At 45.8% G+C, this 72089-nt stretch overlaps 2 protein-coding genes, 1 non-coding gene and 1 pseudogene across 8 annotated transcripts in view; 2 read left to right on the forward strand and 2 right to left on the reverse strand.

The window, feature by feature from the left end:
- Positions 1–12149: 12149 nt before the first annotated feature.
- Positions 12150–42302, forward strand: LOC123413118. 5 transcript variants are annotated; one of them, XM_045106068.1, is made up of 2 exons: positions 12150–13925; positions 41792–42302. In XM_045106068.1, the coding sequence occupies exon 1, from the start codon at positions 12840–12842 to the stop codon at positions 13536–13538; it is 699 nt and encodes a 232-aa protein (XP_044962003.1). In that variant the 5' UTR covers positions 12150–12839; the 3' UTR covers positions 13539–13925; positions 41792–42302. The 5 variants fall into 5 exon arrangements, with proteins under 5 accessions (XP_044962003.1, XP_044962004.1, XP_044962005.1 ...); XM_045106069.1 differs by having other exon boundaries at positions 41985–42302; XM_045106070.1 differs by having other exon boundaries at positions 41988–42302.
- An 18706-nt stretch (positions 42303–61008) lies between these two features.
- On the reverse strand, positions 61009–62309 carry LOC123411393 (annotated as a pseudogene).
- A 2275-nt stretch (positions 62310–64584) lies between these two features.
- LOC123411394 (glycerophosphodiester phosphodiesterase GDPD2-like) overlaps positions 64585–72089 on the forward strand; it is an 8340-nt gene continuing 835 nt past the window's right edge. The window contains exons 1-5 of one of the 2 annotated variants that reach the window (XM_045104331.1): positions 64585–64904; positions 65763–65822; positions 65935–66015; positions 66111–66311; positions 66414–66509. In XM_045104331.1, the coding sequence (XP_044960266.1) occupies positions 64620–64904; positions 65763–65822; positions 65935–66015; positions 66111–66311; positions 66414–66509 (723 nt within the window). In that variant the 5' untranslated portion in view covers positions 64585–64619. The remainder of the gene's footprint in view (positions 64905–65762; positions 65823–65934; positions 66016–66110; positions 66312–66413; positions 66510–72089) is intronic. The other variant, XM_045104332.1, reaches the window with a different exon arrangement.
- LOC123414437 lies at positions 70808–70946 on the reverse strand. Its single transcript, XR_006614405.1, has one exon. It is a non-coding gene; the product is annotated as a small nucleolar RNA Z247 (small nucleolar RNA).

The following is a 72089-nucleotide window of genomic DNA, read 5'->3' on the forward strand; positions in this document are numbered from 1 at the left end:
TAGTGTATTGAGTTCATGACAAACAGACTAACGCTTTAAGCAAGATGATATGATGTAGAGGGATAATATCAAACCAATGATGAAAACCCCATCTTTTTACCCTTGATGACAACAACACGATACGTGCCTCGCTACCCCTTCTGTCACTGGGTGACGTGATCGCATGGTATGAACCCAAAACCAAGCACTTCTCCCATTGCAAGAATCATAGATCTAGTTGGCCAGACAAAACCCACAACTCGAAGAGAATTACAAGGATATGAAATCATGCATAAGACAGATCAGAAGAAACTCAAATAAGATTCATAGATAATCTGATCATAAATCCATAATTCATCAGATCTCGACAAACACACCGCAAAAGTAGATTACATCGGATAGATCTCCATGAAGATCATGGAGAACTTTGTATTGAAGATCCAAGAGAGAGAAGAATCCATCTAGTTACTAGCTATGGACCCATAGGTCTATGGTGAACTACTCACGCATCATCAGAGATGTCATGGTGTTGATGAAGAAGCCCTCTGTATCCGAATCCCCCCTCCGGTAGGGCACCAGGACGTGCCCCAGATGGGATCTTGCGGAGACAGAAGCTTGTGGCGGCGGAAAAGTAATTGCGATCGTCTCTTGATTTTTTTGGGAATATTTTGGAATATATAGGCGCAAGATCTAGGTCAGGGGACCCCCAGAGGGCCCACAAGCCTGGATGGCGGGGCCCCTGGCCGCGGGGTGGGGGCTTGTGGGGCCCCTGGGGCTCTTGTGGCTTGGCTCCCAAGTTCTCTGATCTTCTTCCGTTCCAAAAAAAATCTTTTCAGGGATTTTCTTCCGTTTGGAATCCGTTTCAAAATCTCCTCTGAAAGGGGTCAAAAACATGGAAAAACAGGAACTGGCACTTGGTACTGGGTTAATAAGTTAGTCCCAGAAAATAAATAAAAGGCATGCAAAACATCCAAAGTTTGACAAGATAATAGCATGAAACCATCAAAAATTATAGATACGTTGGAGACATATCAATGTACAACTGCAGCAAGTTTGAGATCATGAACTGGATAGTTCTCTTCATGGGCACGCAGCTGGCGTGAGGCATAAGCAATCACTTTGCGATCTTGCATAAGCATACAATCTATTCCTTGACAAGAAGCGTCACAATAAATGACGAAATCCTTCTTAGTATCTAGAGGAGCAATTACCGGAGCGGATGTTAGTTTGTCCTTGAGTGCATGGAAACTTTCCTATCAATTATCAGTCCACTCATACTTAACACCTTTGTGAAGTAGATTGGTTAAGGGCTTTGCAATATTGGAGAAGTTCTCGACGAATCAACGACAATAGCTGGCGAGTCTAAGAAAACTTCTGACTTGCTTGACATTCTTTGGGGGAGTCGAGTCAAGAATTAGCTTGAACTCATTCGGGGTTGACCGCAATACCATCCTTGTAGATCACATGACCAAGGTATGTCACTTCGTCTAGCCAGAACTCACATTTGGAATACTTCGCATAAAGTTTATGCTCCCGAAGCTTATCCAGTACAAGGCGAAGATGTTCGTCATGCTCTTCTTTATTCTTTGAATATACTAGAATATCATTCACATATACCATGACGAACTTGTCGAGGTAGTCCATGAATATATAATTCATAAATCGAGAGAAGGTTGCCGGGGCATTGGTTAAGCCGAAGGATGTGACGGTGTACTCATATGATCCATAGTGAGTAAGAAAGGTTGTCTTTGGGATAACCTTCCTGCGAACATGGATCTAGTGGTATCCCAAACTCAAGTCGAGCTTAGAGAAGACTGAGGATCAGCAAGTTGATCATACAAATCATTTATCCCAGGAAGAGGATATGTGTTTTGAATAGTGGCCTGATTGATAGGAGGGTAGTCTTGAACCAAATGACTTGTCCCATCCTTCTTCTTAACAAAGAGAGAAGGTGCTCCCCAAGCAGAGGAACTCAGACGAATGAAACCCAGACAAAGCGAATTGTCAATTTCTTGCTTAAGCTCAAGAAGTTCATGAGGTGGCATTTTATAAGGACGCTTGGCGATATGAGTGGTGTCGGGTACCAAGTCGATGACAAAGTCGACAGCTCGAGCAGGGGGCATCCCCGAAAGTTCTTCTATAAAGACATCTTGGAATTCCCGGACAATTGGAATGTTTTTGATCCCTTCAAGAGGAGACACATTTAATGCATTCAAGGCGTATAGCCGTGCCTCGGCATCTCGAACGAGATAAGCATGGTAGCTTATTAACTTATTTGAAGGGTGTAGGAGGTGGACGGTTTTGGTGGCACAAACGATTGAAGTAGTATGAGCTTTCAACTAGTCCATTCCCAGTATGAGGTCAATGTTGGCAGAATTCAATAACATGGGAGCTGCAAGGAATTCCAATCCTTCAATTTCAACGGGGACATTGGAGCAGACCATGGAGGGTCGACATTGGCCCGCGGGGGTGTTTACCACTATCGGGATGTTCATCTCTTCGTACTTAATGCCATGCATGAATGCAATATTTCCCGACATGAAGGAATGCGATGCTCTTGTATCAAACAATACAGAAGCGGGTAATGAGTTATCGAGAAGTGTACCCATCACGGTAGCAGGCTGGTCTTGAGCTTGACCCATATCAATGTTGTTGGCCTGACCATGAACATAAACAGGCTTCGCATTGTTGTTGCGGTTCTGGTTGTTGCCACTGCCAGATGAGGGAAGTGCTAGCTGGTTTGGAATCTGCCTGCAGTCTCTAGCACGGTGACCAGGATGGCCACACTTGAAGCACAGCCCATCCTAAGGACGGGAAGGAGGAACTCTGGGCGGTGGGGCTAGGAGCCTCGGCTGCCTAGGTGGTGGAGGAGGCAGACGAGGTGCAGCATAGGACGGCCTTGGAGCAGGAGCATGTACATGGTACGTGTTGTGGGGAATCCAGATCTTTCGCTTCTATGCAGATGAGCCCGAAGATGAACCCATGTCACGGTTGCGCTTGCTGCTTTCCTTGTATTCCTGCAGACCAGTCTCTACCTGAATGGCCTTGTTCACGACGGTGGCGAAATTAGCATAGTCGTGAACAAGGAGCGCCAGTTTGATGTCAGGGTGGAGGCCATCACGGAATTTCTCCTGTCTGTGAGCATCAGTTGCAATGTCTTCTTCAGCGTAGCGGGATAAGTCCAGAAACTCCCGCTGACAACCATCCACAGTTTTGTTGTCCTGGACAAGGTTGTGGAACTCACGCTTCTTCCGGTCCATGATTCCCTAAGGAAGGTAGCGAGCGCGGAAGGCAGCCTTGAACTCCGTCCAAGTGATGATAGTTCCAGAGGGCTGAGAGCGCATGTGACTGTCCCACCATTGAGCAGTAGGACCCTTCAGAAAGTAAGCTGCAAAGTTGACATAGCTCGCGGGGGGCACATTGGCAGACTCGAGCTCATAAGCAATGTCACAGAGCTAGTCATCCGCATCAAGAGGCTGAGTTGAGCTGCGGTAGAATGCAGGGTTGAGGCGAAAGAAGTCTTGCAGGGTCACGCCTTGCTGCTGATTCATGTTTGGTCTTTGGAACTAGTCCATGAGCCCTTGCATAAATTGGCGGTTCGGCTCAAACTGTTGGATCATCCGAGCCATATATTTAGGAGCCGGGGGTGGTGGATCATTCGCGGGGACATGCAGGCGGCCAGCTAGTCTAACCATCCTGCTAAAATTTAATAGGGGTAGTTTAGCCTAAAGTAACTGAAAAGGCATAGTAGTCATTCATGAAGAAATCAAGCATGACGAAAGGAAATGCGATAGATACTTCATAGTAGTCAAGTTCGACATACAGACCCATACATAAGTTCGATTGCAAACCATCGGTTACAAATTCAAAATTTGGCGATAACCTCGACGCATTAGGCGATAACCTGGACTCACTAGGCGGCACGCAGGCATGTGGTGGAGGGATACAACAACGAGACATAGCAATAATGTTATATCAACGTCGGAGAAAATAGCTAAATTCAGGTAGCTGATGGTGACCCAGATAGGAGAACCTAGGGGCGGGATTCTGCATCCCGTGGCGACTCATGTGCTCGTATCGTATTGAGTCGATGAGTAGAGGCCCAAGGGCAGGGGTACGACCTACAACAACAGGCCACTCAAGACTTGGTGGTAGCTCTGTCCTACACGGGTGAAGGATGAACGAAGGGTGGATCTTCGCGTTGACTGCTGGCTGTAGTTGTGTCAACGCGTCGTAAAGACAAGTACGCATGGCGTACATCTCCACAGTGTGAGCTCAGAAGGCACGATCCAGTGCCTCCATGTATTGCACCAAAACCGGTGGGTCGTAGCGACGCCTTATGTAGGGGGTGCAGACAACGATGTAGGATCGGTCATTGCGCTCCCGAACGCGAGTAGTGTAGGCAGTGAGATCAGATCTTGTCTCATCCCGAGCAGGAGTATATGGGATGTATCTGAAAGCAGTCTCCTCCAGGCAAGGGTACGCTCCACGGAGGCGGGTGATAGCGATATAGGCCGCATCATGGATGGCCATATCGATCGACAACCCAACACCGTAGAAGGTGTGGAGCTCGTGGGTTGGGATGTTCGTCTGATCGAAGATGCGAACCTCAGCCTGGTACTGGTACTGGTTGAACTCGCAGAAGTCCTTGTACACAGTGTACTTGAGGTACCAGCGATATCCCAGCTTGGTCAAGAGGTCGACCAGAATGGCCGGGGACCCAGCCGCATCAACAGCCATAGTCACGCATACAATCTGCCTTGCGGGACGCATCTGAAAAGGAAGATTCAAAGATGTCAAATGACAGTGTGTGTAAGCTATTATCAGAAGAACAACAGTAGATAGTGCAGCTCTCCAGGTCGATGTGATTACGAGAACCTAATGTTAGAGTTAGTAAAATATTTAACCCAAAAGAGAAGAGAGATTAGAACCCATAGTAAAGAAGAGGAGTAAAACATACTAATACCACCCAATTGAGATGTGGGCCTGTAAACCACACAATGATGTTAGTAAAGTTTTTCAAGTACTAGACTCAACTTCGGCCAAGGAGTTGGAAAAGGGGCTACCCACAGGTAGCCGGCTCTGATACCAACTTGTGACGCCCTCGATTTGATCATACGCTAATCATACACGCAAATGCGTATGACCAAGCTCAAGGACTCACGGGAAGATATCCCAACACAACTCTAGACACAAATAAAACATACAAGCTTCATATTACAAGCCAGGGGCCTCGAGGGATAGAATATAGAAGCCCAATAAACACACGAGTCAGCGGAAGCAACAAATATCTGAATACAGACATGAAACATGATAATGCCTTAGAGAAGGCTAGCACAAATATACAACGATCGAACGAGTCGAGGCTTCCTACCTGGGAATCTCCTAAACTACTCCCAGTCTTTAGCAGCCTCCACGTAGTAGTAGGCACTGTCGGGGTAGCAGTCGTCGTCGGCGAGATACGCCATCTCCTGGGTACCATCATCTGGTCGAAGCAACGTACCAAGGGAAAAAGGGGGAGCAAAGCAACGGTGAGTACACATCCAAAGTACTCGCAAGACTGACATCAGAACTATGCTAAGTTATGCATCAATATCAAAGGAAGGGTTATATGTGGACTGACTGCAGCAATGCAAAAATAGAGAGAGGGAACTAGTCCTATCGAAGACTAGCATCTTCAGGGGTCTTGCAGCAATAGACGAGAGTAGACCAAGTAACACAGATATATAGTCATATTGTTGTAGCAAAATTAATTAAAGTCACGCCCAAAGATTATTCCTCGACTCCCTGCGAGGAAGCAATCCCGGAGCAAACATTCTAGTTAAGTAACCATTGTAGTTGTATAAGATCAGGGCACAACTCCAAATCGTCCTGTAACCATGGACACGACTATTCGAATAGTTAATTTTCATCCATGCAAGGGTGCACCAAGTTTCCCGTCACACTTGATAAACTCTGGCCATACACACTTTCCTGGGTCATGGCCGGCCTCGGAACATCAACACGTCGCAGCCCTACCTAGGCTCAACAGAGAGGCCAGCCCGTCGGTCTAAATCCTAACTACGCACGGGTCATGGGCCCATCACCCTTTGTGCTCCTGCATGATGCGAGGGCGGATGATGTAAGTCCCGGCACCTCTTATACAAGAATGATGCTTATCCGGGCCACTCGGGCGCACGCTGCTCCATTACTGACATCTGAACAACTTTGGCTGATACTACTATGTCGAGTACCCATAACTTCTCCGCGTAGACGGTTAGTGCGAAAAGGTCACCGACCAACCCAGATCAAATACCCAAATCCTTAGCATTTTAATTAACTCATCATCTCATCCACGCGAGAATCCACCCGCAACACACCATTCATGTTCCCAGTAGCACGGTCAAGTAACTGTGTGGTTGTAACATTAGAGCGATCCAAGGTATGACCCTTGATAGGTTCTGAATGATGTACCGTCAAGGTGGTCAGGGAGGAATCACCCTCGGTGGACCACGCTTGATGGGTTGTACGACAGAGTCATTATCGGAGGTGGTGAAGTAGGAATCACCCTCCGAGAACCACTCCCGGTCAACTATACTACATTGCTAACATCGAAGTACGTAACGAGGTGTCACTCTCGGTACTTGATAGTAGCTCTGTAGTGTCATACAACAAAGGGGGTGTGAGTGCTGTGACGGGTCATGGCTCGTCGATAAGATGATCGAGACTTGAGGAAAAGTAGGGGCAACTGGACTAAGGGTCAAAGCGGATGACTGCTTCACCTATACTAAACAGTTGTAAGGTGAAGTAGAATAAAGTAGAAGTTTATCAAAAACAGGCTATGCATCAGATATAGGAGCTAACTACCACAGTAGCAAAATTCTAATGCAAGCATGAGGGATAAAGAAAGGCGTTATAGGAATGATCAAGGGGTTTTGCTTGCCTTGTTGTTGTGCGGTAAAGGGTTGGTCATCAGGAGGGTAGTCGTACCAGGCAGCAGCATCAGTCTCGGGGTCTACCGGTAAGAAGAGGTGGGAAGAAACAATAAATATAAACACAGATGCAACACTAAGCATGACATGGCAATATGCAGGGCTAGGCATGCACTAACGCGGCATTAAACATTATAGACGGACCGGGAAAATATCTGGTGATATTTCCTGGGTCTCTGGCTACTACCACACACGCGAAACAGATGGAAAAGTTGCATGTTAACCATGTTAGAGGCATATGACAGATGAACGGATAGCGTATTCGGATTTGTGGGATTTTCTGAGCAACTTTTATATATAAGTTATTTTCATGTGACTTACGGTTTATTTTCTATTAATTTTCAAAGTTCTAAATATTTTCTGAAATTATAGTAATTATTAAATTTGATAGAAAAGGAAAATGATGTCAGCATGATGTCAAGGTGATGTCAGCAGTCAACTTGGGGCTGACTGGTCAAAGTTGACAAGTGGGCCCCACCTGTCATAGGCTCAAGGTTAAATAGGGTTTTTAGTATAATCTAATTAACTAATTTAGGGGTATGGACCCACATGTCAATGTCTTATTTAATCAATTTTAATTAACTTAAGTATTTCAACGAGTAGGGCTGCCGAGTCAGCGAGTTGACCAAATCAACTGGACAACCAGGACCGTGGGGCCCATAGTTCAGTGAGCCTGCGAGTGGCCTCGGGCCTCCCATGTCAACGGTGGCCGGCATCTAGCGCCAGAGCAGCTCCGGCAATCTCCTGAATTGCCGGCATGGCTCGGGTTTCGCGTAGGGGCCACCAAAACCAGCGTTCTTAGGTGTGTTCGAGAGCAGGTGTAGCCGTCGTTCTATTTTGGCCATTGGGGCGAGCTAGGGCAGTCGAGAACGATGCCGACGACGAAGGGGGCGGCGGCCGGAGCTTGGGCCTTAATGGGGGCGGCGTTGCACCGTGCTGACAGTGAACCTAGCTAACCTACGGGGTCCTATGCGACGCGGGGGAGACGATGGGCACGAGTCCGAGGCCAAACGAGCAACGGGGGCTCACCGGCAACAATTTCAAGCGGTGACGAGCTTCGACTCTGGTGGGAACGGGCACCACGAGCCCGAATCCGTCGAGGGAACGGAGGGGAAAAGAGTGGGGCCTCACAGTGATCCTGCACGTGAGAAAAGTGGGCATGGGGAAGGCTCGACGGTGACACTATAGATGTAGGCTTAAGTGCACGGGTTTTTCCCCCTTTAATTCGTTTTCTTTTTCTTTTATTTTTTCCAGCTTCTATTTTATTTACTTTCTGCATTAATTTTCTTTAGCATAAATGTGCAACAAGGTCCAACAAATATCTTGCAATATTCTGCTTGGCCGCATCAAGTTTGAGCATTTTTGGAATCTGCTTTAATTTGCCATTTGAATTTAGGAGCACTTTTAAATGCTTTAAGCTTCTGTTTTGAATGGTGGGGTCCACACTAGGGGATAGGTGATGTTGTTTTCCTTAACATTATTTGTTTTAAGATTTTCAACAAGTGTGCAACATTTTTCATATGGCGTTTGAGTATTTATTTTATCACAATAAAATCCTAGGGCATTTAATAGGGGAATTTGAAATGAGATATGAAATCCATATTGATGATGCACTGTTTAGCAAAAAGATTAAGCATTGATCATGGTCATCACTGTAGCTTAATTACAATGATCACTGTAGCATAATCCGGGGATGTCACAAAGTGCTATTGTTTTATGCCCCTAGCTAGGCATAATGCATAGTTTCAAGTGTTGTCATCTTTGGCATTTAGCTCCTTAATAGTGCAACCTGCAACAATAGGAGAATTGAAAATAAGTTCTTTTATCAGGTTAACAAAGCTGGGGTGAACACTGATCATTTTAAGATCTTCATTTCTTTTGGTAGGAGGTGTACTAATGCTCTTAGGAATGTAAATGAATTTAAGACTTTTACTTTGAGAAGTACTAGCATTGGTTTTGGATGGTCTAAAAGCGGAACCTACTTTGTCAATCACCTCCTCCATTTTATCAATTATAGTCAAACCATGTTCCACCCTCTCACCGATGATAATATATTTTTCTTTTAAGGATTTCAAAGTCATTCCTACACGTGATCCAAGTTGAGTGACGTGATTGTGCAATTTTTTATCTAATTTCTTAATGGGTCCGTGAGTAACCATTTTTCTTTCAATAGCATCGAATCTTTGCATAACATGTTCTAATGTTAAATTGGTTTCATTAATGATAATGGGCGGTGTTCCAAGAAGATTTTCAATGGCATTATAGGCATCCAAAGTGTGACACATCAAAAAGTTCCCACGGGTGATAGTGTCTAGGACGAACATATACCAAGTGGTTATACCAACATAAAAATTATAAAGCAAGGTGGTCGTGGATAGATTATTAGTTGCTTTATTTTGAGCGTAGTAAATCCTATACCACACATATTTCAAACTTTCTCCTCCCCTTTGTTTAAAGTTGACAACATCATTATTGGGAGTAACGCCAACAAAAGAAGGACTCGCCATGATTCCAAACAAGAAGACTAGTAACAAGCAAAGGTAAATATTTTTGTATTTCAATTTTTTATAGGTGAAAAACTAAATATAACAGCAAAGAAAAAGAGGAACAAGTGAATTAAATTTTGTGTGGAGTTACTTGAAAGTTGGTGATGATATTCCTCGGCAACGGCGCCAGAAGTCCTGCGTGATACTAGTGATCTGCGTTGGGTTTTCTGTGAAGAGGAACGGGTAATCGCCGCACAAAGTGGGTAAGTATTTCCCTAAGTTTTGAAACCAAGGTTTATCAAACCAATAGGAATATCAATCCACAACCATCTTCAGTGGTTGCATACAAAAGAACAAACAACTTGCACCCAGCGCGGGCAAGAGGGTTGTCAATCCCCCTGGTGTCATTATTTGCAAGCGAACGAGGTCCGTAGATAATTGTAAAATGCAAAATAAAATAAACATAAATACATGGAAGCAAAGTATTGGAGGTTTTAGCAATATGTTGTGGATAGACCCGGGGGACATAGCTTTCCCTAGTGGCATCTCTCATGAAATAAGCATACGGTGGGTAAACAAATTACTATTGGGCAATTGATAGAAGAGTGGATAGTTATGCAATTTTCATGGCAATGATTATGTAAATATAGGCATCACGTCCATAAACAAATAACAGGACTCCTGCCTGCACCTATTACTATTACTCCACTTCAAGAGCGCTTTTATTCTTGCCTCTCTATGTAGTAAGTTCATGACAAACGAAGTAATGCTTGGAGTAAAATGACATGATGTAGACAAAGTAAACTCAAGTAGTATGAATAAACCCCATCATTTTACCCTTAGTAGAAGCAAAACAAAGACACAACTTGTCCCCTTCTGTCATTGGAATATAGAAACTCGCCATGTTGAACCTACTATAACGCACCTCTCTCACCGAAGAAATATCAATCTAATTGGCCAAACTATTTCAATAGATCGGAGAGTATTATGAAGCTAATGTAATCATGCACATAAGAATAATATTATATATCAGAGAAGAATTAAATATTTATCATGAATAATATGAACATAAATCCATAATTCATCGGATCCCAACAAACGCACCATACAAAAGAGTTACATCATATGGATCAAAGCGAAGATGCGGTGATCATTGTATTGAAGATAGAAGAGAAAATATATGCCATCTAGGTACTGCCATGGACCCGTAGGTCTATGTGAAATACTCACATATCATCATGAGGGTAGAAAGGTTGTTGAAGAAGCCCTCCGTGATTGATCCCCCTCCGACAGAGTGCCGGAACAGAGCTCTAGACGGCCTCCCGTCGGAACAGAGACTTGCAGCAGCATAAAAAGTGTTTAGGGACCTCCTTTTGATGTTTTTAGGGTAAATAAGAATTTATAGGCCAGAGAACGGAGTCGGGGGAGCCACGAGGCGGGCACAAGCTATCAAGGCCCCCAGGCCACGGCCAGATGGCTTGTGAGAGCCTCGTCTGGCTCCCGACCTTCTTTCGATGCTCCACGGTGTTTTTTGGTCCAACAAAAATTCATAAAAAGCTTTAGGTCCATTGGTCTTCGTTTGGTACTGGAACTTGAAAAATGGAAAAACATGTAGAAAAGAGAAACTAGCACTAGGCATTGGGTCAATAGGTTAGTGCTCAAAAATAATGTAAATTGGTAGATAAGTGGCAACGTTGGGTCATTGGGTCACTCGCATTGGGTCACTGGCGACGTTGGGTCACTGGCGCTAGGCATTGGGTCACTAGCAACGTTATCGTCAACGCCGCTCAAGCTGTGGGCGGCGCCTCGCCCCGGGACCTGTGGGCCGACTGGGCGGCGGAGGAGGACCGTGCGATGGCGCTCTTGGTGTCGATGGGTGGGCGCCCGCGGTTCGGGGATCGGCTCGCGAAGGCTGTGGCCACGGATCTCGCCGGGGCGATGCCATCTCCTTTGACGGATCTTCCTGCTACCCTGGTACGCTCCCACTCGGCCCCTCCCCCTCCCCCTCCTCCATCTCTCCGTCGGCCCAGTGCTACTCCCTCTTGTGGTGGTCGTAGATGCCGGCCCTGGTCCTGGGGCGTCTATGGGCGTGCTGTTCTTGGGGCGTCGGCTGGAGGGGCGCGATGATCTATGGGATCCTGCGATGCTGGAAGTCGTGCCCTATGGGCTGCTTGTGATGCCCCCCCCCTCCGCCGCTGCTGGCCCCTCGGCGGGTGCCCTCATGGCCTCCTTCCGCGCATTCCGGCCGTCGTTGCCGACGGTGGTGACGTTGCCGCGTCGCCCGGGTGGTGGTGGCCAGGTAGAAACCCTGCCCAACCATCCCACCGAGGTGCGCGATGGTCTAGGCCGATGTTTGGGCCTTGGGCCGCAAACGTCAAGGGGCGAGGGTCACTGGGCCCACGAGGGGGGTGGTGCACGTCACTAGGGTGGGCCTCGCTCCTCCCAGGTCTACTGGGTCTGCGGTGTTGCCCGGCCCACCTACGGGCATAACCCTAGCTGGGTGCATGATCCGCTATGGCCCGCCCTTCCGCCGCCACTCTCGTCCCCTCCCCGCGCCGTCACCCCTACTCGCTCCTCCTCGCCACGTCCACACATGACACGCGAGGTCGATGGTGACGCTCCTCGCCCGAAGCGCCGGGACCCGATGAGCGAGGATTGACCTGGAGGCCGCGTCGTGGTGCATCTCCCCCTCGGCCAGCCGACGGGAGTCCGAGCTGCGTGGCTCGCTCCTCAAAGGAAAAGGCAAGGACGTGGCCGACGCGGAACCCTCATCCTAGAGGGATTCCCGTCCTCCGCTCGCTCCCCCGACCACTGGAGGGACCGGGAGGAGCGGTCCTCCCCACGTGGTTGTTGGTCCCGCTCTCAAGTGCGCTCAGGTCGCTCGGAGCGATCCCCGCCTTGCCACTACAACCCGCCCAAGCGCCAGGCCCAATTCCCACCGTCTGGTATCGGTGGCAAGGCGGGCAAGGCTGGCAAAGTCACTTTTGCCAAGAAGAAGAAAAAGAAGGGCGGTCATCCCTCCAATGGCGATGCCGAGAAGGCGTCTTAGGTGTCCCACCCTTTGGCCCCATATACGGTGGACGCTCCGATCGCGGTTGCCGCTCGCGTTGTGGCTGTGTCGTGCTTCAACTGCGGGGAGGAGGGCCATTACCAAGCCGTATGCAAGAAACCCCCGTCCTGCCACAAATGCAAGCGCACAGAGCACCCTGCTCTGTTGTGCCCAGAGGGTGGCCTAGACAATGAGATGATGTTGTAGAGTCACGCACTCGATGATTTCAGATACTACCAGCTAGAGGTTCCTGAGGCTCCTGCTTCATCGGCGCTCTCTGCCCTCATCTCGGTCCTGGGTGGGAGGACTGCATCTCCTGCCATCATAACGGCAGAGCTGCAGCACCTCTTCAAGATGAACTGGAATTGGGGGGTCACGAAGATCTCGGATCATGAGTTCACACCACTCTTCCCTGATCCAGCTAGCCTGCGCTTTGGAACCCCCATCGGTGAACTCACCTTGACTCTAAACAAGCTCACCGTCAATATCTCTGTTCCGGAGGTTGATCCTCTTGTTGCGGCCGTGCTTGAGCCTGTGTGGGTTCAGATTAGGGGCGTTCCCCCGATTGCCAAGCAAATCAAGGTGATTCGCAAGATGTCGCAGCTCCTTGGAAAGATTCTGGAGGTGGACGAGGCGTCCCTGTTCAAGACAACAGTACGTGTCAAACTCCCGACCCATGACTCGTCCAAGCTCCAGACTATCATGCAAATCTTCTTCAACCGCGCGGGCTACAACGTCCGTATCTCCGTCGAGGACGCGGAGACGCTGGGTGACGGAGGCTTGCCGCCCGACGCGGGCCACCCTGGGCCCAAGGATGAGGGTGGTGTGGGCACTGGTCGTGACCCTCCCGTTGCCGTCCATCCGCGTCCCCCTCGGCTGGCAGCGACGATGATGTCGCGGATGATGCGTCGGGCCCACTATCGCAGCCATCTCAGGCCGCCGGTCCGGACAAATCCACTACATCCCTGGACGCTGGTACGCTGGTGGGTGAGGCTCAGCACACACCTCTCCCACGACCAGGGGAGGACCCGCCGGACTCTTGTGGCTCCGTGATGCCGGCCTCACCTCGCTCACTTGGGGCGAGCGATGCCAATAGTGTGGGGTTGGAGGTCTTCCCACCCTCTTCGCCCCGGGTGGGTTCATCGGTGGGGCGTTCAGATGAGCCCAACCCCACTCTGTCACTGCTGCCAACACGTGATGGGCCCGATGGTTCGCCTTCGTCCCCTGATGCGACGATGCACCCCTCCACCCGGCTGTTTGACAGGCCCCTAGACCCGCCGCCTCACCCACCCCGTCCCAAAGGCAGGCCCTAGTTGGCCTCTTCTCCTACGACGGTGGCATGGAAGAGTGCGCTCATCGATTCTTCGAGCGTGGTGGGGGCGTCGCCCAACGCCATCGAGAAGGCCGAGCGTCGGGCGGCGTTACGTGACCTGGACCTAGGTCCGTCCCTCGACCCTTCCATTGCAACTTCTATTGGTGATGTTTCGTTATCCTTTTCCGTGCTTGTGAGTGTACCCCTTGGTCGGCTGGCTAAAATTGCATACGATGCTGCCATAGTGTTTCGTGGGGAAAAAGGTCCCGCGATTGAGCAGCTCGCTGCCATTCAGGCAAAGCAAATCCTTGATGAATGCCTGTTGGCAGCACGGGCTTGGGCTACAGCTGAGGGTACGAATACCTCACGGCCTCTGGCGTGTGGGGAGGTTGGCCCTCTGGCCCCGACGGAGATCCGCGGCCGCAATCGTGCCCGCACTTTGCTGCTCCACCGCACCAACAGCGCCTTTGCTGCTCCAGGATCCAGGGTGGACCCCCTAGATGGATAGGTGCGGGCACTATTTTGGAACCTCCACGGCTTTGGGAATGATGGCCGCCGCAGGCAGCTCATCGACTACATGTTGGACGAAGCCATTGACATCGTTGCCATCTCTGAAACCATGCGAACTGATTTTTCGCTACCCGAACTAGAGCACCTTAGTAGGCACTTATTTGCCTGGCACTGGCTACCCTCCTCGGGGGTAGCTGGCCACTCGGGTGGCATCCTCCTAGGGGTGAAGGATACCACATTTGATGTTGGGTCCATGGACCGGGGAGAGTTCTTTGTTAGCATGGAAGTGTGGGAACGAGATGTGAACTTGAAATGGGAAGTCATAGTGGTGTATGGTCTATCCAACGACACATGATCTCAGGTCTTCTTAGATGAGTTGCACCGTAAGATTGAGGCGCCACCCTCCCCTTGATTATAGGGGGAGACTTTAACCTCTTACGGTCTCCTTTAGAGATCTACCGCAAGGAAGAGGCTTACTGGTGGCAGCGGGGAGCCTGCAGCTGGGTGCTCTTTGGTGATGCCAACACCGCATACTTCCATGCTATCGCTAATGGCCGCAGACGGAGATGCACCATCCCACTCCTTTGGGATGGTGATCAGCTGGTGCAAGAGCCCGGAGAGATTCGGATGCACATGGACGGCTTTTATAAGGAGCTCTTTGCGGCCCGAACGAGGTCGGGCATTGCACTGGCTTACTCCATTTTGGATAGGGGCCAACGGGTCACGGCCGTTGAGAATAGGGCCCTCCTCACTCCTTTCGAGGAGGAAGAGGTGCCCACGATCATCAAAGGGATGAATCCATACTCGGCTCCGGGACGAGAAGGCCTGTCGGTCAGGTTTTCCCAGACATTCTGGCATTCCATCAAGGGAGAGATTGTGGCGCTCTTTCACGAGTTTGAACAGGGTGTTTCCAACCTCTCGCGGCTGAATTTCGGGATAATCTTCCTCACCCCGAAGGTGCCCGGGGCCTCGGATATTAGGCAGTTTCGGCCAATAACTGTCATCAATGTAATCTTCAGGATTTTAGCTAAAGGGTACACTAGTAGGGCGGCCCTTTTAGCGCCACGGATTACCCATCCCAACCAGAAGGCCTTTGTCAAAGGTCATCTAATCCTGGATGGGATTCTGGTCCTTCACGAAGTCATTCATGAAATCAAGGCCAAGCGATTTTGCACGGTCTTCTTAAAGATCGACTTCCACAAGGCCTACGATACGATTCATTGGTCCTTTGTGCGGGAAATGATGACCAAAAAGGGTTTCGACCGTTTCTAGATTACTAGGATTATGCAAATGGTGATGAGCGGTAAGACGGCCGATAATTCAGCGACGAGGTTGGTCCTTACTTCCCAACTGGCCAAGGAGTAAGGCAGGGAGACCCATTCTCCCCCTTCTTATTCAACCTCGTGGTTGATGCCTTGGCCGCTATCCTGGACAAGGCCAAAGGGGTCGGCCACCTCACGGGCCTGTGCCACCACCTTCTTGGGGCTGGGGGCATCACCCATCTCCAATATGTCGATGACATGATCCTGATGGTAGAAGGATCGTCTCAGGACATTGCCCACCTGATGTTCCTCCTCCTGTGCTTCGAGGAGATATCCGGCCTAACCATTAACTTTGCCAAAAGCGAAGTCATGGCCCTGGGCTACTCAGACAAGGATAAGCTTCGGATTACAAATAGTCTTAACTGTAGTCTGGGGACTTTCCGGACCATTTACCTTGGCTTGCCCGTCAACGACTCTCGCATCCTGGAGAAGGATCTGAGACCCACAATGTCCAAGGTACAACACCGGGTGGATCCGTGGCAAGGACGTTGGCTATCCAAAGCGGCTCGGGTGGTGCCTATCAACTCGTCGATGACGAGTTTATTGATGTATCTGATGGGGTTCTATAGCCTAAATGAATCCCTTCATCATGAGATTGTCAAGTACCAATCGCGGTTTTTCTGGGCTGGGAAAGGCGATAAATAGAAATATCACATGGTCAAATGCTCGGCGATATGCAAACCCAAGGACCAGGGGTGTCTTGGGATTATCTCATCCAAGAGGATGAATATTGCACTCCTCTCCAAATGGCTATGGAGAATAGGAGCAGTCGAAGGTGGTCTCTGGCTAGATATTATCCGGGCCAAATACCTTCGGGGACAACCCTTAGCTTTTGATGACGAGATGATGTATATACTTCTCGCACCTTGTTGGTTACCCCAAGTGGAAGGTTGAGATGTAATCAGCAACAAGTTTTCCCTCACACGGGAACTGTAAGGTTTATCGAAACAGGAGGACTCCTAGGATCAACAAGTAGGTGTCTTCCACCCTGGTGTTAGCAGAAGACGTGGACCTGCACACATAACAAATAACTTTGCTCCCAACGAGTATAGAGAGGTTGTCAATCTCTCCGGCCTTGTAGTTTGCAAAGGATCAAAACACAAGCGGGAAGGTAATAGTGATTGCAACGGAAAAGTAAATGAAAATGGTAAATGATGGAGGTGTAAACAAAGATGATGATATGGACCGGAGTCACATGATGTTCACTAGTGTTGTCTCTCTCCCAAAAGACGATAAACAACTATGCTTGGGTAAACAAATCACAGTTGGGCAATTGACAGAATTATGAACGCACCGCAATGCTAATTATGCTACTTGATATACAGGTTCAATATTAGTGGGCAGTACGCCAAGAAAAGTAGATCGTTTATTCATCATCATCTATTTAATAATCATCCACCTTGATATATCTATCCAGAACATCTCTCCGGTATTAAGTTGCGAGCCCCACCCAAAGTGTAAACTCAAAGCAACAGACAACTGCATTAACGAACTATGCGTAAGATAAACAATCCTTGCAACCGCGGTCACAAGCACCGTTGTTTTCTCCCTGGTGGCAACAGCACATCCCCTAGTCTCATGTTTCTGTCACTCAAGCTAGACATTGAGGGGCATGAATCCACAATCATGCACAACGCTCCCTCTTGGAGTTACAATCTACTACTCGGCCAAAGCAATAAATAGCAATGGAGAACATGCATGAATCACTAAGGAACATAATATAAAAGGATAATCAAATATATAACTCATAACAATCGGAACATAATCTCATAATCCATCGGATCCCAACAAACCGAGCATAGCAATAGCAAGAGAATTACATAGATGCCTTGATCGTGTAGGGCATCTCACAAGGACTAACCATTGAAGTACAAGATTGGAGAGAATACATCACATAACTACTGGTCATGGACCCATGGTCCAAGGAGGACTACTCACGGCACGTCCGGGAAGCGTCCATGGCGGTGGATCTTGATAACCCACAAGTATAGAGGATCAATTGTAGCCTTTCTCGATAAGTAAGAGTGTCGAACCCAACGAGGAGCTAAAGGTAGGACAAATATTCCCTCAAGTTCTATCGACCACCAATACAACTCTACGCACACTTTACGTTCGCTTTACCTAGAACAAGTATGAAACTAGAAGTACTTTGTAGGAGTGATAGGATAGGCTTGCAAGAAAGTAAAGAACAAGTAAATAAAACTAGGGGCTGGTTAGATAAAGAAACAACTACGAGTGTCTAACGAGTGTGGAAAAGTGGTGGTAGGAGTTGCGGAATTGTCCCTAAGCAATTGACTACGTTACTAGATCGATATCAAGTATCATGTGGGAGAGGCCTCTGCTAGCATGTCATCCCTTACTTGGAATTCTATGCACTCATGATTGGAACTATTAGCAAGCGTCTGCAACTACTAACGTTCATTAAGGTAAAACCCAACCATAGCAATAAGATATATTGGTCCCCCTTCAATCCCATATGCGTCAATTTCTATGCTAGGTTTGAAGCTTCTCTCACTCTAGCCTGCCAATACATAGTCCTAACAACATACAACTAACCCTATGGTGTGATCCACGCGCGCAATCATATGATGGCACCAAAGGACAGCAACATAACCACAAGCAAATTAAACCAATCATAGCAATTCATCAATCACCGATAGGACAACGATAATCTACTCAGACATCCTAGGATAGCAACACATCATTGGATAATAATATGTAGCATAAAGCACCATGTTCAAGTAGAGGGTACAACGGGTTGCGGGAAAGTGAACCGCTGAATATAGATGGGGGAAGATGATGGAGATGTTGGTGAAGATGACGGAGGTGTTGGTGTAGATCGCCGCCACACGATGATGTCCCGGGCGGCGTTCCGGCGCCGCCGGGAGAGAGGGGGAGAGAGCCCCCCTCCTTCTTCTTCTTCCTTGACCTCCTCCCTAGATGGGAGAATGGTTTCCCCTCTGGTCCATGGTCTCCATGGTGGAGGAGGGGCGAGAGCCCCTCCGAGATTGGATCTCTCTCTTTGTGTCCTTCTGTTTCTGGGCTCCTAGATTATGCGTTTCACCGTTTCTTAAATTCCTGGAAATCCGTAACTCCGATTGGGCTGAAATTTTAACACGATTTTCTTCCAGATATTATCTTTCTTGCGGCGAAAGAAGGGTCCAACCGCGTTAAGGAGTGCCACAAGCCTGCCTGCCACGGGCCCACCCCCTGGTCGCGGCGACAGGGCTTGTGGGCACTCCGTGCATCGCCTCGCGTTGATTCTTCTTCCCAAAAATCATAAATATTCCAAAAAAAATCCTCGTAAGTTTTTGTTATGTTTGGACTTCGTTTGGTATGGATATTCTGCGAAACAAAAAACATGCAACAAACAGGAAGTAGCACTGGGCACTGGATCAATATGTTAGTCCCAAAAATAGTATAAAAAGTTGCCAAAAGTATATGAAAGTTGTAGAATATTGGCATGAAACAATCAAAACTTATAGATATGACGGAGACGTATCAGCATCCCCAAGCTTAATTCCTGCTCGTCCTCGAGTAGGTAAAAGATAAAAAAGATAATTTTTTATGTGGAATGCTACCTAGCATAATCTTGATCATATAATCTAATCATGGCATGAATACTAAAACACTAGTGATTCTAAGCAATAGTCTATCATTTGACATAAAGACAATAATATTTCAAGCATACTAACAAAGTAATCATGTCTTCTCAAAATATCATGGCCAAAGAAAGTTATCCCTACAAAATCATATAGTCTGACTATGCTCCATCTTCCCCACACAACGTACTTAAATCATGCACAACCCCGGTTTTGGCCAAGCAATTGTTTCATACTTTAGTGTTCTCAAACCTTTTCAAGTTTCACACAATACATGAGTGTGAGCCATGGACATAGCACTATAGGTGGAATAGAATATGGTGGTCGTGGAGAAGACAAAAAAGGAGGAGATAGTCTCACATCAACTAGGCGTATCAACGGGCTATGGAGATGCCCATCAATAGATATAAATGTGAGTGAGTAGGGATTGCCATGCAACGGATGCACTAGAGCTTATAAGTGTATGAAAGCTCACAAAAGAAACTAGTGGGTGTGCACCCAACTTGCTTGCTCACGAAGACCTAGGGCAATTTTGAGGAAGCCCATCATTGGAATATACAAGCCAAGTTATATAATGAAAATTTCCCACTAGTATATGGAAGTGACAACATAGGAGACTCTCTGTCATGAAGATCATAGTGCTATTTGAAGCACAAGTGTGGAAATAGGATAGTAGCAATTGTCCCTTCTCTCTTTTCTCTCATTTTTTTGTGGGCTCTTTGGCCTCTTTTTTTTTGGTGGGCATCTTCGGCCTATTTTTTGTAAATGGGCTTCGCTGGCCTCTTTTATTTCCTCACATGGGACAATGCTCTATTAATATAGATCATCACACTTACAACTCGATACTTAGAGAAATGATGACTCTATATGAAATGCCTTCGGTAGTGTACCGTGACAATGATCTAGCATAGCAATGACATAAAAAACGGACAAGCCATGGAAACATCATGCTAGCTATCTTACGATCATGCAATGGCAATATGGAAGTGGTGGCACATGTCATGAGACGGAATGGTGGTAGTTGCATGGCAATATATCTCGGAATGGCTATGAAAATGCCATAATAGGTAGGTATGGTGGCTGTTTTGAGGGAGGCTATATGGTGGGTGTAATGCACCGGCGAAAGTTGTGTGGTACTAGAGAGGCTAGCATTGGTGGAAGGGTGAGAGTGCGTATAATCCATGGACTCAACATTAGTCATAAAGAACTCACATACTTATTGCAAAAGTCTATTAGTCATCGAAACAGGGTACTACACGCATGCTCCTAGGGGAAAGGTTGGTAGGAGTTAACCATCGCGCGATCCCGACCTCCACACAAAGGATGACAATCAATAAATAAATCATGATCCGACTTCATCACATAACGGTTCACCATACGTGCATGCTACAGGAATCACAAACCTTAACACAAGTATTTCTAAAAATACACAATTACTCACTAGCATGACTCTAATATCACATATTCATGTCGCAAAACTGTTGCAAGGAATCAAACATATCATATTCAGTGATCTGCAAGTTTTATGTAGGATTTGATGACTAACCATGTGAATGACCAACTCCTGTTAACTCCCTAGATAGGTATAAGTGAAGCATGGGAGTTTAATTCTTTCTACAAAAGATATGCCCCGCTCTAACAAATATAAGTGAAGCAAAAGAGCATTCTACAAATGGCGGTTTTCTATGTGTAGGGAAACAGGCAATCCAAACTTCAAAAGATATAAGTGAAGCACAAGAAGCATTCTATAAATCCAACCAAGGACTATCTCATACCAGCATGGTGCATAAAATAAAAAGAAAAAATAAACAAAAAATACGCTCCAAGCATTTGCACATATCATGTGACGAATTAAAATATAGCTCCGAGTAAAATTACCGATAGATTGTAGACGAAAGTGGGGATGCCTTCCGGGGCATCCCCAAGCTTAGACACCTGAGTCTTCCTTGAATATTACCTTGGGGTGCCTCGGGCATCCCCAAGCTTAGGCTCTTGCCTCTCCTTATTCCTTCATCCATCGTGCTCTCACCAAAAACTTGAAAACTTCAATCACACAAAACTCAACAAAACTTCGTGAGATCCGTTAGTATAATAAAATAAATCACCACTTCAAGTACTGTTGTGAACTCATTCTATATTCACATTAGAATATATCTACTGTAATCCAACTTCACCATGGTTCATACCCCCCAATACTACCCATAGATCCATCAAAATAAGAGAACAATGCATAGAAAACAGAATCTGTCAAAACAGAACAGTCTGTAGCAATCTATATACTCCGTATACCTATGATATCTCAAAAAATCTGAAAAATTACGAACTTCTGTAAAATTTGCATATCAATCAGAAGAAAAAAGAATCAACTCAAAATCTCTTACAGAATAAAAATGAAAATTAATTTCGTGAGCAGAAAGTTTCTGTCTTTTCTCAGTGTGATCAAACAACTATCACCCAAACTAATCGTAAAGGCTTTGCTTGGCACATTATTTTTAAAAACACAAAGGAATTTTACAAGGGGATAATTATTTTTGTGATAAACTTCCATGAAAAATTCTACATTGTTTCCATGATCATGAACACAAGTGTTCAAGGTCGACCCTCACTTCCACAATGCATCACCTTTCAATCACTTCTCTTTTTGAAAAAGTTTTAAGTTCCCCTCTATATTTTTTTGTTTTTAAACTAAATAAAAGCACTCAACATAAATAAATGACTCTCTAAAACTTTCGGGTTGTCTCCCAGGCAGCGCTTTCTTTAAAGCCATTAAGCTAGGCATAAAGTGCTCAAGTAATGGATCCACCCAAATCCCAAGGTATATCAAAGCCAATTTTAATTAGCAATGATTTGAAATTTAGTAGTGAGCACAAGGTAACATATATCATGCAATGACGAAGTCTAACTCTCTTCCTATGCATTGGCATGTCATAAAAGAACAATTCATGCACATCAAGTAAAGGCCAATACATAGCATAAGCAGTTTCTTGCAATTTTATTGTATTGGAAACATAGAGAGGTGGAGATGTAGTTCCTCTCTCATAATAATTGCAAGTAGGAGCAGCAAGCACATGCATATTATATTCATCAAAATCATCATGCCTAACATAAGGGACTATAGCTAGCTCATCTTCATAAGCATCATTCATATTGGCAACATGGCCAGAAGCATAGCATGCATCAAGTTCATCAAAAAGGGATATTTCAAACGAATCGAACGGATCATAGCATTCATCCTTCGGTAAGAACGAAGGGAAATTAAATAATGTATGAGTAGAATAGATACTCTCATTAGAAGGTGGACACGGGTAGCTAGTCCGCTCTTCCTCCTTTTGTTCTTCGCTCTCCTCTTCATCTTTTTCATCTAATGAGCTCACAATTTCAGCATTTTCTTCTTCCATAGTTTCCTGCAAAATAATAGTCTCTTCTTCAGCAGCATAGGATTTCTCCTTAAATCGTTCAATATGGGCATTATATTCATAATTAGTATAACAATAACGAAGCATAGCCAAATTTTCAGATCGGTAAGGAGCATCATCATTATCATCACACCTTTTAAACAGAGCCTCAATTTCATAAGCACCCATAAAAGCAACAAACTCTTCTATTTGATCCACATCATAGTAATCATATATACCATTAGCATAAGAAGCCGAGGTTCTATGATCATTAAATCCAGAAGAAAAGGGAAGGTGTGGAGCCTTCATCCTAGAGCAACAAGTAACACCATATCTCTTGCATAGTTCCCAAGTATACTATTTCAACAAATGGATTTGATCCCATAAAAGTTTCCCTTTTTGAGTCAAGCGATAATCCCTAAAGTATTCACATTGATCCAACGTGTATCCCATTATATAATTGAATGGGGCTTTCTCAGGATTATTAAAGAAGTGCATAATATTTTCCACATAACGAGCCTCGAGGGTTTTAGGAGGTTCCCCATCTCCATGAGTAGCAAGTACACCTAATTTTTTTGGTATTTCGTGTTCCATATCCATAACTAAAGATAAAGACCAGCTTAGAATAGCAAATAACTCTACTTAGTGATAAAGCAAACAAGCACACACGAGGATATTCACCCCACGCTATCTCTCCCCGGCAACGGCGCCAGAAAAAGGTCTTGATAACCCACAAGTATAGGGGATCAATTGTAGCCTTTCTCGATAAGTAAGAGTGTCGAACCCAACGAGGAGCTAAAGGTAGGACAAATATTCCCTCAAGTTCTATCGACCATCGATACAACTCTACGCACACTTTACGTTCGCTTTACCTAAAACAAGTATGAAACTAGAAGTACTTTGCAGGAGTGATAGGATAGGCTTGCAAGAAAGTAAAGAACACGTAAATAAAACTAGGGGCTGGTTAGATAAAGAGACAACTAGGAGTGTCTAACGAGTGTGGAAAAGTGGTGGTAGGAGTTGCGGAATTGTCCCTAAGCAATTGACTACGTTACTAGATCGATAGCAAGTATCATGTGGGAGAGGCCTCTGCTAGCATGTCATCCCTTACTTGGAATTCTATGCACTTATGATTGGAACTATTAGCAAGCGTCTGCAACTACTAACGTTCATTAAGGTAAAATCCAACCATAGCAATAAGATATATTGGTCCCCCTTCAATCCCATATGCATCAATTTCTATGCTAGGTTTGAAGCTTCTATCACTCTAGCCTGCCAATACATAGTCCTATCAACATACAACTAACCCTATGGTGTGATCCACACGCGCGATCATATGATGGGCACCAAAGGACAACAACATAACCACAAGCAAATTAAACCAATCATAGAAATTCATCAATCACCGATAGGACAACGATAATCTACTCAGACATCATAGGATAGCAACACATCATTGGATAATAATATGTAGCATAAAGCACCATGTTCAAGTAGAGGGTATAGCGGGTTGCGGGAGAGTGAACCGCTGAATATAGATGGGGGAAGATGATGGAGATGTTGGTGAAGATGACGGAGGTGTTGGTGTAGATCGCAGTCACACGATGATGTCCCGGGCGGCGTTCCGGCACCGCCGGGAGAGAGGGGGAGGGAACCCCCCTCCTTCTTCTTATTCCTTGACCTCCTTCCTAGATGAGAGAAGGGTTTCCCGTCTGGTCCATGGTCTCCATGGCGGCGGAGGGGCGAGAGCCCCTCCGAGATTAGATCTCTCTCTCTGTGTCCTTCTGTTTCTGCGCTCCCAGATTGTGCATTTCACCGTTTCTTAAATTCCCGGAGATCTGTAACTCCGATTGGGCTGAAATTTTAACACGATTTTCTTCGGGATATCATCTTTCCCGCGGCGATAGAAGGGCTCCAACCTCCTTAAGGAGTGGCCACAAGGCCCACTATCGCGGGCCCACCCCCTGGCCGCGGCGACAGGGCTTGTGGGCACTCTGTGCATCGCCTCGCGTTGATTCTTCTTCCCAAAAATCATAAATATTCCAAAAAAAATCCCCATAAGTTTTTATTACGTTTGGACTTCGTTTGGTATGGATATTCTGCGAAACAAAAAACATGCAACAAACAGGAACTGGCACTGGGCACTGGATCAATATGTTAGTCCCAAAAATAGTATAAAAAGTTGCCAAAAGTATATGAAAGTTGTAGAATATTGGCATGAAACAATCAAAACTTGTAGATACGACAGAGACGTATCACCACTTCAGACCCACCGAGTTTGAACCTCATACAGAACCCTGGCCATTCCCACCAAATTGGTGCAACCAAAACTGCATCGGTGCTACCGAGTTCAGTGTGACCAACATTATGTTGCCAAGATACACAAAATCAGAATTTCCGGGTTTGAGTATCACTGCCACCGAGTTTGGTCATCTGACCATTAGTCACCTTTTCGGTGCCACCGAGTTCTATATATCGATTTCACCGAGATTCAAAGTTCACAATTTTAGTACTAGTCGGTACCACCGAGTTGTCCACTTCGGTGTCACCGAGTTTGCACTTTTGTGTGTAACGGTTGGATTTTGGCTGTTGCCTATATATACCCCTTCACCCACCTCTCGTTCATGGGAGAAGCACTCAGAACACATATTTCATTTCCATCTCCATTTTCTGAGAGAGAACAACCTACTCATGTGTTGAGACCAAGATATTCCAATCCAATCCTTTGAAACTTGATCTCTTGCCTCCCCAAACTGCTTTCCACCAAATCAACCTCTCCTACCCATTCATATTCTGTGAGAGAGTGATTTGCGTTGTAGAGACTATCTTTAGAAGCACAAGAACAAGGAGTTCATTGATCTACCACATCTATTACCTTTTGGAGGGTGGTGCCTCCTAGATTGGTTAGGTGTCTCTTGGGAGCCTCCTACTGTGTTGTGGAGTTGAACCAAGATGTTTGCAAGGGCAAGGAGATCGCCTACTTTGTGAAGATATACCGGGAGTGAGGCTAGCCCTGTGTGGATGTAAGCCGTGGTGGAATAGACAAGGCCTCTTCTTTGTGGACCCCTTGTGGGTGAAGACTTGTGTGGACTCTCATAGTTGTTACCCTTCGTGGGTTGAAGTCTCCACTAACACAGACATACGATAGAGCCACCAATCGAAACCATGCCAAAAATCACTGTGTCAACCTCATGTGTTTGATCTCCCTACCTTACTCCTCTACTTTACACTTGCATGTTTTACTTTCCGCTGCAATACTATTAGAACTGGATGTGTAGGGTGTGCTTGACCTGTTGTAACTATCGTAGCTACCTCTCAAGTAAAATTTGGAATAGGCAAAAAAAATCTTGTCAAGTAGTCCAATCACCCACCTCTTGTCAAGTAAAATTTGGATCTCTCTCTCTCTCTCTGTCCTTCTGTTTGTGCGCTCCCAGATTCTGCGTTTCACCGTTTCTTAAATTCCCGAAGATACGTAACTCCGATTGGGCTGAAATTTTAACACGATTTTCTTCCGGATATTATCTTTCTTGCGGCGAAAGAAGGGCTCCAACCGCCTTAAGGGGTGTCCAGAAGCCTGCCTGCCGCGGGCCCACCCCCTGGCCGCGGCGACAGGGCTTGTGGGCACTCCGTGCATTGCCTCGCGTTGATTCTTCTCCCAAAAATCATAAATATTCCAAAAAATGCCCGTAAGTTTTTGTTACGTTTGGACTTCGTTTGGTATGGATATTCTGCAAAACAAAAAACATGCAACAAACAGGAACTGGCACTGGGCACTGGATCAATATGTTAGTCCCAAAAATAGTATAAAAAGTTGCCAAAAGTATATGAAAGTTGTAGAATATTGGCATGAAACAATCAAAAATTATAGATATGATGGAGACGTATCAGTGGAGAAGCTCCCGGAGGTCAATCCTCCCTCCGACAGGGTGCCGGGAAGAGGTCTCCTGACGCTCCCGATCTTGGAAGCGTTGCGGCGGTGGAACGATGGAGAAATTTGCGATTCTGGAAGTTGTGGAAAGGTTTCCTCTCGGGCTCTAAATATAGGCCAAAGGAGGGCACCGGAGGAGGTGGGGCCCAGCCAGGAGGCCTCCTAGCGCGGCCTAGGGCCTGTCCGCGCCAGCAGGTCACCTGTGCAGCCCCTGACCCCCTCTGGCCCATCTTTGGTGATCTGGAAGCTTCTGTTTCGTTGATTTTTTATATATTTTTCTGGAATTTTTCGGGCTTCGGAAAATTGGGTAAAAGCCCCTGCAAAATAGACACCAATAGATAGAAACTCGCACTGGGTGCACTGAGTTAGTAGGTTAGTCCAAATATGTGTAAAATGATAAAAGTGTAGCAAAACATATAACATTGTCACCCAAAAGATCATGGAACAAGCAGAAATTATAGATATGTTTGGGACGTATCAACATCCCCAAGCTTAATTTCTGCTCGTCCTCGAGTAGATAAATGATAACACAATAATTTCTGTGGTGACATGCTAACACACATATAAGAACTTCAAATTAAAGCAAGTAAGATATGCAATTCAAGTCAAGACAATAACAAGCAAGAGTTTATATCTAGTATTGAGATTACCAAAGTAAGAACATAAAGGTGCAAGAGGTCTTGCTGTCCGTGACTCGAATGTCTCCAAATGGTGTTTGCGTGCAAGAAGTGGGAGATGGTTTGAGATCATAAAATATTTTTTTAATTGAGAACTCAATCTACTAGAATTTCACACTTGGTCTCCTTCGGAATCTTATTTTAACTCATCCCCAGACCACTAGTTAGGCACAAGTCAAAATGATCCTCTCCCTTTCGACTTTGAGCACTCATGCAATGGATGAGCGTAAGCAAGATATGCTGGCACTTAGGATGGAAAATGGAATAATGATGTGGAAGGGAGACAAAAAGGTGTGAAAGGCTCACATCATTGAGGACAACCATAGGCGAGAGAAAGCCAAATGATAGATATGATGTGAGGAGTAGGGATTGCCATGTAACGGATGCACATATGAGCTAAGGCAAGCTCTCCAATGGAACTATTGGGGGTACATCCAACTTGTTTGCTCATGAAGACCTAGAGCTCATTTGAGGAGGGTCATCATTGGAATATGCAAACCAAGTTCTATAGTGTAAGGGTTCCCACATAGTTATGCATGAATGATACTCTCTATGTCGTACCAATATAGCAATGGAGTACAAGTGTGGATCTTCAAAAGAATAGTAGTGTTGCCCCCTTCTCTCTTTTTCTTTCTTTCTTTCTTCTTTTCCTCTTTTTTTTGTGGCCTCTTTGGCTCTTTCTATTTATCTCTCATTTGTCCTATTTGGGATCTTTTGTTTGTCCTCTTTGGGATCTTTTCCTCACTTAAGGGCAACACTCTAAATTTTACATGCATAAAAAGAAGATCATCACACTTTATAGTAACTACTCAACATAAAGGCAAGTGAAAATTATCATGATGTATGCAAATGTATGCGTGTGCCAGTGTAGCAGGATATGCAATGATACTAGCGCGTCATGTAGCAATAATTGGAGCAAGGCCCAACTATCATGCGACTCTACGATCAAGCAAAAGCATGTATGACATGAAGATCAAGTCATGAGATGGTGGATGTTGCATGGCAATGTATCTCGGAAAGGCTATGGAAGTGCCTTAATAGGTAGGTATGGTGGCTGTTTTGAGGAAAGATATAATGAGGCTTATGTATGACAAAGCGTATCATGTCATGGGTTTGGATGCACCGGCGGAGTTTGCACCAACTCTCAATGTGAGAAAGGGCAATGCATGGTACCGAAGAGGCTAGCAAAATATGGATGGTGGAAGTGCCAACAACCGAATACTCACATTAGTCCGAAGAACTCATACACTTATTATCGGTAACTCTCTATCTAGTTAGGAAATTAACAAAGAGACAAGTACCCCGAGGAGGAGTGTTTGGGAGTTTGGTTATCCTTGCGCATCCTCGACTCATGGTAACGTGAGGGTACTCTATATATTCCAACCCCTCCAGAGGTTAGCGATCAATTTAGTAGCTAGAGTTCTCAAGTAATTTTTAGTTTTTGAAAAACATACGGATTTCCCAAAATACGACACCTATCACTAATAGCCTCAAGATCTTGGCACCAATAGTCCAAACATTACTCAAATCAATACCTCAAAACTATTGCAAGTTACTACTATACTTAAATAGCAACCTCAATTACCTACTCATGCAAGACACACAACTCAGTGCAACGAGACAACTCTCTAAACAAGATAAGCATGAAAACTCAAGAGAGTTCCAAAAGCAACCTAAATAAAAGCTCTTAAAAAGATAAGCATGAAAACTAAGATCTAAGAATGACAGTAGCTATGGAAAGATAGAGAACACACATAAAAGATAAGCATGAAAACCTATGTTGTGTTCTAGAGTGGAATGGAGCGTGTTTCTCTCCCAAACAAGATAGGCTAGGTTCCGACTTGTTATGAACAGCAAGCAAAACTAAAAAAACTAAAAAGTAAATAGCGTGACGCTCGAAGCATAGTACACAACATATGAAGTGATAAAAATATAGCATGGAGATGGACGAACTGATGATTGTTGATAGAAAGGGGATGCACGGGGGCATCCCCAACCTTAGATGCTTGAGTCTCCTTGAATATTTCTTGGGGTGCACGGGGGCATCCCCAACCTTAGATGCTTGAGTCTCCTTGAATATTTCTTGGGGTGCACGGGGGCATCCCCAAGCTTGATCACTTGACACTCTTGTATCTTCTTTCATCATCTCCCATTGCATACTTGAAAACTCCCTTCATACAAAACTCATCATAAGCTAATTAGAGTGGTTAGTACCCTTAATAAAAGAATTCATTACCTACTGAAAATAAAGATTTTCATGGAAATATACTACTTCTCATGAATTCCAAAAGCTTTTTGCAAATAAAAAGTAAGCTTAGGATTTGCAAAACAATGGAAACGCAAAACATGGCAGAATCTGTGAAGAACAAAACAACATGTAGTAAATAATTTATTCGGGGAACTTGTGCAACTCAAATCAAAAACCTCATAACAGATGCCAGAAAGTCAATTATATATACCAAGCTGTCAAAAATACTCAGATCAAAAAGATGATCTCGTGATTGTTGGTGAATTTTTCCGTCAAGCAGACATAATCTGTCTCTAGACAGCATGTCACAATTTTTGAAATTTCTTGCAATCGGAGGCTATAACTTGGCACAAAGCTTAAAAATAAAGATACAATGATGTTGCTATAGTAGTAAGAAGCATCAAGACCACTAAAACAGAAAGTTAAAAAAATAGGTTTCCTCCCAATGAGTGCTTTCTTTTATGCCTTTGAGCTAGGTATAATGCAAGAAGATCAAGTGTTATCAACTCCAAAAGAATAACTTGCCCGAGTAACGGACTCATAAGGTAACTTAATATTGTTTCTAGGGAAGTGTTCCATTCCCTTTTTAAGAGGAAATTGGAATTTAATAATTCCCTCTTTCATGTCAATGATAGCACCAACGGTGCGGAGAAAAGGACGTCACAAAATAATTGGACATGAAGGATCGCATTCAATATCCATAATAAGAAAATCAACGGGCACATAATTATCATTGACAATAATAAGCACATCATCAATTCTCCCTGGAGGTTTCTTTATGGAAGAATCAACAAGACGAACACCAAAAGAACATGGATCATAAGGTTTCCAATCAAGCATATCATACATTCTTTTGGGCATAACGGAAGCACTAGCTCCAACATCACACAATGCAAAGCAAGAGATATTATTCAATTTTATTTTGACCATAGGATCCCTACCATCTGCTAGTTTTCTAGGAATAGAAGTCTCTAGCTTGAGCTTCTCCTCGCTAGCTTTGATAAGAGCATTGGTAATATGCTCGGTGAAGGCAATATTGAGTGTACTAGTGTGGGGGTCTTTAGCCATTCTTTGCAAAAAGGTGATAACTTCGGAGAGACTACAATTGTAAAAATCAAGGTTACTACCATTAATTAAAGTGGTAGTAATGTCATCTAAGCTCATTCTTTTGGTAGTCTCTAAATTCAAAGGACCTTCTTGTCCTATAGTTGAGGTATTAGCATCACGATTAATAGGTCCATTGGGACTAGGAGTGCGATGGGTGCTAAAAGTTTTGAGGTCCTAAACAAGTTGTATAGTAGCAATGGTAATTTGTGTAGAAAGGCTCTTAATTCTCTCTTCCTATTCTTGATATACAACCACTTCAGGTTTGGCCGCCATTTGATTTATCAAAGTGGCCTGTGTATGCGACATATTGGAGACTTGGGTCTCCGTGGTAGTGAGTCTAGTTTGGAGATTGGAAATCTCACTATTCAGGCTCACAAGTTGTCTTCCAATGTTTTGCAAGATACAATAATGCTCATCTAATTGTCTAGAGAAGGCCTTGTTCTGCTCATATTGGGTGTGCATATAATTCTTTGTAGCCTTCTCTATCTCTAAAAGTTTTTCATAACTAGGCATTCTTCTATCATTAGGAGTGTTACTATAGGTGTCGCTATTCCCATAGTTGTTGGATGGGAACGGTCTAGGATTGCTACCAAAATTACTCCTATAAGCATTGTTATTAAAGTTGTTCCTAGAGATAAAATTAACATCAACTTGCTCTCTTTCTTGAGCAACCAAAGAATTTAAAGGAACATCATGAGGATCAATAGGAGCTTGCTTAGTAAGTAGAGTCATGGTCATGTCAACCTTATCATTAAGGGAGGAGATCTCCTCAACAGAGTTTACCTTCCTACCCGTTGGAGCTCTCTTGGTGTGCCATTGAGAATAATTTGTCATCATCTCATCCAATAGCTTTGTGGCAGCACCAAGTGTAGTTGACATAAAGGTTCCTCCTGAGGCCGAGTCTAACACATTCCGCGAGGTGAAGTTCAATCCTGCATAGAAAGTTTGGATAACCATCCAAGTAGTCAAACCATGTGTAGGGAAATTCTTAACAAGAGATTTCATACGTTCCCAAGCTTGAGAAACATGTTCATTATCCAATTGCCTAAAATTCATAATGTTACTCCTCAACTGGATAATCTTAGCACGTGGGTAATACTTCCCAATAAAAGCATCTTTGCACTTATCCCAAGAATCTATGCTATTCCTAGGCAAAGATTGAAGCCACACTTTAGCTCCTCGTCTCAAGGAGAAAGGAAAAAGCTTAAGTTTAACAATATCAACATCTACTTCTTTATATTTTTGCATATCACAGAGCTGAACAAAATTGTTCAAGTGCAAAGCAGCAGCATCTCCAGCACCGGAGAATTGATCTTTCATAACAAGGTTCCGTAAAGCAGGTTTAATCTCACAGGACGTGGCTCCAGTGGCGGGACCAGCAATAGGAGTGTAGATAAAGTCATGGTTGTTGTGACTAGTGGAGTCATCCAACATGGTGTTCTCAGTGGAACCCATAGCAGCGGCTAGAACAAAGCAACTAGTTTTTTGTGGTTTTTGGTATAGGACTCTAAAGCCAAAACTAAAAAGCAAACTAACAAGACTAAAAAGCAAAGGTAAAGGATAGCGTGCAACTCCCCTATCTTGAAGACTGGAGTCCCTGGCAATGGTGCCAGAAAACTTTGCTTGATGACGAGATGATGTATATACTTCTCGCACCTCGTTGGTTACCCCAAGTGGAAGGTTGAGATGTAGTCAGCAGCAAGTTTTCCCTCACACGGGAACTGTGAGGTTTATCGAACCAGGAGGACTCCTAGGATCAACAAGTAGGTGTCTTCCACCCTGGCGCTAGCAAAATACGTGGACCTGCACACACAACAAATAACTTTTCTCCCAACGAGAACAGAGAGGTTCTCAATCTCTCCAGCCTTGTAGTTTGCAAAGGATCAAAACACAAGCGGGAAGGTAATAGTGATTGCAACAGAAAAGTAAATGAAAGCGGTAAATGATGGAGGTGTAAACAATGATGATGATATGGACCAGAGTCACATGATGTTCACTAGTGATATCTCTCTCCCAAAAGACGATAAACAACTATGCTTGGGTAAACAAATCACAGTTGGGCAATTGAAAGAATTATGAACGCACCACAATGCTAATTATGCTACTTGATAGTTAGAGGTTCAATAGTAATGGGAAGTACGCTGAGACAAGTAGACCGTTTATTCATCAGCATCTACTTACTAATCATCCACCTTGAGATATCTATCCAGAACATCTCTCCGGTATTAAGTTGCGAGCCCCATCCAAAGTGTAAACTCAAAGCAATGGATAAATGCATTAACGAACTATGCGTAAGGTAAACAATCCTTGCAACCATGGTCACAAGCACCTTTGTTTTCTCCCCGGTGGCAACAGCACATCCCCTAGTCTCATGTTTCTATCACTCAAGCTAGACATCGAGGGGCATGAACCCACAATCATGCATAACGCTCCCTCTTGGAGTTACAATCTACTACTCGACCAAAGCAATAAATAGCAACGGAGAACATGCATGAATCACTAAGGAACATAGTATAAAAGGATAATAAAATTTATAACTCATAACAATCTAAACATAATCTCATAATCCATCTGATCCCAACAAACCGAGCATAGCAATAGCAAGAGAATTACATAGATGCCTTGATCATGTACGGCAGCTCACAAGGACTAACCATTGAAGCACAAGATTGGAGAGAAGACATCACATAGATACTATTCATGGACCCATGGTCCAAGGAGGACTACTCACGGCACGTCCGGGAAGCGTCCATGGCGGTGGAGAAGCTCCCGGAGGTCAATCCTCCCTTCGGCGGGGTGCTGGGAAGAGGTCTCCTGACGCTCCCAATCTCGGAAGCGCTGCGGTGGCGAAACGATAGAGAAATTCGCAATTCTGGAAGTTGTGGAAGGGTTTCCTCTTGGGACTCTAAATATAGGCCAAAGGAGGGCACCGGAAGAGGTGGGGCCCACCCAGGCGGCCTCCTGGCGCGGCCTAGGGCCTGGCCGCGCCAGCAGGTCGCGTGGGCCGCCCCTGGCCCCCCTCTTGGCCATTTTCGGTGACCCGAAAGCTTCTATTTCGCTGATTTTTTATATATTTTTTCTGTAATTTTTCGAGCTTCGGAAAATTGGGTAAAAGCCCCTACAAAATAGACATCAGCAGACAGAAACTGGCACTAGGTGCACTGAGTTAGTAGGTTAGTCAAAATATGCGTAAAATGATAAAAGTGTAGCAAAACATATAACATTGTCACCCAAAAGATCATGGAAGAAGCAAAAATTGTAAAGACGTTTGGGACGTATCAGCTTTCGCAACCAGAACTGGGGGCTCCCTGTTCTGGCAGTCCATCGTCCAACTCATGCCAGTTCTCCGTCTGGGCTGTTCCATCGACATGGGAAGAGGAAACTCCACCTTATTCTGGCTTGACCGATGGTGCGGTCAGCAGGCCTTTGCTTCTCGATTCCAGCCTCTTTTTTGCATTTGCGTCCATCAGCTCATCTCAGTGGAGGACGCGCTACCTGATCTAATGGGTATAGCCTTCAGAAGGTCTTTCGTTCCCGCTGAGCGGGACATATGGGATGAGCTTCTTCAGTGTGTGGCTCTACACCCTCCGTCCATAGAAGAGGATGTAATCCATTGGGACCTGGATCCTAGTGGACGGTTCTCAACCAAATCGCTATACCAAGCGATTTTACCGACCCCAGGACCGACTGAACTGAATATTCTGTGGGAAATTAAGGTGCATTGAAGAACAAGATTTTCCTGTGGCAACTGCTGCGCGGCTTGGTGCCGTCCGGGGCGGAGGTGTTGAAACAACACGGCCCCTTCGATGGATTGTGTCCTCTGTGCTAGGTCCCAGAGGACTACAATAACATTTTCTTCGTGTGCCCGACGGCGAGGTTCATGTGGTGCAATCTACGGGAGGCGGTTGGTGGTAGTTGGTGCCACGACAACCTCCCTGATCTGTTTGCCGAGGTCCTAGGGACTCACGGTGAGGCTGTGAGGCTGGCCCTGTGGGTTATCATCGGTGCCCTTCTATGGACCCTCTGGAATATAAGGAATAAACTTGTGATAGAGCATGTTATCCCTTTACGTGCGACTGATGCAATCTTCAAATTATGTGGTTTCATCCAGATTTGGCGGCCGCTTAGTTGGCGCAATGACCGGGACCCCATTGACATTGCATCTGCTGCATTGAGAGTTGTCGCCACTCGCCTGACATCCCCTCCGACGACACTTCCACCGCCACCTCCGGAGCCAGATTAGCTTCGCTACTTTCTTTCTTTATTTGGGGTTACATGTGATGTGCCCCCAGCATGACGTTTTAGTCTGAGTTCTACTGTGCCACTAGCCGGCTGCCAGCTGGCCTGTGTGTGTTTTGAACCTCGTGTGCGTGTGTTGTGCTGAATCGTGTGGTGTCTTGTATGCTCTGGTCGAGGCTTTATATATAAATCGGGGGGAAACCCTATTTTCGTAATTGGTGCGTGGAAATCCTCCTAGCATTTCCCATTTGCGTAAGTTCGGATGTGCTTCATACATCCTGATCTCACCACCACACCGGACATCTATGGCCCACACAAAAAGTTGGGGATCTATTGGGGCACAAATCATCGTCGATTATTAAGTACCTAGAACCCCTTACTGGGGATATATTCACAAACCGTCATGCTGATTGCATATTCAATGAGGAACATTTTCCGGCATTAGGGGGAGATTTCAAGTACAATAAAGAATTCCCGAAAATTGATTGGAATGCTCATGCCATTTCATCCTCTGATCCACATACTCATGAGACCGAACTTCAAGTTTCGAAGATCATTAATTTGCAACATCTTGCAAATAATCTACCAGATTCATTTACTGATCTAAAAGGTGTTACAAAATCCTTAAATCCGGACAGAAACGCGCCAAAAAGAGCGGACGTACCAGTAAAAACCACTCAACTCCCTGTTCCTAAAAAGAGGGGGAGTAGTACGACCTGTGACCAGGAGCAAGCTTCTAGCAAGTAGCAAAGGAAATCAAGGAGAAAAACCTCGAAGTGAGTAAATGCAGGTCAAATCAAAATTGACAAACACGTCATGGGTAGTATACACCTAGTGGAGGGGCAACCTCCACAACCCAGCTCCAGTTTGCATAAACTAGCTGGAACATCAGAACACCCAGACTCAATCATATTGGGAAATCACGAAGAGTCTCTAGGGGTGCAGGAAATTTCCATCAACTATGTTGATTCTGGAGAATCATTTGACCGTAAGACTACGACTGTTGACATATATTTTGCTGAATAGATTGCAGATATCCTTCTTACTGATCATGGTCCAAGGTCTATCGTTGAGTGCCAAATTCATTCCGACTGTCCTAAATGGAAGGATGCAATCCATAGAAATTGCCTTGCTTAACAAAAGAAAGGTATTCACTGAAGCAATACCTACACCTCCCAATGTTTTCCCTGTTGGATTCAAATGTTGTTTTTCAGAAACGAAATGAGAACAATGAGGCGGGATATAAAGGAAGGCTCGTAGCAGAAGGTTTCACGTTGAAACCCGACATTGATTTCAATGAAACATACTCTCCAGTAATGAGTGGAACCACTTTCCGGTATATTATATCTTTGGCAGTGCAAAATCGTCTATCATGCAGTTGATGGACATCGTGACCTCATATCTTTACGGGTCACTGGATTCAGACATATATATGAAGGTTCCTCACAGAATCTCCGTCTCAAATAAAAGTGCAAATCGCAACATGTATTGTGTAAAGCTGAATAAGTCACTGTATGGCTTAAGGCAGTCGGGACGGATGTGGTACAACCGACTAATTGAATTCCTTCTTCAGAAAGGTTACTCCAATAGTGATGATTGCCCATGTATCTTCATCAAGAAGTCCTCTACACAATTTTTCATTACTTATGTGTATGTTGATGATATCAACATCATTGGCAACACACCATACATTGATGAAGCAAGCAATCACCTAAAGATGGAATTTGTGATGACGAATTTGGGTAAAACCAAATTTTTCTTAGGTATTCAACTTGAGCACCTTCCCTCAATAATCCTGGTACACCAAGGTGCCTATATCTAGAAAATATTGGAGAAATTCAATATGAACAAATCCTATCCATCTAAAACTCCTATGGTGGTTCGATCTCTAGACGCAGAGAAAGATCCATTCATGCCAAAGGATGACGGAGAAGAGGTGTTGGGACCTGAAGTTCCATACCTCAGTGCCACTGGAGCGCTTATGTATCTTGCAAATTGCACAAGACCTGATATTGCATTTGCAGTGAATCTACTTGCTAGACATAGCTCAACTCGCACCAAATATCATTGGTCTGGACTGAAGAATATCTTTCAATATCTCCAAGGCACAAAGGATCTTGGCCTATTTTTCCAGTTCGAGAGAAATCAGGACTCTCATATGATTGGATATGCAGATGCCAGCTATTTGCCTGACCCCCATAAGGCAAGATCTCAGACTGGTTTTGTGTTCCTACTTGGTGGTATTGCCATATCATGGAATTCTTCAAAACATACTCTCATGGCAACATCTACAAATCATTCTGAAATAATTTCATTATTTAAAGCATCATGTGAATGTGTATGGCTTTGCAGAATGATAAACCACATTCAGCAGTCATGTGGAATTGGTTCGATAGAATCACCCACCATTATCTATGAGAATAATGCGATGTGTGTTGCACAGATGCAAACATGGTACATCAAGAGCAATATCACTAAGCATATTTCTCCTAAGTGTTTTCCCCCATAATCTTCAGAAAAGCGGGGAAATAAGCATCTTGCAAGTCAAATCATGTGACAACCTTGATGATTTATTTACTAAGTCTCTACCAAACTCAACATTCCAGAAATATGTTCATGAATTGGTCTGCGATGACTTAGAGACTTGCGGGCATCAAAGGGAGTCTCTTCTTCACATATCCTTGTTCAATGACATCACATTACGTTATATCTTTGTGAGTTTATGTTTCAGGTTCTCATCAAGTTTTCACAAAGAACTTTTTGGAGGAGAACCCTTTTTGAGATGATAGCGCTACCCCGACAATTGTGAGATGATTCTACATGGTCAAGCATAGATTAGGGGGAGTGTTAAGATTAATTACAACTGTAATTAGGGGTAATCTCCCCTTTCCCAACCGCCGTACGGCTTCCTCCCGCACGGACGCGTCTTTGGCTGAGACCAACGCCTGTCCGAACCGTCGTGTATCTCCAGACAATATAAATGGCAACCTGTAATCATCGATGAGATTGATCGAATCATTGTGGATTCAAACACATCCAAGCAAACACACCCTAATTGTGTAGAGGTAGGTTGTGGCACGATAGGCCAATCTCAAACATCCACTATTGTGATCTGACGAGCGAGAACGTCAAATTGATGTGGATAGTGTTGGAAATATGCCCTAGAGGCAATAATAAATTAGTTATTAATATATTTTTTTTGTTCATGATAATCATTTATTATCCATGCTATAATTGTATTGATTGGAAACGCAAATACATGTGTGGATACATAGACAAAACGCTGTCCCTAGTAAGCCTCTAGTTGACTAGCTCGTTGATCAAAGATGGTCAAGGATTCCTCACCATAGATAAGTGTAGTCACTTGATAACGGGATCACATCATTAGGAGAATCATGTGATGGACAAGACCCAAATTATAAATGTAGCATGTGATCGTGTTATTTTGTTGCTATTGTTTTTTGTGTGTCAAGTATTCATTCCTATGACCGAGAGATCATGCAACTCACTGACACCGAAGGAATGCCTTGTGTGTATCAAACATCACAATGTTACTGGGTGCCTATAAAGGTGCTCTAGAGGTATCTCCAAAGGTGTCCATTGAGTTAGCATGGATCAAGACTGAGATTTGTCACTCCGTGTGATGGAGAGGTATCTCGGGGCCCACTCGGTAATACAACATCACACACAAGCCTTGCAAGCAATGTGACTCAAGTGTGAGTCACGGGATCTTGTATTACAGAACGAGTAAAGAGACTTGACGGTAATGAGATTGAAATAGGTATAGGGATACCGACGATCCAATCTCGGACAAGTAACATACAAAAGGACAAAGGGAATGTTATACGGGATTATATGAATCCTTGGCACAGAGGTTCAACCGGTAAGATCTTCGTAGAATATGTAGGATCCAATATGGGCATCCAGGTCCCTCTATTGGATATTGACCGAGAAGTGTCTCGGGTCATGTCTGCATAGTTCTCGAACCCGCAGGGTCTACACACTTAAGGTTGGATGATGTTTTAGTATAGTTGAGTTATATGTGTTGGTGACCAAAGGTTGTTCGGAGTTCCGTATGATATCACAGACGTCACGAGGGTTTCCGGAATGGTCCGGAAACGAAGATTGATATATAGGAAGTTGGTGTTTGGATTCCGGAAAGTTTTCGGGCATTACCGACACTGTACCGGGAGTGATGAATGGGTTCCAGGGGCCCACTGGGTGGGCCCACCACGCCCCAAGGGGTCCATGTGGGTTTATTGGATGCACAATAAGGTATAATGGGCTGACAAAGTCATCCAAGGAAAGCCCATGAGGAAAAAGTGGAAAATCCAAAAGAGGTGGGAAAATAAGGAAGGAGTCCTAATCCAAGTGGGATTGGAGAAGGACTCCTCCCTCCCTCCCACTTTGGCCGACCCAAGGAGGGTTTCCTTAATGCGCCAAGGCTGCCCAAGGATGCCTCTCCCCTCCAGCTATATATACTAGAGGTTTGGGGCTTTTTGAGACACAACTTTGCCACGTGCAACTCAAACCTGCACCTCGTAGTTCTTCCTCTAGATTAGATTTCTGCGGAGCTCGGGCGGAGCCCTGAAGGAATAGATCATCACCAACACCGGCAAGGCGTCACGCTGCTGGAGAACTCATCTACTTATCCATCTCTCTTGCTGGATCAAGAAGGCCGAGATCGTCATCGAGCTGTACGTGTGCTGAACGCGGAGGTGCCGTCCGTTCGGCGCTAGATCGGAACGGATCGTGGGACGACGGTGATTTGAATCACGAAGCTGTACCACTACATCAACCGCGTTTCTTAACGCTTCCCGCTTAGCGATCTACAAGGGTACGTAGATCTAATCTCCTCTCGTAGATGAACATCACCATGATAGGTCTTCGTGTGCGTAGGAAATTTTTTGTTTCCCATGCAACCTTCCACAACAGATAGGGGTGGGTAGATCCATTTTACTATTTTGTAAATGGTTGTGTGCATCATTTGATCCAGAGGCCAGAGGTAATCCTCCTTTAAAACAAAAGGTGTTTGAAATTTTGTGCACAAGGTAATTCTTTTGCTTTCTTTCTTTTTTGTTATGGACAAATTAGTAGATGGTAATTACAACTATTGCACTTTAGATGAGTTCATTAATTCGTGTTCTGCTTGTGATGATTCCTTGTCCGAAGAGGAATATGACATGACCTAAGAGGGGGATACTACTTCGATCTTGATGATGCACAAAAACAAGAAGTCAAAAACATGGTTGTTCCGTTTACAAACGAGAGGCGATTCGAGGGACATGCAAGAGGTGCACGCTAAATTGATGCACATCTACTTCGATTCATCTCCAACATATCCAAAGTGATACTTTCGCCGCGGATTTAGGATGTCTTTGGATTTGTTCCTTCACATTGCTATCTGTTTGAAGCAACATAATCAGACCTTTGAGCAGAGGGGAAATTGCACTAGAAAATTGGGCATAACACCATACAGAAGGTGACTGCCGCATTGCGCATGATGACATATGGTGTTGTGGCTAATTTCATCAATGATAACATGGCAATGGAGAGAGCACTTCAAATTTTTATGTCAAGTGATTTGCAAAGGATATGGCTAAGGTGTTTGGACTAGAGTATCTCAAAGAACCCAATTCTCGGAACACGACGAGACTTTTGGAGATGAACCCACCTTGTGAATTTCCTGTTATGCTTAGCTTCATTCATCGCATACATTATATGTTGAAGAATTGCCTGCACCATAGCATGAATAGTTCAAAGGACACAAGAAGGACATCACAATCGTTCTTGAGGCCGTGGTCAACCAAGAGACATGGATTTGGCATGCATACTTTGGGATGCCCGATTCTTGCAATGACATCAATGTGCTGTTGCAGTCACCTGTCTTTGCTAAGTTAGCTAATCGAGAATCATCACCCGCAAAGTTTCAAAAAAATGACCACACATATAACATGGGCTACTACCTTGCGTCTATGATCCAAACATGACCAAATGGGTTAGCCCGGCCCCGCCTGGGTTAAACGTGCAGGAACGACATGACTCAGTCAGTCACACTGAGTACTCGGGCCATGCCGGGTTGGCACGCGTGTTGGCCTCCTTGGCCGAGGAACGACCTCTAGTTACATAGGCTGGCAGGACAGTCTGTTTGGTACGTTGGCACAGCTGGCCCGAGTAGGCACGTCCACCCGTGATAGCGCGCACACGCACGACGCCGTGCGGCGGTCGTCGCCTCGTGCATGCCAGCAGGCACATCCAACCATGAAGGGCCGCATGCATGCACATCCAGCTATCCCTCAGAGGACAAATTCACGGTTTTTACCCTTTTGCTAACTTTATCCCGATCTGACCCTGTTTGTGAACTTTTTTCGAATCTGACCCTTTTCCTACCGCCACCGGCTGTGGCGGTAGGCATACACACCCTACCAGCACAATGAGTGGCGGTAGGGGTTTGGTAAATGGGGATGGTTCCTTCGGGTCAGTGGAGTCAAACGACCCTACCGCCACTGTCTCTCGTGGTATGATGTGTATGCCTACCGCCACGTCAGCCGACGGTAGGAAAAAAGGTCAGATCCAATTTTTTTTCACAAACGAGGCTAGATCGGGCTAAACTATGTAAAAAGGGTCAAAACAGTGAAATCGTCCTCCTTGAGACCCTGACTCCGTGGTACATAGCACAGTAGTCGACTACCAATAGGTTTTGCTCCAAAAAATAATGTAGCATTAGCGTGTCATGCTGGGCTGGTACACGTGTCACACTAGGCAGCCCAGGCCAGACCCACGTGCCAAAGACGACCCATTGATCCACATGACGGGCCAAGCACGTGGGCTACCGTGCTGACACAGCTAAACCACCCGAGTTGGCTAGGTTTGTTGTGATCTATCCAAAGTGCTCTATTTTTATGAAGTTAGTTTCAAGTCCCCAAAGCATGAAATAACTCTACTTTCAAATTTCCGCTAGGAAAGATGTGGAGAGAGCTTTTAGGATTCTGTGGCTCAATTTACTTTTGTGTGAGGACCAACTAGGTTTTGGCATCAAGAGATCTTTTGGTATATCATCACGGCATGCGTGATCATCCAAACATGATCATTAAGAATGAGCATGATTTTTTTATTACACCTTCTATGAACTCATGGGTAAACTCATACATCCGCATAGAAGGGAGGAGTGAATCCGATGCTTTCTTGAGGCGTATCATGACATTCGAGATACCGATATGAACGTCGATGTTAAAAAAGATGTCATGGAGGAGCGGTGGAACTGGGACGGAAAATAACATCCTTAGTTCATCTTCTTGTGCGATGAATGATTTGTGTAATGAACAATTTGTGTGATGTGTGATAAATAACTTACGTAATATTGCGGATTGATGAACAATTTATGCGATGTGTGGTGGCAATTTATGCTTGTAATGTTTGTAATTTATTTGTGTTGAAATCATTTGAGATGATTCCGTATAAAAATGTTCAATATGTATGCAATTGTCGTGCCTAATATATGGCAGTTGTTGGAGCAAATTGATGCTCTACCAGGGCCGGGCACATAGTTGTCCCAAATATGCTGCCCGTACAGGGCCCACAATTTTAAGGGGTCCCAAATTTTGTATATAGGCCTAGTAGTATTTCTAAAAAAATCCTACATGTTGGAACCGAGTCCCTAGTTTAAAAAACCGGACCTGACCGCCGATCGGACTGGAAAAAAATCAAAACCGGTAGCCTCTTTGGATTTTTAAGTTAATAAGACCGTTATGTAATCGGATCAAAGAAAACCGGTCGGTTTTCTATAAAACAAGTGAAAAACCGGTTCATTAAACCGGGAAAATATTTTATAGAAATGGGAGAAGTGTGATTCGATTCCAGGTCCTGTGAGCAATACACGAGGTGTGGCAACAACCTATAACCAACTCGGTTATGCTATTTTGTTGTCCATTACATGAAAATAATTTTACTTGACCATTATTTCATACTATATTAGCACATATATTACTCAATATTTATAATTTTTTTGCTTAAAATTAACAATCGAACCGATGAACCGACGGTCCGACCGGTAAAAACCTGAACCGACAACCTTTTTGGTTCGATTTCCGGTTCATTTTTTAAACTATAATTGGGTCTAAGTCGATCGGAAGCTGGAGTTGGGCCTTAGAGCATCTCCAACAGCCGCGCTACGCGCCGCGCCCAAAAAAGGCATTTGCCGCGCGCGCTTCGGCTGGTTTAGCACGGGGATAGGCGCTGGCTCCAACAGCCGCGCTATAATGCAGCGCGCGCGCGCCGCTCCAGCAGTGCCCAAAAATGCAGCGCGTGCACAACATTTTTTAATAAGTAGATTGCATTAAATAAAAAGGATACAAAGTTATTTTACATAGATTGCAACTAGATAGGTAGTTCGAAAACATAGATAGATAGTTCGGTGCTAGATAGTTCGAAAACAAAAAAACTAATCCCAGTCGCTCCAGTCATCTGCACCATCATCATCGTCGTTGGTGTCGTCAGAGGCTGACAGCCAGATGTCAAACCAACGCTCATCTTCTTCAGTGAAGAAGGACCTCCCGCCTGCATTGACGAGGTCGGCCTGCGCACACGCCAATGCCTTCCGACGACGCATGTCCAACCGCTCCTCGCGGTGCCGGCGCGTGTCCTCCTCGCGGTGCCTTTCCCAATATTCCTGCTCGTAGGCGACGTCCTCCGGGTGGCGCCGGCGCCACTCCGCCATGACCTGCTCGTCCTCCTGGGCGACGAGGAGGCGGCGCTGCAGCGCAGTGTGCTCCGCACGGTCTTGTGCAGAGTTTAGACGAGGCGGCGGGGCGAGGTCTAACGCCTGCTGGAGCGTGTGGACGTCCGGGAAGTTCATTTGGAGGCGCGGCATGCCTAGGCGCCACGCCGCTGCGTCGAACGCGCGGGTGGCCTCGTGCGCCGTGTCGTAGGTTCCGAGGCTAAGCCGGAGATCGCCAGAGCGTATCTTGGCGTAGAACCCGCCGTTGGGGCGCTGGCGGACGCCGCGGTAGCCCGACGCAGAACGGCGGCACGGCGGCATGGTGGCGCGTCGGGGGCGGCGCACTGGAGCGGTGGCGGCGCGAGAGGCAGAGGGAGAGAGAGCGCACGGAGCGTGTTGGAATTATGCCCTAGAGGCAATAATAAATATAGTTATTATTATAATTCCTGTATCAAGATAATAGTTTATTATCCATGCTATAATTGTATTGAATGAAGACTCATTTACATGTGTGGATACATAGACAAAACACCGTCCCTAGCATGCCTCTAGTTGGCTAGCCAGTTGGTCAATGATAGTCAGTGTCTTCTGATTATGAACAAGGTGTTGTTGCTTGATAACTGGATCACGTCATTGGGAGAATCACATGATGGACTAGACCCAAACTAATAGACGTAGCATGTTGATCGTGTCATTTTGTTGCTACTGTTTTCTGCGTGTCAAGTATTTATTCCTATGACCATGAGATCATATAACTCACTGACACCGGAGGAATGCTTTGTGTGTATCAAACGTCACAACGTAACTGGGTGACTATAAAGATGCTCTACAGGTATCTCCGAAGGTGTTAGTTGAGTTAGTATGGATCAAGACTGAGATTTGTCACTCCGTGTGACGGAGAGGTATCTCGGGGCCCACTCGGTAATACAACATCACACACAAGCCTTGCAAGCAATGTAACTTAGTGTAAGTTGCGGGATCTTGTATTACGGAACGAGTAAAGAGACTTGTCGGTAAACGAGATTGAAATAGGTATGCGGATACTGACGATCGAATCTCGGGCAAGTAACATACCGAAGGACAAAGGGAATGATATACGGGATTATACGAATCCTTGGCACTGAGGTTCAAACGATAAGATCTTCGTAGAATATGTAGGATCCAATATGGGCATCCAGGTCCCGCTATTGGATATTGACCGAGGAGTCTCTCGGGTCATGTCTACATAGTTCTCGAACCCGCACGGTCTGCACACTTAAGGTTCGACGTTGTTTTATGCGTATTTGAGTTATATGGTTGGTTACCGAATGTTGTTCAGAGTCCCGGATGAGATCACGGACGTCACGAGGGTTTCCGGAATGGTCCGGAAACGAAGATTGATATATAGGATGACCTCATTTGATTACCGGAAGGTTTTCGGAGTTACCGGGAATGTACCGAGAATGACGAATGGGTTCCGGGAGTTCACCGGTGGGGCAACCCACCCCGGGGAAGCCCATAGGCCTTGGGGGAGACACACCAGCCCTTAGTGGGCTGGTGGGACGGCCCACAAGTGCTCTATGCGCCAAGAGAAGAAAAATCAAGAGGAAAAGGAAAAAAAAGGAGGAGGTGGGAAGGGATGGGGACTCCCTCCCACCAAACCTAGTCCAACTCGGTTTCGGGGGGGAGAGTCCTCCCCCTTGGACTCGGCCGACCCCCTTGGGGCTCCTTGAGCCCCAAGGCAAGGCCCCCTCCCTCCCATCTATATATACGGAGGTTTTAGGGCTGATTTGAGACGACTTTTCCACGGCAGCCCGACCACATACCTCCACGGTTTTTCCTCTAGATCGCGTTTCTGCGGAGCTCGGGCGGAGCCCTGCTGAGACAAGGTCATCACCAACCTTCGGAGCGCCGTCACGCTGCCGGAGAACTCTTCTACCTCTCCGTCTCTCTTGCTGGATCAAGAAGGCCGAGATCATCGTCGAGCTGTACGTGTGCTGAACGCGGAGGTGCCGTCCGTTCGGTACTAGATCGTGGGACTGATCGCGGGATTGTTCGCGGGGCGGATCGAGGGACGTGAGGACATTCCACTACATCAACCGCGTTCTCTAACGCTTCTGCTGTACGGTCTACAAGGGTACGTAGATCACTCATCCCCTCTCGTAGATGGACATCACCATGATAGGTCTTCGTGCGCGTAGGAAATTTTTTGTTTCCCATGCGACGTTCCCCAACAGTGGCATCATGAGCTAGGTTCATGCGTAGATGTCTTCTCGAGTAGAACACAAAAGTTTTTGTGGGCGGTGATGTGCGTTTTGCTGCCCTCCTTAGTCTTTTCTTGATTCCGCGGTATTGTTGGATTGAAGCGGCTTGGACCGACATTACTCGTACGCTTACGAGAGACTGGTTTCATCGTTACGAGTAACCCCCTTTGATCAAAGATGACTGGCAAGTGTCGGTTTCTCCAACTTTAGTTGAATCGGATTTGACCGAGGAGGTCCTTGGATGAGGTTAAATAGCAACTCATATATCTCCGTTGTGGTGTTTGCGTAAGTAAGATGCGATCCTACTAGATACCCTTGGTCACCACGTAAAACATGCAACAACAAAATTAGAGGACGTCTAACTTGTTTTTGCAGGGTATGATTGTGAGGTGATATGGCCAACGATGTGATGTGATATATTGGATGTATGAGATGATCATGTTGTAATAGAAATATCGACTTGCACGTCGATGGTACGGCAACCGGCAGGAGCCATAGGGTTGTCTTTATACTAACGTTTGAGCTTGCAGATGCGTTTACTATTTTGCTAGGATGTAGCTTTAGTAGTAATAGCATAAGTAGCACGACAACCCCGATGGCAACACGTTGATGGATGATCATGGTGTGGCGCCGGTGACAAGAAGATCGTGCCGGTGCTTTGGTGATGGAGATCAAGAAGCACGGGATGATGGCCATATCATGTCACTTATGAATTGCATGTGATGTTAATCCTTTTATGCACCTTATTTTGCTTAGAACGACGGTAGCATTATGAGGTGATCTCTCACTAAAATTTCAAGACGAAAATGTGTTCTCCCCGACTGTGCACCGTTGCTACAGTTCGTCGTTTCGAGACACCACGTGATGATCGGGTGTGATAGACTCAACGTTCACATACAACGGGTGCAAAACAGTTGCGCACACGGAACACTCGGGTTAAGCTTGACGAGCCTAGCATGTGCAGACATGGCCTCGGAACACATGAGACCGAAAGGTCGATCATGAATCATATAGTTGATATGATTAGCATAGGGATGCTTACCACTGAAACTATACTCAACTCACGTGATGATCGGACTTGGGATAGTGTAAGTGGATCATGAACCACTCAAATGACTAGAGAGATGTACTTTTTGAGTGGGAGTTTAGCATATAATTTGATTAAGTTGAACTCTAATTATCTTGAACATAGTCTAAGTCCACTTTGAATATATTTGTGTTGTAGATCATGGCTCACGCGACAGTCATCCTGAATTTTAATACGTTCCTAGAGAAAGCTAAGTTGAAAGATGATGGAAGCAACTTTGTAGACTGGGCTCGTAATCTTAAGCTAATCTTACAAGCTGGGAAGAAGGATTATGTCCTTAATGCTGCGCTAGGAGATGAACCACCCGCTACGGCTGATCAGGATGTTAAGAACACTTGGTTAGCACGTAAGGAGGACTACTCAATAGTTCAATGTGCGGTCTTGTATGGCTTAGAACCGGGACTTCAACGTCGCTTTGAGCGTCATGAAGCATTTGAGATGTTCCAGGAGTTGGAGTTTATCTTTCAGAAGAACGCCCGGATCGAGAGGTATGAGACCTCCGATAAATTCTATGCTTGCAAGATGGAGGAAAACTCGTCTGTCAGTGAACATGTGCTCAAAATGTCTGGGTACTCAAACCGTCTAGCTGAGCTGGGGATTGAACTCCCGCAAGAAGCTATCACTGACAGAATCCTTCAATCACTGCCGCCAAGCTATAAAGGCTTTGTGTTGAACTACAACATGCAAGGGATGAACAAGTCTCCCGGCGAGTTGTTTGCGATGCTGAAAGTCGCAGAGTCTGAACTCCGTAAAGAGCATCAAGTGTTGATGGTGAGCAAGACCACTAGTTTCAAGAGAAACGGCAAAGGCAAGAAGGGCAATTCAAAGAAGAGCGGCAAGCCTGTTGCCAATCCGCCGAAGAAACCCAAGGCTGGACCTATGCCTGAAACATAGTGCTTCTATTGCAAGGGTATGGGTCACGGGAAGCGCAATTGCCCCAAGTATCTGGCAGATAAGAAGGCGGGCAAAGAAAAATCAGGTATATTTGATATACATGTTATTGATGTGTACTTAACCGGCTCTCGTAGTAGTGCCTGGGTATTCGATACCGGTTCTGTTGCTCACATTTGCAACTCGAAGCAGGAACTGCGGAATAAACGAAGGCTGGCGAAAGACGAAGTGACGATGCGCGTAGGAAATGGTTCCAAGGTTGATGCAATCGCCGTCGGCACAGTGTCACTTCAGCTACCATCGGGATTAGTGATGAACTTAAATCGTTGTTATTTAGTGCCTGCGTTGAGCATGAACATTATCTTTGGATCTTGTTTATTGCGAGACGGTTACTCTTTTAATTCTGAGAATAATGGTTGTTCTATTTCTATGAGTAATATCTTTTATCGTCATGCACCGAATGTGAGAGGATTGTTCATGTTGAATCTTGATAGCGATACGCATATACATAACATTGAGACCAAAAGAGTTAGAGCAAACAATGATAGCGCCATATTTTTGTGGCACTGCCGCTTGGGTCATATTGGTGTAAAGCGCATGAAGAAACTCCATGCTGATGGACTTTTGGAGTCACTTGACTTTGATTCACTTGACACGTGCGAACCATGCCTCATGGGCAAGATGACTAAGACTCCGTTCTCCGGAACAATGGAGCGTGCAAGTGACTTGTTGGAAATCATACATACCGATGTATGTGGTCCAATGAGCATAGAGGCACGCGGCGGATATCGTTATTTTCTCACCTTCACTGACGATTTAAGTAGATATGGTTATGTCTACTTGATGAAGCACAAGTCTGAAACATTTGAAAAGTTCAAGCAATTTCAGAGTGAAGTGGAAAATCATCGTAACAAGAAGATCAAGTTCCTACGGTCTGATCGTGGGGGTGAATATCTGAGTTTCGAGTTTGGTGCTCACTTGAGACAATGTGGAATTGTTTTGCAGTTAACACTGCCTGGAACACCACAGCGTAATGGTGTGTCCGAACGTCGTAATCGTACTTTTTTAGAGATGGTGCGATCTATGATGTCTCTTACTGATTTGTCGTTACCATTTTGGGGTTATGCATTAGAAACAGCTGCATTCACTTTAAATAGGGCACCATCAAAATCCGTTGAGACGACACCATACGAACTGTGGTATGGCAAAAGGCCAAAGTTGTCGTTTCTTAAAGTTTGGGGATGTGATGCTTATGTCAAAAAGCTTCAGCCTGAAAAGCTAGAACCCAAAGCGGAAAAGTGCGTCTTCATAGGTTACCCAAAAGAGACAGTTGGGTACACCTTCTATCTCAAATCCGAGGGCAAAGTGTTTGTTGCTAAAAACGGAGCTTTTCTCGAGAAGGAGTTTCTCTCGAGAGAATTGAGTGGGAGGAAGATAGAACTTGACGAGGTTATCGAACCTCTCATCCCTCTGGATGGTGGCGCAGGGCAAGGGGAAACCCCTGTCGTTGCGACGCCGGTTGAGGAGGAAGTTAATGATGATGATCATGAAACTCCAGTTCAAGTTTCTGTTGAACCACGCAGGTCGACGAGATCACGCGCTGCTCCAGAGTGGTACGGTAATCCCGTCTTATCAATCATGTGTTAGACAACAATGAACCTGCAAATTATGAAAAAGCAATGGTGGGCCCAGATTCCAACAAATGGCTAGAAGCCATGAAATCCGAGATAGGATCCATGTATGAGAACAAAGTGTGGACTTTGGAGATACTACCTGAGGGCCGCAAGGCTATTCAGAACAAATGGATCTTTAAGAAGAAGACGGACGCTGACGGTAATGTGACCGTTTATAAAGCTCGACTTGTGGCAAAGGGTTTTTCACAAGTTCCAGGAATTGACTACGATGAGACTTTCTCACCCGTAGCGATGCTTAAGTCCGTCAGAATCATGTTAGCAATAGCTGCATTTTTCGATTATGAAATCTGGCAGATGGATGTCAAAACGGCGTTCCTTAACGGTTTCCTTAAGGAAGAGTTGTATATGATGCAACCCGAAGGTTTTGTTGATCCTAAGAATGCTAACAAGGTGTGCAAGCTCCAGCGATCCATTTATGGACTGGTGCAAGCATCTCGGAGTTGGAACAAACGCTTTGATGAGGTGATCAAGGCATTTGGGTTTATACAAGTGGTTGGAGAATCTTGTATTTACAAGAAAGTGAGTGGGAGCTCTGTGGCGTTTCTAATATTATATGTGGATGACATATTACTGATTGGAAACAACGTAGAGTTTTTGGAGAGCATAAAAGGTTACTTGAATAAAAGTTTCTCTATGAAGGACCTAGGAGAAGCTGCTTACATTCTAGGCATTAAGATCTATAGGGATAGATCAAAACGCCTCATAGGACTTTCACAAAGCACATACCTTGATAAAGTTTTGAAGAGGTTCAAAATGGAACAGTCCAAGAAAGGGTTCTTGCCAGTTTTACAAGGTACGAGATTGAGTAAGACTCAGTGCCCAGCAACTGATGAAGATAGAGAGCATATGCGCTCCGTCCCCTATGCTTCAGCCATAGGTTCTATCATGTATGCGATGCTGTGCACTAGACCGGATGTTAGCCTGGCCATAAGTATGGCAGGTAGGTTCCAGAGTAATCCAGGAGTGGATCACTGGACAGCGGTCAAGAATATCCTGAAGTACCTGAAAAGGACTAAGGAGATGTTTCTCGTGTATGGAGGTGACGAAGAGCTCGCCGTAAAAGGTTACGTCGATGCAAGCTTTGACACAGATCCGGACGACTCTAAGTCGCAAACCGGATACGTATTTATTCTTAATGGGGGTGCAGTAAGCTGGTGCAGTTCCAAGCAAAGCGTCGTAGCAGATTCTACATGTGAAGCGGAGTACATGGCTGCCTCGGAGGCGGCTAAGGAGGGTGTCTGGATGAAGCAGTTCATGACGGATCTTGGAGTGGTGCCAAGCGCACTGAATCCAATAACCTTGTTCTGTGACAACACTGGTGCCATTGCCTTAGCAAAGGAACCACGGTTTCACAAGAAGACCAGACACATCAAACGACGCTTCAACCTCATCCGCGACTACGTCGAGGAAGAGGACGTAAACATATGCAAAGTGCACACGGATCTGAATGTAGCAGACCCGCTGACTAAACCTCTTCCACGGCCAAAACATGATCGACACCAGAACTGTATGGGTGTTAGATTTATTACAATGTAATTCACATGGTGATGTGAGGGCTGGATTATTGACTCTAGTGCAAGTGGGAGACTGTTGGAATTATGCCCTAGAGGCAATAATAAATATAGTTATTATTATAATTCCTGTATCAAGATAATAGTTTATTATCCATGCTATAATTGTATTGAATGAAGACTCATTTACATGTGTGGATACATAGACAAAACACCGTCCCTAGCATGCCTCTAGTTGGCTAGCCAGTTGGTCAATGATAGTCAGTGTCTTCTGATTATAAACAAGGTGTTGTTGCTTGATAACTGGATCACGTCATTGGGAGAATCACGTGATGGACTAGACCCAAACTAATAGACGTAGCATGTTGATCGTGTCATTTTGTTGCTACTGTTTTCTGCGTGTCAAGTATTTATTCCTATGACCATGAGATCATATAACTCACTGACACCGGAGGAATGCTTTGTGTGTATCAAACGTCGCAACGTAACTGGGTGACTATAAAGATGCTCTACAGGTATCTCCGAAGGTGTTAGTTGAGTTAGTATGGATCAAGACTGGGATTTGTCACTCCGTGTGACGGAGAGGTATCTCGGGGCCCACTCGGTAATACAACATCACACACAAGCCTTGCAAGCAATGTAACTTAGTGTAAGTTGCGGGATCTTGTATTACGGAACGAGTAAAGAGACTTGCCGGTAAACGAGATTGAAATAGGTATGCGGATACTGACGATCGAATCTCGGGCAAGTAGCATACCGAAGGACAAAGGGAATGACATACGGGATTATACGAATCCTTGGCACTGAGGTTCAAACGATAAAGATCTTCGTAGAATATGTAGGATCCAATATGGGCATCCAGGTCCCGCTATTGGATATTGACCGAGGATTCTCTCGGGTCATGTCTACATAGTTCTCGAACCCGCAGGGTCTGCACACTTAAGGTTCGACGTTGTTTTATGCGTATTTGAGTTATATGGTTGGTTACCGAATGTTGTTCGGAGTCCCGGATGAGATCACGGACGTCACGAGGGTTTCCGGAATGGTCCGGAAACGAAGATTGATATATAGGATGACCTCATTTGATTACCGGAAGGTTTTCGGAGTTACCGGGAATGTACCGGGAATGACGAATGGGTTCCGGGGGTTCACCGGAGGGGGGCAACCCACTCCGGGGAAGCCCATAGGTATTTGGGGGGGTCACACCAGCCCTTAGTGGGCTGGTGGGACAGCCCACCAAATCCTATGCGCCAAGGAAGAGAAAATATCAAAGGAAAGGAAAAAAAAAGGGAGAGGTGGGAAAGGGGAAGGACTCCCTCCCACCAAACCAAGTAGGACTCGGTTTGGGGGGGGGAGAGTCCTCCCCCCTGGCTCGGCCGACCCCTTGGGGTTCCCTTGGACCCCAAGGCAAGGTCCCCCTCCCTCCTCCTATATATATGGGGCTTTTAGGTTAGATTTGAGACGACTTTCTCACGGCTGCCCGACCACATACCTCCATAGTTTTCCCTCTAGATCGTGTTTCTGCGGAGCTCGGGCGGAGCCCTGCTGAGACAAGATCATCACCAACCTCCGGAGCGCCGTCACGCTGCCGGAGAACTCTTCTACCTCTCCGTCTCTCTTGCTGGATCAAGAAGGCCGAGATCATCGTCGAGCTGTACGTGTGCTGAACGCGGAGGTGCCGTCCGTTCGGTACTAGATCGTGGGACTGATCGCGGGATTGTTCGCGGGGCGGATCGAGGGACGTGAGGACGTTCCACCACATCAACCGCGATCCCTAATCGCTTCTGCTGTACGATCTACAAGGGTACGTAGATCACTCATCCCCTCTCGTAGATGGACATCACCATGATAGGTCTTCGTGCGCGTAGGAAAATTTTTGTTTCCCATGCGACGTTCCCCAACAGTGGCATCATGAGCTAGGTTCTTGCGTAGATGTCTTCTCGAGTAGAACACAAAAGGTTTTGTGGGCGGTGATGTGCGTTTTGCTGCCTTCCTTAGTCTTTTCTTGATTCCGCGGTATTGTTGGATTGAAGCGGCTTGGACCGACATTACTCGTACGCTTACGAGAGACTGGTTTCATCGTTACGAGTAACCCCCTTTGCTCAAAGATGACTGGCAAGTGACGGTTTCTCCAACTTTAGTTGAATCGGATTTGACCAAGGAGGTCCTTGGATGAGGTTAAATAGCAACTCATATATCTCCGTTGTGGTGTTTGCGTAAGTAAGATGCGATCCTACTAGATACCCTTGGTCACCACGTAAGACATGCAACAACAAAATTAGAGGACGTCTAACTTGTTTTTGCAGGGTATGATTGTGATGTGATATGGCCAATGATGTGATGTGATATATTGGATGTATGAGATGATCATGTTGTAATAGAAATATCGACTTGCACGTCGATGGTACGGCAACCGGCAGGAGCCATAGGGTTGTCTTTATACTAACATATGTGCTTGCAGATGCGTTTACTATTTTGCTAGGATGTAGCTTTAGTAGTGATAGCATAAGTAGCACGACAACCCCGATGGCGACACGTTGATGGAGATCATGATGATGGAGATCATGGTGTGGCGCCGGTGACAAGAAGATCGTGCCGGTGCTTTGGTGATGGAGATCAAGAAGCACGTGATATTGGCCATATCATGTCACTTATGAATTGCATGTGATGTTAATCCTTTTATGCACCTTATTTTGCTTAGAACGACGGTAGCATTATGAGGTGATCTCTCACTAAAATTTCAAGACGAAATTGTGTTCTCCCCGACTGTGCACCGTTGCTACAGTTCGTCGTTTCGAGACACCACGTGATGATCGGGTGTGATAGACTCAACGTTCACATACAACGGGTGCAAAACAGTTGCGCACGCGGAACACTCGGGTTAAGCTTGACGAGCCTAGCATGTGCAGACATGGCCTCGGAACACATGAGACCGAAAGGTCGATCATGAATCATATAGTTGATATGATTAGCATAGGGATGCTTACCACTGAAACTACTCTCGACTCACGTGATGATCGGACTTGGGATAGTGTAAGTGTATCATGAACCACTCAAATGACTAGAGAGATGTACTTTTTGAGTGGGAGTTTAGCATATAATTTGATTAAGTTGAACTCTAATTATCTTGAACATAGTCTAAGTCCACTTTGAATATATTTGTGTTGTAGATCATGGCTCACGCAAGTGTCATCCTCAATTTTAATACGTTCCTAGAGAAAGCTAAGTTGAAAGATGATGGAAGCAACTTTGTAGACTGGGCTCGTAATCTTAGGCTAATCTTACAAGCTGGAAAGAAGGATTATGTCCTTAATGCTGCGCTAGGAGATGAACCACCCGCTACGGCTGATCAGGATGTTAAGAACGCTTGGTTAGCGCGTAAGGAGGACTACTCAATAGTTCAATGTGCAGTCTTGTATGGCTTAGAGCCGGGACTTCAACGTCGCTTTGAGCGTCATGGAGCATTTGAGATGTTCCAGGAGTTGAAGTTTATCTTTCAGAAGAACGCCCGGATCGAGAGGTATGAGACCTCCGATAAATTCTATGCTTGCAAGATGGAGGAAAGCTCATCTGTCAGTGAACATGTGCTCAAGATGTCTGGGTACTCAAACCGTCTAGCTGAACTAGGGATTGAACTCCCGCAAGAAGCTATCACTGACAGAATCCTGCAATCACTGCCGCCAAGCTATAAAGGCTTTGTGTTGAACTACAACATGCAAGGGATGAACAAGTCTCCCGGCGAGTTGTTTGCGATGCTGAAAGTCGCAGAGTCTGAACTCCGAAAAGAGCATCAAGTGTTGATGGTGAGCAAGACCACTAGTTTCAAGAGAAACGGCAAAGGCAAGAAGGGCAATTCGAAGAAGAGCGGCAAGCCTGTTGCCAATCCGCCGAAGAAACCCAAGGCTGGACCTAAGCCTGAAACAGAGTGCTTCTATTGCAAGGGTATGGGTCACTGGAAGCGCAATTGCCCCAAGTATCTGGCAGATAAGAAGGCGGGCAAAGAAAAATCAGGTATATTTGATATACATGTTATTGATGTGTACTTAACCGGCTCTCGTAGTAGTGCCTGGGTATTCGATACCGGTTCTGTTGCTCACATTTGCAACTCGAAACAGGAACTGCGGAATAGACGGAGGCTGGCGAAAGACGAAGTGACGATGCGCGTAGGAAACGGTTCCAAGGTTGATGCAATCGCCGTCGGCACCGTGTCACTTCAACTACCATCGGGATTAGTGATGAACTTAAATCATTGTTATTTAGTGCCTGCGTTGAGCATGAACATTATATCTGGATCTTGTTTATTGCGAGACGGTTACTCTTTTAAGTCTGAGAATAATGGTTGTTCTATTTCTATGAGTAACATCTTTTATGGTCATGCACCGAATGTGAGAGGATTGTTCATATTGAATCTTGATAGAGATACGCATATACATAACATTGAGACCAAAAGAGTTAGAGTAAACAATGATAGCGCCATATTTTTGTGGCACTGCCGCTTGGGTCATATTGGTGTAAAGCGCATGAAGAAGCTCCGTGCTGATGGACTTTTGGAGTCACTTGACTTTGATTCACTTGACACGTGCGAACCATGCCTCATGGGCAAGATGACTAAGACTCCGTTCTCCGGAACAATGGAGCGTGCAAGTGACTTGTTGGAAATCATACATACCGATGTGTGTGGTCCAATGAGCGTGGAGGCACGCGGCGGATATCGTTATTTTCTCACCTTCACTGACGATCTAAGTAGATATGGTTATGTCTACTTGATGAAGCACAAGTCTGAAACATTTGAAAAGTTCAAGCAATTTCAGAGTGAAGTGGAAAATCATCGTAACAAGAAGATCAAGTTCCTATGGTCTGATCGTGGGGGTGAGTATCTGAGTTTCGAGTTTGGTACTCACTTAAGACAATGTGGAATTGTTTCGCAGTTAACACCGCCTGGAACACCACAGCGTAATGGTGTATCCGAACGTCGTAATCGTACTTTGTTAGAGATGGTGCGATCTATGATGTCTCTTACTGATTTGCCATTATCATTTTGGGGTTATGCATTAGAAACAGCTGCATTCAATAGGGCACCATCAAAATCCGTTGAGACGACACCATACGAACTGTGGTATGGCAAAAGACCAAAGTTGTCGTTTCTTAAAGTTTGGGGATGTGATGCTTATGTCAAAAAGCTTCAGCCTGAAAAGCTGGAACCCAAAGCGGAAAAATGCGTCTTCATAGGCTACCCAAAAGAGACAGTTGGGTACACCTTCTATCTCAAATCCGAGGGCAAAGTGTTTGTTGCTAAGAACGGAACTTTTCTCGAGAAGGAGTTTCTCTCGAGGGAATTGAGTGGGAGGAAGATAGAACTTGACGAGGTTGTCGAACCTCTCATCCCTCTGGATGGTGGCGCAGGACAAGGGGAAACCCCTGTGATTGCGACGCCGGTTGAGGAGGAAGTTAATGATGATGATCATGAAACTCCAGTTCAAGTTTCTGTTGAACCACGCAGGTCGACGAGATCACGCGCTGCTCCAGAGTGGTACGGTAATCCCGTCTTGACAATCATGTTGTTAGACAACAATGAACCTGCAAATTATGAAGAAGCAATGGTGGGCCCAGATTCCAACAAATGGCTAGAAGCCATGAAATCCGAGATAGGATCCATGTATGAGAACAAAGTGTGGACTTTGGAGATACTGCCTGAGGGCCGCAAGGCTATTCAGAACAAATGGATCTTTAAGAAGAAGACGGACGCTGACGGTAATGTGACCGTTTATAAAGCTCGACTTGTGGCAAAGGGTTTTTCACAAGTTCCAGGAATTGACTACGATGAGACTTTCTCTCCCGTAGCGATGCTTAAGTCCGTCAGAATCATGTTAGCAATAGCTGCATTTTTCGATTATGAAATCTGGCAGATGGATGTCAAAACGGCGTTCCTTAACGGTTTCCTTAAGGAAGAGTTGTATATGATGCAACCCGAAGGTTTTGTCGATCCTAAAAATGCTGACAAAGTGTGGAAGCTCCAGCGATCCATTTATGGACTGGTGCAAGCATCTCGGAGTTGGAACAAACGCTTTGATGAGGTGATCAAAGCATTTGGGTTTATACAAGTGGTTGGAGAATCTTGTATTTACAAGAAAGTGAGTGGGAGCTCTGTGGCGTTTCTAATATTATATGTGGATGACATATTACTGATTGGAAACAACGTAGAGCTTTTGGAGAGCATAAAAGGTTACTTGAATAAAAGTTTCTCTATGAAGGACCTAGGAGAAGCTGCTTACATTCTAGGCATTAAGATCTATAGGGATAGATCAAAACGCCTGATAGGACTTTCACAAAACACATACCTTGATAAAGTTTTGAAGAGGTTCAAAATGGAACAGTCCAAGAAAGGGTTCTTGCCAGTGTTACAAGGTACGAGATTGAGTAAGACTCAGTGCCCAGCAACTGATGAAGAAAGAGAGCATATGCGCTCCGTCCCCTATGCTTCAGCCATAGGCTCTATCATGTATGCAATGTTGTGCACTAGACCGGATGTTAGCCTGGCCATAAGTATGGCAGGTAGGTTCCAGAGTAATCCAGGAGTGGATCACTGGACGGCGGTCAAGAATATCCTGAAGTACCTGAAAAGGACTAAGGAGATGTTTCTCGTGTATGGAGGTGACGAAGAGCTCGCCGTAAAAGGTTACGTCGATGCAAGCTTTGACACAGATCCGGACGACTCCAAGTCGCAAACCGGATACGTATTTATACTTAATGGGGGTGCAGTAAGCTGGTGCAGTTCCAAGCAGAGCGTCGTAGCAGATTCTACATGTGAAGCGGAGTACATGGCTGCCTCGGAGGCGACTAAGGAGGGTGTCTGGATGAAGCAGTTCATGACGGATCTTGGAGTGGTGCCAAGTGCACTGGATCCAATAACCTTGTTCTGTGACAACACTGGTGCCATTGCCCTGGCAAAGGAACCAAGGTTTCACAAGAAGACCAGACACATCAAACGACGCTTCAACCTCATCCGCGACTACGTCGAGGAGGAGGACGTAAATATATGCAAAGTGCACACGGATCTGAATGTAGCAGACCCGCTGACTAAACCTCTTCCACGGCCAAAACATGATCGACACCAGAACTGTATGGGTGTTAGATTTATTACAATGTAATTCACATGGTGATGTGAGGGCTAGATTATTGACTCTAGTGCAAGTGGGAGACTGTTGGAATTATGCCCTAGAGGCAATAATAAATGTATAGTTATTATTATAATTCCTGTATCAAGATAATAGTTTATTATCCATGCTATAATTGTATTGAATGAAGACTCATTTACATGTGTGGATACATAGACAAAACACCGTCCCTAGCATGCCTCTAGTTGGCTAGCCAGTTGATCGATGATAGTCAGTGTCTTCTGATTATGAACAAGGTGTTGTTGCTTGATAACTGGATCACGTCATTGGGAGAATCACGTGATGGACTAGACCCAAACTAATAGACATAGCATGTTGATCGTGTCATTTTGTTGCTACTGTTTTCTGCGTGTCAAGTATTTATTCCTATGACCATGAGATCATATAACTCACTGACACCGGAGGAATGCTTTGTGTGTATCAAACGTCGCAACGTAACTGGGTGACTATAAAGATGCTCTACAGGTATCTCCGAAGGTGTTAGTTGAGTTAGTATGGATCAAGACTGGGATTTGTCACTCCGTGTGACGGAGAGGTATCTCGGGGCCCACTCGGTAATACAACATCACACACAAGCCTTGCAAGCAATGTAACTTAGTGTAAGTTGCGGGATCTTGTATTACGGAACGAGTAAAGAGACTTGCCGGTAAACGAGATTGAAATAGGTATGCGGATACTGACGATCGAATCTCGGGCAAGTAGCATACCGAAGGACAAAGGGAATGACATACGGGATTATACGAATCCTTGGCACTGAGGTTCAAACGATAAAGATCTTCGTAGAATATGTAGGATCCAATATGGGCATCCAGGTCCCGCTATTGGATATTGACCGAGGATTCTCTCGGGTCATGTCTACATAGTTCTCGAACCCGCAGGGTCTGCACACTTAAGGTTCGACGTTGTTTTATGCGTATTTGAGTTATATGGTTGGTTACCGAATGTTGTTCGGAGTCCCGGATGAGATCACGGACGTCACGAGGGTTTCCGGAATGGTCCGGAAACGAAGATTGATATATAGGATGACCTCATTTGATTACCGGAAGGTTTTCGGAGTTACCGGGAATGTACCGGGAATGACGAATGGGTTCCGGGGGTTCACCGGAGGGGGGCAACCCACTCCGGGGAAGCCCATAGGTATTTGGGGGGGTCACACCAGCCCTTAGTGGGCTGGTGGGACAGCCCACCAAATCCTATGCGCCAAGGAAGAGAAAATATCAAAGGAAAGGAAAAAAAAGGGAGAGGTGGGAAAGGGGAAGGACTCCCTCCCACCAAACCAAGTAGGACTCGGTTTGGGGGGGAGAGTCCTCCCCCCTGGCTCGGCCGACCCCTTGGGGTTCCCTTGGACCCCAAGGCAAGGTCCCCCTCCCTCCTCCTATATATATGGGGCTTTTAGGGCAGATTTGAGACGACTTTCTCACGGCTGCCCGACCACATACCTCCATAGTTTTCCCTCTAGATCGTGTTTCTGCGGAGCTCGGGCGGAGCCCTGCTGAGACAAGATCATCACCAACCTCCGGAGCGCCGTCACGCTGCCGGAGAACTCTTCTACCTCTCCGTCTCTCTTGCTGGATCAAGAAGGCCGAGATCATCGTCGAGCTGTACGTGTGCTGAACGCGGAGGTGCCGTCCGTTCGGTACTAGATCGTGGGACTGATCGCGGGATTGTTCGCGGGGCGGATCGAGGGACGTGAGGACGTTCCACCACATCAACCGCGATCCCTAATCGCTTCTGCTGTACGATCTACAAGGGTACGTAGATCACTCATCCCCTCTCGTAGATGGACATCACCATGATAGGTCTTCGTGCGCGTAGGAAAATTTTTGTTTCCCATGCGACGTTCCCCAACAAGAGATGCCAGCAGATTTGATGAAGATATTTCACAAATGGTGTTCTGTTTTTTAGAAACTATAACAGGAATGCAAGGATGGTGACAATAGTCAAAGAGCATAAAAAAGACACTCAGCTCGTTGGCTTTGTTGAGTAAGACAAAAAATATGACATCATGTCCCTGGTGAAGAAAGCAAGAAAAGAAGGATGAGAGGTGACCATGATGAATACAATCATATCCATATCCAACTGAAGAGCTTAGAAAAATGTAGGCTGAAGCAGAAAATATCTTGAATGATGTTTTGTTCAATCTCTGCTGCAGCATCTGCAACCTTCTAACAGGTCGTCGGTACAATCAACGAGCCCTTAAGAAATAATTGAGGTGCTGAAAACAATTTATTTATCATAAGTGTCGTGCAGCTCTGCTTCACATAAATCAAAAAGGTTCTTGGATCTTCCTTTCCTGGAACAACAGATTTGATGAAGATATTTCCCAAATGGTGATCATATTTTTTTTGGAAAGTCTGACAAGAACGTAAAGATGATGACAAATAGTAACAGAGTCGTACACACACACAAAAAAACAGTCAACTCAGCTGCCTTTGCTGAAAAAGACGGTATACCTGGTGAAGTGAAGAAAGTAAGAAAACAAGGATGAGAGGGTGACCTTGATCGGTACTACAATGATATATCCAATTGAAGAGCAGAAAATATCTTGAGGGATGCTTTTATTGAATCTTTGCTATGGTCTACACCTTCCAACAAGTCATGGTTACAACGGGCGAACCCACGTCGCATTGAGCAAGATGGAGTTGGAAGAAACAATTGAGTGCTGCCAACCAACAATTTAAGCGCTCACTATCCAGATGCTTGCATGCATCAGTAACAAAACTTGTCTTACTGAATGATATTCCAAAATGCAATAGGAAGACCATCCGTCTTGAATAGGCAAACTGGAGGGCATTTCCATTGCAACATCTCTAGTTCTGCTCCTGTATGTACAAAACAGCATGCAATTTGCGCTCTACAAATCATCTTTATCTCTCAACTGACTCATATATAGAGTAGAAAAACATCAAACGGAAGCAAACATCTGCGGCTCTCCAACATCTAATATCGTATATTCCCCAGTGTGTGATGCAGTTATCACCTGGCGATGGCATCTGCGTGGCTATCTTGGGATCTCCAGCTCGTGCTGCGGCTCCTCAGACCGCGGGTGAAAACCGAGCTCCACTCCGGCCTTGAAGATGATGCCCTGGCAGCATTGGTCGAATGGGCATGCCCAAAGCAGGCAAACATGTTGTCGAACATGCGTCTGACAATTCCCCTCTGCGACGAATGGCTCCCTCTCGATGACCATGAGATCCTCCTCGATGCGCCGCCATTGTTGAAACTGCCGTCCACCTCAGTGTAGACAACTGGGAGCTCCCTCTCTCCTGCCCTCCGACCACCAGCAAACCTCCCAACGGCAAAGCCTCCTCCAGGAAGCCGCCAAATCGTCAAGCCCACCGTCGTCTCCTCCTCGCTGCCAGCCTCGGCCCTAGTGTTGCTGCCCTGGTCATCGGCGGCACCCAGGTCACCCGCCAGAGCAGACCGCGGCACGTCCGTGGGCAGCTCGTGGCGGCACACGGGGCACGAGTTGCGCAGCGCGAGCCACGGCAGGATGCAGTCCTAGTGGTACATGTGGCTGCAGGGCATCTCCCGGGCCTCGTCGCCCAGCTCGAAGGCCTCCTTGCAGACGGCGCAGTGGGAGTCGACGCCGACGTGGCAGGCGGCGACGACGACGGTGGGCATGGACTCGACGGCGGCATTGGAGGCCGGTGGGTTGTCGCAGGGGCGGATGGCGCCGAAGCTGCCGGCCTCGATCTGGGCGAGCTGCTCGAGGAGGCGCTCGAAGCCGAAGCCCATGAGGAAGTCGAACATGCTCTCGGGCAGCGGGCGGAGGCCGGATCCGGCGCCGTCGTCGTAGAAGAGCTCGAAGCTGCTGGTGGCGCCGGTGGTGTCGTCGCCGGGCGGCGCGGCGGAGCGGCGCAGCACGATGACCGGGTTGTACGACGACCCCGAGCGGTCCCCCGAGGCGCCGCCACGCCTGCAGCGGCATGGCCGGACCTCGGCGGGAGCGTCCGCGGCGGCGCGGCGTCGGAGGAAGGCGGCGGGCGAGACGGCCCTGCGCGGCGGCGGCGCGTCCATCTGCTCCAGGAAGCCGCCGTCGTAGCCGGGGCAGGCCAGCCCGGCGTCCCCCTCCGTGCGCACGAACCGCTCGCAGCTGTAGCACCAGTAGGACGGCGCCCCCGCCGCCACCGCCGGGCCGGCAGCCATGGCCGCCCACCGATCCATCGGGAGTAGCCCCCGCGGCGGCCGCCCCCTCCGCGGTAGGGCTGGCGCGGACCGTGGCCCCTCTCCGCCTGCTTCCCCTCGCCGTCCTCCAACCGAGGCGCCGCATATCCGCCGCCGTAGCCGCCCTCGAAGCCGTTGGCGTCGGCGTCGCCGTGGTCGCGCCTCGGGCCGGTCCTGATGAGAATCCCGTGATGGTGGTGGCTGGATGGCTCTGTGATTACAGGGGACGTTGCTGGGCATTTTCTCATCTATTTTTTTCTTTCCTGATTGGAAGTTTCGTTGGTGGAGTATGTTCAGCCTATTGTAATTGCTAAGTACACCCAACAAACGATGGATTAACGAGGGCTGTTAGATTAAGATCTGTGGGATTAATCGTGGGGTGCTGATTGATTGTTTTTTTGTGGGGCGTTTGATGGGGTGTCTGTAGTGTAATTCTTGTTGGATTGTTTATTAGTAGTATAGATGCTCTAACGCCATGATGTATCCGCTCAATGCTGAAACGAGGAGAAGATGTGAGTGAGGTGGTGTTGAACAACATTTGAGACGTCTCTCTTAACGCCTCACGGAATGTGCCCAGAATATCCATATCCACCCGAGGATCATTCCGCGCCGTGTCGGGCAAAATTGACAAAATTGACCCTTAAACGAAACAAATTCACAAACTGAACTACGTTTAAAATAAATTCATTCAGCTGACCCTTTGTGTGGCGCCCGACAGTCGGGTGTCACACTACATTATGTAACGCCTAGCATATGGGCGTTACACTTCTGGCCAACGTGGCACCCGGGGCCACACTCCTGGTTGTGTGGCGCCTAAGAGTAAGGAGTCACACTACATTGTGTGGCGCCTGACTGTAAGGAGTCACACTATATTATATTAAAACTGATGTAACTTTTAATTCATACATCCGATGAAAACGTGCCTTATATGAATATTGTGTAATTTTTTGTGTTCTACGCAATGGTGACATTTCCAGCTACATTAGGATAAATTTTTAATAAAAAATATGTTATAAAAATACTCCCTCCGTTTCTAAATATAAGTCTTTGAAGAGATTTCACTAGACGACTACATACAAAGCAAAATGAATGAATCTACACTTCAGAGTATGTTTATATACATCCGTATGTAATCCTCTAGTAGAATCTTTAAAAAGACTTATATTTAGGAACGGAGGGAGTACATCATAATATAACTAACCATATTTTTAAGACTTAAATTTGGCATGATGATAGCCATTGACCTATAACTCTTATGTATTTGAATCCTACATGAGTTTTGCACTACATGATGTGTACGTTCAGTCATGCCTATGCTTTCCATGTTAGTCATCTTTAACATGTTCATGTCTTGCATCTAAGTGACTAACATGATATAAATGAAATTTCATTACAGAAAACTACATTTTATGAGATCCATGGTAAATCTAGTGAAGGAAGACCCAGTATATCTTGAGCAAGAAGAATCACGGAGCCCATCAATCCATCACATGCAGCATGTCTTGTGTTCTTGTTTGTCCCCTTACATATTACAATATATAGGATAACACGTACCTTGCAAAATTCAAAAAAGGCTTCTTCGAGTAAAACCAAGATTTTACTCGGAGAAGCCTTTTTTGAATTTTGGTTTTAACTCGGAGAAGATAACACGTACCTTGGTTTTTCTTCAACCAAGGCACGTGTAAAAACCTTGGTTGACAAAAAACCTTGGTTGACAAAAATATGTTATATCTTGGTTTTTACTCTTATAATATTTTTATAACATATTTTTCATTAAAAAATTATCCTAATATAGTTAAAAATGTCACCATTGCGTAGAACACAAAAAAATACACAATATTCATATAAGGCACGTTTTCATCGGATGTACGGATTAAAAGTTATATCAGTTTTAATATAAAATAGTGTGACTCCTTATAATCAGGTGCCACACAATGTAGTGTGACTCCTTACTCTTAGGCGCCACACAACCAGGAGTGTGGCCCCGGGTGTCACGTTGGCCAGAAGTGTAACGCCCATATGCTATGCGTTACATAGTGTAGTGTGACTCCCGACTGTCGGGTGCCACACAAAAGAGTCAGTTGAGTGAATTTATTTAGAACGTAGTTCAGTTTGTGAATTTGTTTCGTCAATTTTGTCGATTTTGCCGCCGTGTCGCCGTTGCTCCTCCGTGCCCGTCCGTCTGCGGCGGTTGCGTGTCTAAAAATATTCAAATTCTCCCTGCACCAATCAACCTGTGCAAGTGGCAAGCAAAGCAGAAAGAGCAGAGGAGAAAGAGAAAAAAAGAGGGGTTCGGTTCCCAGCGTCGAAATGGCGGTCCCGACAACGCCCCCACGCGCGGCGGCGCACTGCCGGATCGCGGCGCGCGCGTCCACGCCCCCGGTGACGGCCGGAGGGAGGCCCTGGGAGCTGCCGCTCGCCCTGCTAGCGGAGCGGGGGATGGTGGTGGGGGGCCACCGCGGGATGGGGATGAACGCGGTGGGGGCGCCGCCCGGAGCGCGGGTCGGGGCGGCGAGGGAGCGGGAGAACACGCTGCTCTCCTTCGGCCGCGCCGCCGAGCACGCCGCCGTCGCCTTCGTCGAGTTCGACGTCCAGGTATACGCACACGCACACACATGCAGCTAGCCTCCGCTTCCATTTCCCATCATTGCTTCGCAAATTGATACGCTGCTAGCTTGTTTAAGCTTGGATTTGGAATCGGCGCCGCGGCATGAGGAGCGAAACTGGCACCCCGTATGGTTGATTGAACAATGTGTGCTCTGCTCTAGTTGGTACAACCGTACAACTAATTCTGCTGGGATCCTCGAGGACAATCCTTTTTGTGGAACTTGGATGTGGTGATCGTATGGCTGGATCGGGACATGCATTGTAATGTGCAGGGAGTAACCAAGCAGCACTCGCGTGGAGTGGCATTGATCCATTTGTGTCCCAATGTAATATGCAATGCAGCTATATTGTACTCCCATCCGTCCCATAATATAATATAAGAGCATTTTTGACACTACATTCATGTCAAAAATGCTCTTATATTATGGGACTGAGGGAGTAGCCTTTAAGCTAAGAGTTACATGAAACAAGCAGCTACTGCTTAGATGCAAATGACCAGACTAGTAACAGCAGCCACGTTGTGAGGGTGATTGTGGTTGATGTTCTCTAGTGCTAAAGTGTGCCATGGCAAGCTCCTGGATTCTGAGTTGCAGTTGTATGATAGAGGTGCTTGGTCTTATCAATTGTCATTAATCCACTGCAAGGAGTCAGTCGCAGATCGAAGCGTCAGTGAAATCGGCAATGGCAACCATAGGGAACATATATGTAAGCTAGGTTGATGAAAACTGGCAATTCTCTTGGAGCATTCTGCAACTCCCTGACTTTATCCATTACCCCTTCCTTTTAAGCTGACCACAGCACCTCACAGATCCCCTAAAGTAATGATCTTGCCATTTTGGCTTGCAGGTTACAAAAGATGGTTGCCCAGTTATCTTCCACGATGACTTTATCCTCACCCAAAAAACTGTATGTTCTTTTCATCCATTCTTATAGTTGCCATCTTTTACGTATGCACTAAACTATTCATCCATTGCAAGAAAACTTCCGAGTTAATATTCTATTATGGCAAGGTGTGCAGGAGGTTTTGTTTGAAAGGCGTGTGACTGATCTTCTTCTGGAAGAATTCCTTTCATATGGGGTACAAAAAGAACCTCACAAGGTACTTCTTCCCTTTTATCTGTTGGATTTTGCTGTGCAGGGTTCATTAGCATGTGCTTAAGACGCCATTGTATTCACTTCATAATTTCTGTTCAGGTCTCCAAGCCCTTACTTAGACGGATGGAAGATGGCAGAGTCCTTGCTTGGAGCACAGAAGAAGATGATTATCTCTGCACATTGCAGGAAGTATTTGAACATGTCAGTCCCCATCTGGGATTCAACATCGAACTAAAGTTTGATGACAACATTATCTATCCGGGTGTCAATCTTAACCGTGCTCTTCAAACTGTACTGCAAGTATGGATCGCTCTTGTTCATTTAGTATGGTATCGATTAATTACCATACAAGGATTTGGTCACTGGAGGCGATGACCATAAGGTTGTTAAATGGTTCGGTAGGTTGTTTTTCAGTATGCTGGCAACAGACCACTCTTTTTCTCAACATTCCAACCTGATGCCGCACGGATAATACGGGAACTCCAAAGTGTATACCCTGTAAGCATGCCCTGAAATACTTTGTATTCTTTATATGTCTAATTTATTTTTTGATAAGTTTCCTCACCTTTGCCCCTTTTTAGAAAAAAATGAATATTTCCAAACAGTAAACGCTCTAGCTAGCAAATAGTATTTCACTGATTACTTGTATGACTTGTAAAGTAGGCTAGGAACGTCGTGCCCTTTGAGGCCGACGGCTTCGTGTTATATAGCAGGGTCGCAACCTCCCTGCTAGCGTACAAGCAGTTGGGATACAATCTTGTTTAAGCTAGAGATAGACTAGAGATAGATATTCAAGTTACATAGATAGAGATGAATCCTAACAACCTATCTAGTCTATCCTTGCGGTACAAGTCTATCTAAACCAGCCGGTTATGTCGTTTAACACCCTCCCTTAGTCACAACTGCGTAGGTTCAGGTGGCGCTTGAACTCTTCAAGATTCCTGGTGGGCAAGGCCTTTGTGAACCCATCTGCAACCTGATCTTGTGAATGTATAAATCAAATTTCTAATTTTCTGTTGGCAACTCGTTCTCTGACAAAATGGAAATCTATCTCAATGTGCTTTGTCCTTGCATGAAAAACAGGGTTAGCAGACAGATAAGTAGCACCAAGGTTGTCACACCATAAACAAGGAGCTTGGATGTGTTTTACACCAAGTTCTTTAAGCATGGACTGCACCCAAATAATTTCTGCTGTAGCATTTGCTAATGCTTTGTACTCAGCCTCTGTACTTGATCTTGAGACAGTTGCTTGTTTCTTTGCACACCAAGATATGAGGTTTGGACCAAAAAATACTGCAAAGCCCCCAGTGGATCTCCTGTCATCTATGCATCCCGCCCAGTCAGAGTCAGAAAAAACACTGACAAGAGTAGATGTGGATTTAGTAAATGTGAGACCAAGCTTCATAGTGTTTTTCACATATCTCACAATACGCTTTGCAGCTGTCCAATGTGCAGTAGTAGGTGCATGAAGAAACTGGCATACTTTATTGACAGCAAAAGAAAGATCAGGCCTAGTCAATGTAAGATATTGAAGAGCCCCTACCAGACTCCTATATCTGGTGCTGTTTTCTTGATTCAAAAGATCTCCTTCTGAAAGGGACAATTTTTCTGTGCTAGATAGAGGAGTTAGTGATGGCTTACATCCTTGCAAACCAACCCTTCTTACCAAATCAGCAGCATATTTTTCCTGGGAGAGATGGAGTCCAAGTTTCTTTACCTCAATACCAAGAAAGAAATGCAGGTCACCAAAATCCTTGAGAGCAAACTCAGCACTTAAGTCCTTTAAGAGCCCTGTCACAGCCTCATTAGATGAACTTGTGACAATAATATCATCAACATAGATAAGTACAAATATGGATGTATTTGACTTATTATAGATAAATAAGGATGTATCAGATTTTGAAGGAATGAACCCAAGTGTTTGCAGTTTTTGACTGAGACGAGAGTACCATGCCCTTGGTGCCTGCTTCAATCCATAGAGAGCCTTATCAAGTTTGCACACATGATTTGGTGAGTTTTTATTGACGAACCCAGGTGGTTGTTTCATATATACTTCCTCTTCCAGAACGCCATGAAGAAACGCATTCTGTACATCTAGTTGTCTTAGGCTCCACCCCCTGAAGACAACAATGGATAGTACAAGACGAATGGTGGCAACTTTTACCACTGGACTAAATGTGTCCTCATAGTCTATGCCATACCTTTGCTTGAAGCCTTTTGCAACAAGTCTAGCTTTGTAACGGTCTATAGACCCATCAGCTTTTCTTTTAATTCTGAAGACCCACTTGCAACCTATCAAGTTTTTACCTTTGGAGTGAGGAACCAGGTGCCAAGTTTTGTTTTTGTGAAGTGCATCACATTCTTCCTCCATAGCCTTTTTCCACTTCGCATCACCCAATGCTTCGGCAAGGCTATTTGGTTCACCTGTAGAACAAGCAAGACCAAACTTGGTTTTGTAGTTTATGTGTGGGATTACCCCAAGTTGGAGCCGGGTACGTGGTGGCGGAGTAGGAGCCGGCGTAGAAGATCCGCCGCCGTCGCCTGTCCTTGTCAGGGGAACAGGATCACCAGAAGAAGCGGCGGGATCGTCTGCATCCCCTGTGGCTTCTAGTGAATGCGCGGATGCATTAGTTGGCGCAGAAGATCCAGGCGGCCCGACAGCATCTCGCTCCCCGGTCGGCCGACCAGGCGGATCCTCCTCGGATCGCGTGAGCGCGTCGGTTTGCTGACGGGTGTAGGTGCGGGGCCCGCCTGCGGGCCAACGGCTGGCGGGCACATCGGCGCGGGCGCGAGGCCCGGCACACCTGGGGGCGGACGCGGTGTCTGTCGCGCTGACGCCCTGCTGGATCGGTGCGGATCTCGGAGCAGATTCGCTGCCACCGCTGCCACCCTGCTGCAGCTGCGATCCCGAGGCAGATATGCTCCCCGGCGGCCGACACATAAAATATGGAGTGCTATGTGTATTTTTTTCACCATTGTCGTCTGTGTCGGCTCCAACGGTGGTAAAATCTGCATCATCAAGAGGCTCATGCAGGTTGTGAGAGTTAGTCAACGTATGATCATTGCAATTATTAATTTCCCCACGATCAAAATTGGTAAGATGAGGGGATAGAAGCAAGATTTCTTTGCGAAGAAGGGCTCCGACATTAGGATGTAGATCAGCAAAGGGGAATTTTGTCTCATCAAATACGACATCGCGAGAAATATAGACTCGACCTGTGGAGACGTCAAGGCACTTGACTCCTTTATGAAGGGGACCATAGCCAATGAAAACACATTGTTGTGACCGAAACATAAGTTTGCGGTTATTATCTGGTCTCAGATTGGGCCAGCAGGCACAACCAAACACATGGAGAGAGGTGTAATCTGGTTTGGTGTGGAGGAGTTTTTCTGTGGGTGTTTCATTGTTGATGACTCGGCTATATAGAATATTGATGAGATGAACTGCAGTAAGAAAAGCCTCATCCCAAAATTTGAGGGGCATGGATGCTCGGGCTAGAAGTGCTAATCCTACCTCAACAACATGTCTGTGTTTGCGCTCAGCAGAGCCATTTTGCTGATGGGCATGTGGACAGGACACATGATGAGAAATCCCAAGTGTCTGAAAGAAGGAGTTCAATTTTTCATATTCTCCTCCCCAATCAGACTGAACAGCTATGATTTTTGTGTCAAATTTTCGTTCAACAAGAGCCTGAAAATTTTGGAACACTTGAAAAACGTCGGATTGTTTCTTGAGAAGATAGATCCAGGAATATTTGCTATAGTCATCAATGGAACTTACGTGGTAAGAGTGTCTACCAACAGATGAGGGAGCAGGTCCCCAAACATCAGAAAAAATAAGTTGCAAGGGTTTTGTAGAAACACTGGTGAAAACTGGATAAGGTAACTGATGACTTTTAGCTTTTTGACATGGATCACAAACTGTTTCAACATTATGCTCTCCAACATATGAGAGTTTATTCTTCCTAAGCAATCGTTCAACTAAGGAAAAAGCTGCATGACCTACCCTATCGTGCCACCGTGTAGAGATAACTTGGTAGCACCAAAAGCTTGTTTATTGAATCTTCTAATCTCTGGAATTAGTGGGTAAAGCCCACGAACGCATCTACCTCGATATAGCACCCTCTTCGTTGCCTGATCCTTGATCAAAAAGAAGAAAGGGTGAAACTCAAGAAAGACATGATTATCAATGGCAATGCGATGAACAGAGAGTAGATTTTTGGAGGCACTAGGTACATGCAAAAATTTTCGTACACGAATTTTTTTGTGAGGGGTTTTAATAATTGAATGACCAACGTGACAAATCTCCATACCTTCTGCACTAGCAGTGTGGATGTTGTCCTTCCCGAGGTACTTCTCATGCATTGTCACCTTCTCAAGCTCACCAGTGATATGGTTTGTGGCTCCACTGTCCATGTACCAGTTGGTGTCCACACCATAGGAGCCATCAGCAGCTCCGGCCACCTTCTCATCCTGGGAGGAGTCGCCATCATCATCGAAGCGATACCAACAATCCTTGGCCGAGTGGCCAAGTTTGCCACAAATCTGACACTTGACAACATCAGATCTTTTGTTGGAGGAGTTGTTGTGGCGGCCCCTGTTGTTGGTGGAGGAGGACCGGCCACCGTTGCCGCGGAAGTCACCGCGGTCACCGCGGTCACCGCGAGAGGAGGAGTTGTTGTAGTTTCCTCTGCTGCGGTTTGTTCCACGGCCACGACCACTATGGCCGCGTGTGGCGGCGTTTGCAGATGACTTGAATCCTCCGGTGTTGGCGCCTTGGAAGAGTGCCACCCTTTGATCGAAGTTGCTCATCTGAGCAAACAGTTCGTCAAGGGTGACCGGTTCCAAGCGGGCGTCGAGGGCGGAGACAAGTGGCTGGTACTCCATGTCGAGTCCAGCCACAATGTAGGAGATGAGCTCGTCGTCGTCGAGGGGCTTGCCGGCAGCAGCCAGTTCATCAGCCAGGGAGCGCATATGCGCAAAGAAGGTTGCAACGGTTTGGTTGCCCTTCTGTGCGTTCGCAAGAGCGACGGGGATATTGTTTACTCGGGACATTGACTGAGATGAAAACATGTTCGCCAGAGCTGTCCATAGTTCATGTGCATGGGAAATCGATGTTACCTGCACGAGAACTTCCTTGAAGAGGTTGTTCAGGAGGTAGCCGAGCACCTGCTGATCCTTCCGGATCCAGATCGGATGAAGGGGGTTCGGGATGTGCTCCTCCTTCCCGTCCTTGTCCTTGGTGACGACAGATGTGACTGGCTCCTTCACGGTGCCGTCAACATAGCCATAGAATCCCGCACCTCTGAGCTGCGGCATGATTTGTGTGCACCAGAGGATGTAATTTGTGCGGGTGAGCCTTCCGGTGATTTGGACAGAGAGGGCGGAGTTGGAGGTGCTGGAGGAGGCCATGGCGGAAGCTTTAGGCGATGGGGTTTGGAAGGCTAGATGTAGTGGAAGAGGCGGCTCTGATTACCATGTAAAGTAGGCTAGGAACGTTGTGCCCTTTGAGGCCGACGGCTTCGTGTTATATAGCAGGGTCGCAACCTCCCTGATAGCGTACAAGCAGTTGGGATACAATCTTGTTTAAGCTAGAGATAGATATTCAAGTTACATAGATAGAGATGAATCCTAACAACCTATCTAGTCTATCCTTGCGGTACAAGTCTATCTAAACCAGCCGGTTATGTCAGGATGTCGTTTAACATGACTTACTACATTGCAATGGGGGACAATGTGTTAGTAACACGTGGTTCACTTGCATACGAGTATTGAGGATGTTAGTAATGCAGGAAGTCTTAAATCAGCATGATTAGTATTTGTAACATCATATTCCTGCAACAAAAGAAGTATTTAAAAATTTATAATGCATAGCTTATTGTGTTTAAAGTATATACAATTCAGTGACCGGATTGATGATAGTAGGTATGAAGATACAGACAACTTCAGTCCAAACCAGTATCTTGTTTGCTATTTTAACTTGTTTGTATGTGGAATTACATGATTTTGACGTGCGTCTGTAATTTCTGATTTGAATAAAATGTTGCCCTCCATTTAAGTACGTACATACTTCAGCAG

Source organism: Hordeum vulgare, chromosome 7H (genome assembly GCF_904849725.1).
Source record: "Hordeum vulgare subsp. vulgare chromosome 7H, MorexV3_pseudomolecules_assembly, whole genome shotgun sequence".
NCBI lineage: Eukaryota > Viridiplantae > Streptophyta > Magnoliopsida > Poales > Poaceae > Hordeum > Hordeum vulgare.

Bases quoted from the DNA above. Each gene is read 5' to 3' on its own strand.
- LOC123413118 (XM_045106068.1), top strand. From the start codon at position 12,840: ATGAACTGGAATTGGGGGGTCACGAAGATCTCGGATCATGAGTTCACA.